We start from the raw sequence: 72,089 nt of genomic DNA on the forward strand, positions 1-72,089 counted from the left end.
TTCCACTTCAGTATCTCCTATCGTCCTGGTCCCAAGAATGTGAAGGCTGATGCCTTGTCCCGTCTATACACCTCAGAGGAAACCAATGAAGAACCTGAGTCTATTCTCCCTGAGAACATTATCGTGAGTCCCATTCACTGGTCTGAAACTTCCGTGCCCTCCTCCAATGCCTCTGCCAACGCTCCGCCGGGCTGTCCCCCAGGTTTGCAATATGTCAGCAGGACTCAACGCACTCCACTCATCCATTCCTCCCACACATCTCTGGTCACTGGCCCCCCAGGGGCGAATGAAACCCTCTCGCTGCTAAAGGAGCGCTTCTAGTGGCCAAACATGGCTAGGGATGTGAGAAGGTACGTACAAGGATGTCAGGAATGCGCCATCTCCAAGAGCCCTCGGCATCTTCCATCTGGCAAGCTACATCCTCTGCCCGTTCCTAACAGACCCTGGTCACACCTAGGAGTGGATTTCATCACCGACCTGCCTGCCTCCGACAACAATACCTGTATCCTGGTGGTTACTGACAGGTTTTCCAAGTCCTGTCGACTGATTCCCCTCAAGAGACTACCTACAGCCATGGAAACTTCAGAACTCATGTTCAACCACATATTCAGATACTATGGAATTCCAGAAGACATTGTGTCTGACCATGGACCCCAGTTCGTCTCAAGAGTGTGGAAAGCCACCTTCTCCCTCCTAGGTGTGACCGTAAGCCTCTCGTCTGGATACTACCCGCAGTCAAATGGGCAGACGGAGAGGAAGATCCAAGAGATCGGCCGATTCCTACATACCTTCTGCCATGGCCACCAGAACTCTTGGAACCAGTTTCTGGGTTGGGCCGAGTACGCCCAGAACTCCCTCCGCCAACCAACCACTGGACTCACTCCCTTCCAGTGCATACTCGGTTACCAACCCCCTCTCTTCCCTTGGTCAGGAGACCAGCTGTCAACTACTGGTTCCGAGAGAGCGAGAGGGTCTGGGACGCAGCTCACCATCAGCTACAATGAGCTCTTCGCAGACGCAGAATGACAGCCGACCTGAGACGCTCCACTGCTCAGTCTATCAACCAGGTCAGAAGGTCTGGCTGTCGACCCAGGACATCAGAATGCGTCTGCCCTGCAAGAAGCTCAGTCCCAGATTCATTGGTCCCTTCACCATCAGCAAGCAGATCAACTGGGTCACTTATCAGCTCCAGTTACCACCACAGTACAGAATTAACCCGACTTTCCATGTTTCACTCCTCAAACCTCACCACCCTTCTTCTTCTGTTCCCACAGAGCCTGGCGCAGCAGCTGAACCCCCCTTCCTCTTATCCTGGAGGACGGAGCGGCGTATCAAGTTAACGAGATCTTGGACTCCCGGCGCCGTGGTGGTCTACTGGAATACCTGGTGGACTGGGAGGGCTATGGTCCCGAGGATAGCTCATGGGTACCTAGAAACGACATCCTTGACCCCTCTTTGCTCGACACCTTCCACGCTACTCATCCTGATCAACCTGCTCCCCGTGGAAGAGGACGACCACCACGACGTCGGGTTCTCAGCCCTCTGGAGCGGGCCGTGGAGGGGGGGTACTGTCACAGACACGCCAGGCTTCATCGTCAGCCAATCACAGCGCACTCCCTCACCAGAGTACTAAACACACACACCTGTTCCCCATCAGCACCTCATCACAGCAGACATAAAAGCACACCACTCACCTCAGTCAGTTGTCCGGTCTCGTTCTTATGAAGGACTCTTCATGTTAATCTCCAAGACTTCTGAAATACTTACCTGTTCTACTCCAGCATGTTTTCCCAGTCTACGTGCTTCATCGTCTGTGTACCCACCTTCATCGTGTGTTCATCCTGTCACCGGCCATCCACCCAGCCACGATCTGCAAACCTGTAAGACAAAGGACTGTATCAGTGTTCAGTTATCACTCCACTAAGACTCCATCTTCTACCTACTTACCTGCATTACTGTGTTTACCGTGCTGTTCTCCAATAAAATACCATCTGCTTCCATATCTGTGTCTCCTGCCCTTCTGTCCGTAACATTATATATGTTACGTAACATTATTTATATATATATATATATATATATATATATATTAGTATAGAACATACCTTAAAGCCTTGAAATTTTGAACATTTCTACCATTATTGGCCAGGACAAAAAAAAAAAAAAAAGTATACAATTCATTCATCACATTTTTTTTTTAACCATTTGTGATAACTTGCCCAAACAGCTGCTAGTAAAAAAATGTAAGCAATACAAAAAATTTAAGAAATGGAGGGGAAAATGTTAGAGATATTATACAAAAAATATCAAACAATTGTGTTGGCTTACAGAAAGAGTCAAACATCTCATGACCAATTCGTACATATTTTACGAGGTGGCTAATTCATACAAATTCCTACGAACTTATTCGTACAAATTCGTACAATTTGTCTTAAGCCCAGTGATGGGTAGGTTTAGGGGCGGGGTTACTGGTAGGTCATTCGTACGAATTCATACGAATTTGGCAACTCGTAAAATACATGCGCTTTAGCAAAAATCGTACAAGTGAGGTCGTATAAATGAGGTCGTTCGAATACGAATTGGCCACCTCATAAAATATGTATGAATTGCTGTGAGTTAGTGTTGATAAAGCCAAAGACGTTATGTATAAAAAGACGGTGCACTCGTATTATTATGAATGGGAGAAAGTGCAACGCACAATATGTCGGAATAAGTCCCACCTTCTAAATAAGAGCTAATCGCAGATTGGTGAAGTCAAGGGGGTTGTTAAGCTCCGGTTCCTATAGAAACAGTCAGACGTGCTTAGGACTGCACATGCACATTAGCTTGATCCAGCCTGTAAAATTTTGCTCTTTTGTCATGATTCGAGTGTTTAGAAACAAAATTTATGAGACAGTTGTTGTCAGATTTCACTGGTGATTTCAAATATGAAATTTAATAGAAAGCTTGGCAAACAGCTTTGGAGAATTTGATGTTTCTCCATTCAAAGAGATAGGAGCTGCACTTGCATGCCCGAGAGGCGTTTCAAAGATGGCCGCCGAGTGAAATGACTTGTCTTAAGGGACTTTGATAAAGCCCATGTGACAACTTGACCTTTATGAACTTAGCCCTTATCCCGAGAAAGCAGGTTTTTTTTTTTTTTTTTTTTTTTTTGAAACATTGATTGTGAATTTATGGAAGAACTGCAAGATATAAACTCGCAAATGTAAGTTATAAAGTCAGAAAAGCTGGATGTAAACTTCTGTAAGTCAGAATTGCGAGATATGGACTCGCAAAATTGTGAGATACGGACTCGCAAAATTGTGAGATACGGACTCGCAGTTCTGACTTTTTTCTCGCAATTTTGACTTTTCTTGCAATTATGCATTTATATCTCACAATTCTGACTTTATTAATTTTAGAATTGCGAGTTTATATCCTGCAATTCTAAATTGAATTGTGAGATAAAAAGTCGCAATTTCTTTTTAAAAAATTTTATTCCGTGGCGGAAACAATATTATGGTGACTGTCAGTGTTTTTTTTTTTTTGTGTGTGTTTTTTTTGTTTTTTTTTTGCTACACAACTGCAGTAAAAAAAATAAATAAAAAAAAATACTGAAATTGTGGTTTGGTTAGACATAATTTACACAAAAATATTGTAATTTGAGATTCTTTTTTTTTTTTTTTTTTTTATATATAAATCTACATTAAAAACAGCTACATATAACTGACTAAAACTGTAATTTGAAGGTTTCCAGTAAATCATATATAGCATTTGTGACAACTAGCCCCAGTCTCCTCTATATCACAGCGTAGGGTCTTATGTTTTTGCCCCGGGCTCTTTCATAGCAAAGTTTAAATCTGTTAAACTGGCTCAAGCTCAGTGTTTTCATTCCATACTGTAGGAGTCACACCACATTCCTGTTACAACTTCATTGTGGTGCATAAAAATCTCCTTTCCAAAACCACAGGCCCATGTGTTTTGAATTAAACCTCTGTTTGTTCTCATTTACAACATTTCTCTCTCTTATCCCTACCTTCCTCTGCATGTACCTCTCGCTCTTGCTCTCTTTTCCACATTTTGTGTTGTAAAAGCAGCATTTAATCATGATGAAAGCATTCCACTACAAAGCATTGGAGGATTAGGTTGCCATTGACGACCAGCTGTCAATGGTCCACCGTTACGTCACCGTTGGGGGATTTTCCACCCGAAAAGGGGGTTACGGCTTTTATACATGCAGATTGTTACCGCCCACCTGTGCCACAGGACAGCCAATGATTACAAAGCAGCGTCTGGAGGCGGGCGGTGATTTGCGGAACGCGTCTGTGAGCCCCTCCCGCCTGTCAGATTCAATAGAATCTGATACGCGCGCTCTGGCTCGCGGCGTGGGCGGAATCCCCTCGGTCAATTTATCAGCGAGTCACACACGAACTGTACACTGAATGTCACACTCACTCGTGTCCCGCCCACCGCACTTGTTCATAGACAAGAGAAACGCTTGCCAAGAGCCATCATTTCCAAAAGAAATACACCCCTCCTCATCCGAAGCACGTTTGGCAGAATTTTTTTTTTTTTTTTTTTTTTTTTGGCGCTGCAGTGTCTCTCATGGATAATATGATGTTGGGGTGGAGATTATCTACTGACATGCATCCATGAATAGCTGCTCTCGACTGTTTTTCATGGGAATTCATCATGTGGGCAGTAAAGCCGTGTTAAATGCATGCACGGCCGGTGCAGGTCGCGCATGGCAGCGGGAGCGCGGGGATTTCACGCACTCTGGTCACATCCCTCCGCCTGTCAAAGCAACAGGTTGGATTGCATTTCCGAATATGAACACTGACAAAATACAGACAAATAAATGCAATAATTAATACATTCAAGTACAAATGCATTCCAATTTCGTTCTTTCTTCTTCTTCTTCTTCTTCTTCTTCTTAAAAAAAAAAAAAAAAAAAAAAAAAAAGCAACTTTAAATCTTTTGAGATATATGGCAAGCTGCTTCAACATTCATTATTAGCATGTAGGCTATTCATTCATTCATGTATTGCATAGCCTACATAGTGACTGGTAAACAGTCAGTAGGCCTACAGTAGTAAATAACAATTGTAGTACCTGTCTTTTACAATTTCAGAACAATTTACTAGATACTACTTGCTGTCACTAGTGTCCATCTATTCAGTATGTCGCTAATAATTGCTTAAATATAGCACTTATTCATTTTCTAATCACTATCCCACGACGAATGACTATTGCATTGTTACCTCTAACAAATGACATTTTTGCCACAGATATATTTTCCACAGATCACCATTCAGCAATTCACTTTCAACTAGTATTTATTTGTAGAGTTTTAATATTGATTTATCCTTATTCGTAACTAGTTATTAGTAATATCTATTCCAATGTTGCTAGTAATACTGAACAGACACTACTTGTTTAGACAGCAATGGATTCCATTTGGCACTAGCAACATTTTTGCTCATCTTGCAAGATTTTTGATGTATATATTAAATTTAAAATTCACGTAGTGTATAATTATAGTAAAATTAGTCTTTAAAATATGATTACGCTACTATTAAAAAAAAAAAAAAAAAAAAAAAAGTAGTTCGTTTTAAAGAATAAATGTTTAAACGACTTGCCATAAGAGATGGACGTGCAAGGAAATTCTGCACATGTAAATCTTTCTAAAGAGGCATGAATGTTGTGTGGTAGAAGATGCGCGTCCTCCGGATAAACCTGTTCTGGAGGGAGTGACTTGATTCAAGCGCCGTCCAATTATCTGATAGCAGCATTTATCCGCCGCTACAGCCCCATCTAGTCATCCGAAAACAGGCGTGAACCGATGTGGAAGGAATGCTCGTCTGAATATTTTATCTAACGAAAAGAAAAGAAAAAAACGTGTGGAGAAATATATTATCGGGGAAAGACGCGGCTGAATTGTGCCGCTCCATTCACGCGACCCTATTTTTAGGGCGCTCGCGCCGTGTCTACTATCAGTAATAGTGACTGCGCTCGCGTGAGAGACCGCTTACAAATCTGCAGAGAAAAAAAAAAGGACGGGAGAGCTCCAGACAAACGGAAACTGTGGCCAGACTCCAGAGGAAGTCAATTGATTTCGCCCTTCTTGATGAGATAGATTTACAAGCTTTGCCCAGCGTGTCTGTCAGACCGTCTGTCAAAGCAATCAACAGTTGGTGCGAGCGCGCGATTAAAGGGACTTTGCATGCACGAGACGCTTCAGTGATGGGTGTGTGATTTCAGCACCTCAGTCCTATGGACACCCGCTTGCGTGTGACTGAATTGTTCAGTAATATGGAAGACAGACTGTTGCATATCGTGATGCATTGGATGCTTTTGCGTGTTTAGTACATTACAACAGACTAGAGACACAAGAATGAGCAGTCTATTCATGGCTCCCGGTGCTTTTGCTTTTATTCACGTCTTGCATTTGGTGTAAATAGACTACAGACACAGAGATCACATACAGTCCATCTTTACTGGATTTAAGGGTGCATTGTTGTTTTACCCTTGACCTTGCCTTTTGACGCTCAAAAGCAGAATGTTAATGATGGAGAGCAGCGGGATAGACGCGCATCAGGTTGAACTGGACGCCGACTATGAGCCGCACTGCCGCCCGAGGTCGTGCACCTGGCCGCTGCCGTGTCCGGAGGAGGAGAGCCGAGCGCTGCCTGTGAAAGTGGAGCCGCGCAACGTGCCGGCGTGCCGGAGCGGAGGGGCGCCGACGGAGTTCAAGCATCCAGCCGGCGCCCCTGCCCCTATCGCGGCCGCCCCTGCGTGCATGTCCGGCGCCGCGCTGGATGTGGCCGGCCAGCTGCGCAAATCCAAGTCGTCGCGACGGAACGCATGGGGCAACCAGTCATACGCGGATCTGATCACGCGTGCCATTGAGAGCACCCCCGAGAAAAGGCTCACCTTATCGCAAATCTATGACTGGATGGTGCGATTTGTGCCCTATTTCAAGGATAAAGGAGACAGCAATAGCTCAGCCGGCTGGAAGGTACAGTTCCCACCTGATCATAATAGTCAAATGTTAGAATTGCATGTTCTGCGCTCGTCATGTAGGTATCTCGCGCTATACAAAAGGCTGTTCGCTTATGTTAGATACCTGACACGTTGTGGTGAAGGGAAAATCTCTGCTTTTTAATAAATCATACATTCACTGAGAGCATCGAGTTGAATGGGGAGGCGAGCAGACGGAGTAGAGTTCAATGAGTTCATTGCTCTTACAATATTTTAAATGTAAAATTTTGGCCGTTTATGACGCAACAGTGGCGTTTATGACGCATTGAGCGTGATTATGACACCTTCATCGGAATGATCTGTAGTGCGCGGGCCGCGCTCGTAAGGCAGGTCACCTGGGGGACACGCACGGGTCCGGTCAGCTTCCCCGCGCGTCGGCCACGCATGCACGCAAGCACGCCTGTCTGTCTGCTTTGAGATCTCCAGCACGCACCCTCCTCCTCCTCCTCCTCCTCGTAACCCCCTCCCTTCCTCTGCTGTCTCCTGTTCAGCCCTGACATCCATCCAAAAGACTATGGGAAATAAAATAGGCGGTATAAAATTGTAATTAAAACATTACATAATCGAAAAGGGTTATTTAGTGAAGCAAATGCAACCGCATAATTGCACCACATTGGTTGGCAAAAGAATAAACCATGCTGAATGTTTCAGCTGTTCATTTTTTGTGTGTGTCATATGGTTGTGTCAAAGGTTTTAATTAGATCAGATTTGATATTTTGAACTATGCACATGCTCTCACTATACATGCTTCATTCAGAACCCAAGGGACCTTTGTCTGTCTGTCTCTCTGTTTCCCTCAGCACCAACATCTAACTTAGAAAATGATAGTCAGACACAGCTGAATTTGAATTCTGTTTCTCTCTTTGTGGTTTGTGGCTTTCTGGCAAGCATTTTAGTTCACCGAGATCATATCATAAAACATCCAGAAAGGCAGACAATTATGAAGTGACTTCTTTCAACCGATCAGTGGCTATTTATTGTATTTTTTGAGAATAGCCTTTAATAAAATACAAATCCTTACAGAAAATTAAGCCACAGGAACATCATACTTTTTGTACTAGGGAACAGAGTTAATATTCTAGTTAATGTTTCAGAATTAATACAGGTTAAAAACATGTATATGTATGTATATATTAAATATAACTATTGATCAATTTACCCTCATTATTTATGGTTTAAGAAGATGGCGTGCTTTTGTTTGAATTCATCGTGTCTTCGAATGTTTTTGTTTTTCAAAGTGTGTGCAATAGTTGATACACACAGGCCTTTTATTACATCATCAAAACAACAGGAGTTTTTAATATTTCTAAATGGGATATTTATCTCACGCTAGATCCTTGTTTTCTCATTGGATACAGGGGACAAAGAGATGGGCTAAACTAATCTTAAGCCTGTAGTTTTAAACTGAAATTAAATCTGGTTTAATTCCTTACGACTTGTTTGTGCTGCCCAGGGATCCACAGCTGTATGTTGCTCATATGTTCCCATAAGGCGAGAGATTTGATTGGCCGGCAGGAGATGAAAATGGAGAAAAACAACTTGATTCAATCAAAATAAGGTTGTGGAAAACAGACCATGCTCACACATGTTGGCCCCATAACAGTTGGCATCGGATTTTAATGCGCATTTAATTCTGACACATGCAGACCGTGCTCTCGCACTAACAATACACACAAATATGTATAAAACACGCAAACAGATATTTACTTCAGAATGTAAAGCACTCTCATATGATGATAGATGATAGATAGATAGATAGATAGATAGATAGATAGATAGATAGATAGATAGATAGATTGATTGATTATTCACCAGTGGCAAGTTGATGATGGAACTGAAGGTGGTTTGGAGCAAAGAAAGATCACATACAGTCAGTGCACTGAAAGCACTCTTTAATAGCTGTTGTGTAATCCTGCTTGTCTACACTGTGGCAGCCAGTTTCGTGTGTCTCGGCTGGCCTGGCTTGGACATTGAGCCTTGCCGTTTTTGGCATCAATTAGCTGCTATTATTAGTTCTGGGTTTTCTGTGACGGGTTGGATTATGGCTATTGTACGGTGGGCAAGAGGGCAGTGAAGAACACACATGGCTCATTGCAATGACCAATGCTTGTGGTTTATGGAGGGATGCCATGTTGAAGTGTTTTGCTTTTATGTTCACATTCTTTTAAAGTGTGTCTATGTATTTGTGGTATAACATGAGGTTTTCAGATGAGCCCGGTGATGTGAAGCATCTCGTATAATAGTACGGCAAGAGTGTGTCACATCCTGTTACTGACTGTTGAGATGTAGCAAATAACTAATCAGATTTTCTCTATCCTTCCAAGTATTTATTGCATTTAACTGTGATTTAATGTGATGGGAGCTCACCGTTAATGCATGTGTGTCTACAGCGGTTTATAGGTTTTTCCAGACAGATAATATTTTGAAGATGTTTTCTATATCTCTATCAATACCCAAAGTAAAATTTTATAGCTCAGTAGTTGCTTTTTCAAAGGTCAAGAGACTTAATGGAGATCTCAGTCACATTTCATTTAAGTATCACTTTGTCTCTGAGATTTTCCATAAAATTCCTAAGGAGCAATAAAAATAGATAAAAATGTACAATTGTTGACATACAGTAAGAGTTTTGAGCTATAAAATGAATGTGGATTGTAGAGCTCAGATCATTCAGTATGGGGAGATATTGATGAGAAACTTGATGATCAGTTTGAGCTATTATTTAAGACGTTGTTGTTGTTGTTTCAGGAGACTTCAGTAAAAGTCTTAATTTTATTAATCTCAATCTCAATTCAATTGAGATATTAAGGAAATCTCATTTGTGATTGTTGTGTCCTATAGGTATATCTATATATCTATGTAGGAAGGGACAAAAAAAAGGGAAGTTAAAAAAACTTTCCTGTTATCTTCATTATCGTAATCTTGTTTTAAGAGCATTAAAGTGAGAGGAATAGGCAAAAAACTGTAGAAGAGATTATGAGAACACACGAAAGAAAGAGCGAGAAAAAGACAGAGATACATGAGCAACAGTGACAGTAATTTTGTAATAGTTGACTGGGCTTCTCAACCACCCCAGCTGTGGCAGCTCTGGCCAGTCTGGCATTGATGCAGGGCAGATCTCAGTGCCAGGCTATTTGGCCAGAGTCTTCGTTCAATTGGATGCCCTCAGCTCTGGAGAAACACTGTCATCATTACTCTCACAAAAAAATGTGTAGAAGAAGTGACTGTAACACAGTTGGCCAGACTGGCATCCAGAGGATGATTTGAGGAGCGTGGAATAGTGAAAACTGCACATTTACTGTGTGAAGAGCTAGACTAATAATGACAAAAATGCATTCAGTATAGTTAAAACATTACATATAGAAATTAATTATAATGGCTATTAAAGGGATAGTTCACCCAAAAATGAAAATGATCCCATGATTTACTCACCCTCAAGCCATCCTAGGTGTGACTATCTTCTTTCAGATGAACACAATCGGAGATATATTTAAAAATATACTTGCTCCTCGAAGCTTTATTTAGTTGTGAATTGGGGGCCACACTTTGAAGAAAAGTGCTCCAGGGGTTAATGAAGGCCTTTTGAAGCGAAGCGAGGTGTTTTTGTAAGAAAAATATCTATATTTAAAACTTTATAAAATCAAATATCTAGCTTCCGGCAGACGACCGTACGCAGAATGCGCAAGTCGATTTGCGCCAAATGAGTAACCCCTGATGCAATGTATGACGCAGGATGTAGGAGTAGCGTAAGCTTAGACGCCTCTCTCGGTTCAACCAAATAGGGCTGGGCAACAAACTCAAGCTCCTCTTCTCTTCTCTTCTCATTTCTCTTTACAGACTTCTAATTCATGACCGGTATTTTATTTTGCTCTATCCTCTGCGCTTCAGCGTTCGTCATTGTGTCTTGCGTCGGGTCAAAGGTTGCCCTTCCGCAGCAATGGCTTGCATACGGCCGTCTGCCGAAAGCTAGTTATTATAGTTAATAAAGTTTTAAAAATGGATATTTTTCTTACAAAAACCCTTTGCTTCAGTTTAGAAGGCCTTTAATAACCCACTGGAACTGTATGGATTACTTTTATTATGGATGGATGCATTTCTTTTTGCTTCAAAGTGTGGCCCCCCATTCACAACCATTATAAAGCTTTGAGGAGCAAAGATATTTTAAAATATATCTCCGTTTGAGTTCATCTGAAAGAAGATAGTCATATACACCTAGGATGGCTTGAGAGTGAGTAAATCATGGGATAATTTTCATTTTTGGGTGAACTATCCCTTTAATAGAGGCTATTATTGGAGACAAGATCAGTGGTTGAGATTTTTGGAAGAAAAATTAGTACGTCTTATCCACAGAAGGGTGTCACAATATACCAGTATTGACGATAGCCATGATATGTAAAAAAAAATAATAATAATAATAATAAATTATCAATATCATGTTAATACTACATAAAAGATAGTATCATAACTATTTCAGCATCAGTAATTGCGTCTGGTTGACACTCCAACATAGTAGGTGGCAGTATTGCACTGGTCACCACTAGTCATCAAATAGAAAGGAAGACGACGACAACACAGTGGTTCTGCCACACATACCCTGCGTTCCATTTGGAAGGGATCATCACTATGCCCTAATCCCTTAAAAAGGTTTACCCCTCCGGAGTGAGAGCTTCGAAGGGATGAAGGGTGTAGGGGTGAAAAAACTCTTTTTTTTGGAATGCACTTCTGCGTCATCTTAACGAGACAATCAAGAAAGAGATTGTGCAAGCTTCGCCCTTTGTTTAACGTTAGTTTATTTATTTATTTTTGGTTTATCACCATATTGTATATTGTGTCTATGTATTTGAAACATTTAAATGGACTGATAAAGGGAGCTGTAAAGTATTTTTGTTGAAGTACAATGTCGTTTTGACCATAATAATGTGCCAAATCTAACTTGTATAAATATTACAGTAGTATAGAAAAATACTACACATACATTTATAGGTAAAATGGAACTCCGAGCCTCCTGTACCCATTCTGTGACGTCAAACAACTTCCCTGTGCAAAGGATCACGGGGGCCCGAAGTGTCCATCAGTTGTACCCTTCGAAATCCTTCATTCAGAAGGGCCCTTTGAAGTGGCCAGTTTTGAGCACTTGGGTTTGGAACGACCCTTCAATATGGCGGCCATGATTATTTTCACTCCGAAGTGAGTTTTTTTGGATTCTGTAAAAAAAGACGAGGTGTTAAGCCCCGGGTATACTTCGACCGTCTGCGTTCGTGCATTGTCCGCATGACGTAATTTTCGTCATGCGGAGGGCTCGCGCCCAGTCGCACACCCCGTCCGCGTGCAGCCCAAATTTCGAGGCCGCGCGTGCAACAGCGCATTCGCAAGCAAGAAAGAAGAGTCCAATAGGTGGCAATACGCACAGTACTGAGCACAGTGTGCAGTCGACGAAGAAGAGTGTGGAAAGAGCGATTTAAAAACAACACGCTTGAAACAAAGAGAAACTTCTTCCAAGACGAGTAAACTTAGAAGCATATCCTTCTCCATTGTTTTAGATTCTTGTTCAGTGTGTCTTCCAAACTATGTTGCAATGGTGTTTCTTCTCCGATCATGCCCAGCGAATGTTCCGTTGATGACACGACTCAGTGCTGCCCTCCGATGTCTGGTAGAGTATAGAAAAAAGTTGTACTGCGAATGTGTCGAACTCAGTCATCCGCGGTTGAGTATACTTTGAAAGATGCGCGGACACAACTGCGCGCGCGACGCGTCCGGGCGCGGAAAGTTAAGTATACCCGGGGCTTTAGACATCCCAGTCTGTAGGAAGTGTCGATCATCAGTAAGTTCTTTTTTTTTTTTACATTTTTGTACAGTAATGGTTACAAACTCTCTCTCTGACTCCCATCTCATTTTTTTTTTTTAGTGTGATTAATTAGCCAAAAAGAGAAAAAACGAATAAAGTAAAAGACGAATTTGACTGATAGCATTATTTATTTATTTAATTTCTATAGATATCCCAATAATATTGTTATCTTAAATTCTTTTGGCCACGATTATTGTGTAGTGAAAATCTGATATTGTGACAGCCCTAATTGGCAGACTGCTACGCAACATCTGGGAGTAAAGGTGCAAAGGTTTTTTTGTTAAAAAACAACATTTGTTTATAAGGTTCAGAAGTGAATGTGTCTGAAGAAGAACTATTTGCTTGATTTGATTTTTCACATTATTTTGCACTGTTATTTGAACAGGCTGCCACTGTGTTCTGCGCCAGTCTATTATTGTGGTAGTATGAATTCCATCAAACTGTGGCTGGTTGTTGTACATGTTAGTCAGATGGTTTCTTACGTCGGTAGTTCTTAGCCAGAATAAGTAGACCAAACTCTAGGCCAATAGTTAAATTATTTTAGTCAGTGAAAAGATCCTGTTATCTGCAAGAAGGACTTGACTGCACCTGGCAATCTTATCCGTTGGCACATGTATTGTGGTGGAAATGCTTTGAGATATGACTAAGGATGTTCTAATAGGTATCAGTTGGGTGAGCCAGGAAAATACAAAATGTTGGTTGCTCTGTTGGTTTGATGTCATTTCTTTGCTAGTGCGCTGTTAAACATGGCTAAATTAATTTTTAGTTGGTCATACATATTTAAAATTTACCTTTCTCTTCAAGTAAAATGGACCATACAGTCTGTGGTGTATTTAAAGATTTGTCCAGTAACATGCTCTATAGGAAAAGAATGTCTGTTTCTTTAAAATCAACATAAAATGAAAAATCATTGTCTGTTTTGTAAATGCACATTCCAGGTCTTATTGTGAATGATTCATCAGTGTATGGGTTTCTTTCTTTCTTTTTTAATTGACCTCATGTTTAAACAAAATGTCACAATCTTCTGGTGAAAATGCCAGACTTCTCCCTGTGATGTATGCAGGACTTCTCTAATCATTTAGTCCACCTAAATCCCACCCTGCAAGCTCACCTTTATCTGCCTCCCCTTTTGAAAGCCATGCCCACATCTCTAAATCCAATCAATAACCGATGGAAGTCCCCGCCCTACATGTTTTGTTTTGTTTGTTTTCATTGTTGCGATTTTAATACCACCTCTCATTGACTTATAGGGACAGGACCTTTGATATGTCCTGCCTAATTTTCCTGTTTCAAAAGAGAATATGTAACACACTCTAATGGAAATTTCTAACTATATTATGTTTTGTTGAATCGGTGGTGAATTTGTATGAATTTGTACATTTTCATATGATCAGATACGGCCCACTGATGGTTAGGTTTAGGGGTGGACCTTCGTGCTTATGTTTTTCTCTCAAAATCATAGATTTTTGTGTGAATCAAATTGTATGAATTCATACAAATTAACCATCAATTTATTGAAACTTAAAATAGGTACCTTTTTTTGCAATATGTCCACACAGAAAAACAACTTTTCATAGGAAATTCATAGGGCCTATAAAGGGTTGTATTGGACTGACTGTAACAAAATTGGCAATTAACTTTGCTACCTATAAATATACACCGATCAGGCATAACATTATGACCACCTTCCTAATATTGTGTTGGTCCCACTTTTGCTGCCAAAACAGCCTTGACACGTCAAGGCTTGGACTCCACTAGACCCCTGAAGGTGTGCTGTGGTATCTTGCACCAAGATGTTAGCAACAGAGCCTTTAAGTCCTGTAAGTTGCGAGGTGGGGTCTCCATGGATCGGACTTGTTTGTTCAGCACATCCCACAGCAGCTCGACTGGATTGAGATCTGGGGAATTCGGAGGCCAAGTCAACACCTCAAACTCGTTGTTGTGCTCTTCAAATCATTCCTGAACCATTTTTGCTTTATCTTGCTGAAAGAGGCCACAGCCACCAGGGAATACTGTTTCCATGAAAGGGTGTACATGGTCTGCAACAATGCTTAGGTTGGTTGTATGTGCTAAAGTAACATCCACATGGATGGCAGGACCCAAGGTTTCCCAGCAGAACATTGCCCAAGGCATCACACTGCCTCCGCCAGCATGCCTTCTTCCCATAGTGCATCCTAGTGCCATGTGTTCCCCAGGTAAGCGACGCACACGCACCCAGCCATCCACGTGATGTAAAAGAAAACGTGATTCATCAGACCAGGCCACCTTCTTCCATTGCTCCGTTGTCCAGTTCTGATGCTTACGTACCCACTGTCAGCAGTGGACAGGGGTCAGCATTGGCACCCTAACTGGTCTGCAGCTATGCAGCCCCATACGCAACAAACTGCGATGCACTGTGTATTCTGACACCTTTCTATCAGAACCAGCATTAACTTCTTGAGAAACTTGAGCTACAGTAGCTCATCTGTTGGATCGGACCACACGGTCCAGCTTTCGCTCCCCATGTGCATCAATGAGCCTTGGCCGCCCATGACCCTGTTGCCAGTTCACCACTGTTCCTGCCTTGGACCAATTTTGATCAAATTCTTATGCTTGCCCATTTTCCCTGCTTCTAACACATCAACTTTGAGGACAAAATGTTCACTTGCTGCCATATATATTTCACCCACTAACAGGTGCCGTGATGAAGAGATAATCAGTCATAATGTTATGCCTGATCGGTGTATATATAGTTGTATATATGGCATTTCAACGAGTTTGAAACTTAAGAAAGTGCATCCATCCATCATAAACAAACTCCACATGGCTCCGGGGGGTTAATAAAGGCCTTCTGAAGCGATATGTTTGTGTAAGAAAAATATCCTTATTTAACAAGTTATAAAGTAAAATATCTAGCTTCTGCCAGACCGCCTTCCATATTCAACTGATGTCGTGTCTGTTACGCTTATTTCGTAAGTTGAATACGGAAGGCGTACGATGTAGCGTAAGCGTTTTGAACTGCGAGAGGCATTACACTTTCTTCGTAAGTTGAATACGGAAGGTGGTAGCATCACAAACAACACAAAGAGCTCTTATGTATGCTTGAGCAGGAATGTCTCAACAGGTAAATGTAGGCTACTTTCAACATATTAGAAATACTTTTAGCTGTTTTGCTTTGTGTCATGAGAGTAAGCAACTGAGTAGCCAACACTCTTGTCTGGAGTGAACGCGAGCGTCTCACTTATTATAAACCCATCCAACGTATATCTGCACCGGGCACATTTTTTTACATTTTATATATATATATATATAACTGTTTGATGATCCATAAATATTATATACATGATGTCTTGTACTACACAAGATACTATTTGTGCATTATTATATGCATGTTCTGGAATTGTTTATTTGCGTGTGTGAGAGACAGTCTGACGGGATTTCACGTCCAGGGGGGTGCAGCTCTCGTTAATAATTCAGATGAGGCTCGTTATCACGGCAGCACAGATCCTGCTCTGATTCCACCTTAATTAAAGCCATGAAGCTCTGCTCACACACTCTTTAACACACACACATTCCCAGCCTCCACACGCTCACACACATCCTCGAGTGTCACGTGGCTGCTTGCGCCTTTTCCATTGTAGCTCCTGTGCTTTCAGAAAAATCCTCCAGTAATGTTGCTGTTGACCATATATTGTAATCAGATTCCCTGGCATGATTTTTCACCTGGTGTTGCCGCCCATAGTGGTTTAGCATCAGAATCAAGGAAGACAGGCGCCTTCATGACCTCTGACCCTGACCACAGTCTATTAGATGACTTTATAGAGCCTGTACACATTAAAGACAATTGACTCTGAAGCCTGGCATGTGCTGCTATTATCAGGTGCTTACATATTTAATCAGATCTTCATAAGATTCCCCCCCACCGGAGCGCTGGGCAAACTGAGATTGATGAGCTGTAATGGGCGAGAGGAGAGCAGCCATGATTAATGCATGCGCAGAGGAAAGCCTGCCAGTGCGGCTCACTGGTGCACTCGAGATCCAGTCAGGCACCTTCAAGTGTATGACTGACCCTAGTCTCAAAGAGCAAACTTTGACTATCGACATCAAGTATGGTCCACTTTGCAGCTTATTCATGACAAAAACCACCAACTTAGACAGGAAGAGTATGGTGAGTGACATTTAAAGTGATGAACCACAGCTTTTGTCTTTATGTGTCATTTAGAGGTGGAAATGAGGCCATGAGATATCTGCAGGCTAAAATTTGCAGAAATGTGTGTAGACTAGGGCTGCATGATATTGTAAAAAACTGACATTGCTTTATTTTGTTTTTCTGTGATTTTGCGATATAAAATAAATTCACCAGATTACTTGAATAGCTCTATTTGGAAAGAATTAATAATTCTAGAATGATTAGGGTGATTTAAATGAAACATGCAGTGCTATATATTTTTCAGGTACAGAAAATGAATAATCAAATAAAACTGCATAGTCTTCACAAATTGAACATAATTAATCGTGTTAAAGCTGCAAAAGTGATTTTCTCTTTGTATTTTGTTTATTATAATTCATGATGACACAGAAAGCAGCAAGAATATTAGGCTGCTGTCACTTTAAGGCCGAATGTGCAGATACAATATAATGATACACATCCGTTTTCTTTGTTTGTGTCACCTAAGCCATAAGAAACTGTGTTTACAAGGATATTCGCAGAGACGGACATTTTGACATAATTTTGCATGTACAGTATGTGTCCGTTCAAGCAAAAACAGACGCAAAAGTAAACGGAATTCGGTGTTCACGTGTGTCTGCGTGGTTCTGTGTGTGCGCAAAGAAAACAACGCGCACAACTGACAGGACCTCAAACACGTGAAAATGATGAACTCTCACTGTATGATGGTTAAAATTAATCCGAAAATCATATGCGTTTTGAACTGTGGTGTCTGGTCCATACGGATTAATGATCCCTATGCTAGACATCGCACATCCTGCGATGTGACTATCGCATATGCGCACATCGCGATATCGATGCTAAAATGATACATCGTGCAACCTGATCTCACAGGAAAAACTATAACTATTAATAACTATTAACTAATAACTATTTCACAATTTTGCATGAATTTGTATGATGTGAATTGCACGAAAACATATAATTTTTAGAAAAAACACACAGATTGTACAAAAAAGCACAAATGAGAATTCATTCAAATGAATTAGCCACCAAATTGGCGAAACGTAAAATAGTTACGAATTGCCATCAGAGTGTTTTGTGTAGACTTACTGCCCTTTTCCAAGTATGATATTTCTAGAAATTTGGGTTTGGTTTGGTTTACTTCAATGTAAAGCCCTGTTCACGCCAAGATGTTCTGTGTGAAAATTTGGCAAGATAAACAAATTAATTTGAATGAACGGTTGTTAATGTGTCTGTTTAGACTGACATGGACATTCACATGCTGCAAATGCAACAGAATTTTTGTTTACTTAGAGGTGTTCTAATTTATTTCCATCCCACTGTAAAGAAAGTTGGCCAACCAATAAGAACTGCACCTTGGGTCACATGCCCAAAACCTCTGCTGTTACATAACACTACAATTTGGTAGCGCTAACAAACAAAGTATTCTGCTAAGCGGCAGCGAATGGCAGCGGAAGAATTCAGAACTGAATTGTCTCTGTACTTCTCTCTGTGACAAGCGGGTGTCAGAAATGGATATTTTTTGAGTTTCTAAAAATGCTTTCAGAGAGTGAATTTGCATATTCATTCAGTTCGTCTGCCTTTTTTACACATTGATCTGAACAGACAAATTGCATTATGAAAATTAGATTGGATGTTGTGCTGAATTTTTTTGTTGGTGTGTACAGGCCTTAAGTTTATAGCATTTTTCTTCATCTGTGTTATCGCTTGCCAGGTAAAAATCAAACCTAATTGCTTATAAAAATCTTTTACTTAGCTAAATTATATGAAGTATCATTCATGTCTGTAACACAAACAGTGTGAGGAAAGTTATTCTAACCCTAAAGCTTAGCATCAGGGGTTTGTTCAAACGAACAATCAAGCAATAGTTTGCTTAATCAAATGTTAGATCCTGCCAGACAAACCAAGAATTTGGATCCACTCTCTTTACCAGATCCTGTCAGAAGATATCCGTTTTGTCCGGTATCCAAAAGCAGTTAACGTAGAGAGGGGAAGAGCAGGAAGCAGGAGACAGTTATTTAAAAAATGAGTTTATTGAATAATCTTAGCTATGTATTTATCGATGGTCAGTTGGACTTCATCCTACAGAATTTCGCTGGTCTCATTCAGAATTGGAAAGTTTGTTCAGAGCAGTATATTTTGAGATCAAGGTGCCTTTTCTCTTTATGTTTCTCAAAAGTATTTCTTGTCATGGAAAGAAAATGCAAACTGTTTCTCTCTCCGCATATTTCACTCTGAAATATTTGAATTTTTACTTTCTGGCTGGTATATTTTATTTGCATACCTAAATGGTAGATAAGCGTGTGTGTCCGTGTGGAGGAATATTTTTATGAAGCAGACAGTGTGTGGATTTTGTTTGTCAGTTTGATGAAAATGGGTCAGGATGCAGGCCCAAGCGTTTAATATGCTGCCCATGTCACTGCTAACTCTCAGACACGACACATAGCCTGGAATGAACCCTTGTAGCACGTCTCCCTGTGTCTCGCTCCCTGCTCGACAGTCTCATTCTCTCTCAGTGTCTCTCTGGATTTTTTGGTTTCCCTATCTTTTACACTCTTTTCATAATTTTTCTTTCTTTCTGAAAATTCATAAAGTAATGAATACAAAATTTCTGTTGGAATTTTTATTATTTGGAACCAATCCTAAAGGATTCTAATGGGATCAAAGGAGAATTCTATAAGAATCAAACAAGATAAATTGAAAATTCCAGTTTAAGAATTTCTGTTTATCCACACTATGTGCCTTAAACAAATTTTTGTATGCGTGGAATAGCTAGATGACCTACTAAATTTTTCCATACAACAGAGCAAAGTGTGTGTGGAATACTGTATCCCACGATACAGTGTGCTTCACCTGGCCTTCTATTTCAAGTGTGACCAATGAATCAGAGGTAAAATCCACTGTGAATTTTTTTTCTTCACTTTGTTGACTGTCAGACTACCAAAAATGAAGATGTTTTTATAAGATGTTGACTACCCAGTACATGTGGTCAATTGTGATGAAAGTCTTTTGTAAATCATACAGTTTGGTATATACAGTTCACATTGGCTTTTACCCAAGATTCCACTGGGATCATATCCTTCACGCAACAATTGTAAATAACAGAAAAAATTGAACAGTGTGCACCCAGCTTTAGAGGATCCTTTAGGATCCTTCAAATTATGATAGAATAGGAAGCTTGAACATGTCACTTAAAGGGATAGTTAGCCCAAAAATGAAAATTTTGCCATCATTTATTAACCTTATTGTCATTCCAACCCTAAATGACTAAATGTCTTTCATCTGCTGAACACAGAGGAAGATATTTTGAAGAGCAGTTCTGGTGACCAATGACTTCCATTGTATGAAAGCATCCACAACACTGAGACATTTCTAAAAATATGTTCTTTTATGTTTCACAGAAGAAAGCAAGTCATACAGTATTGGAATGACAGGAGCGTGAGTAAATGATAACAGAATTTTCATTTTTGGGTGAACTAAACCTTCTAGTGTTCATTTGAGGTCGTAATTTTCTCATTCTCTTTGCGATAACTGTGCAATAAGCTTGAATGAAATCTTTCTTTATTTCTTTTTCTAGCGCTCTAACATACACATTCACACACTTTTTTTAATTGGTTGAGTTAACATCCCTAATGATTTATAGCTTCACCCCAAATTTTGACTGCATCAGATCCTGGATTCCATTAGGCATCTTTATTGTCTTTGATGGCTTGCCATCGGACTCCATCAGTGTGTTAATAGTGACATTAATCTGCGTATTAACTAGTGCCAATGAAAGAAGGATGGAAAAGAAAACCATGAGGGAATTAAAAAGAGGAAAATGTCTGTTGGAAGAGGGGTGGTAGAATTGAAATGAGACAGACATCTACTTGAAACAGTCCGTTTTGCTGTTTGAAATGATTTAAATCTATGTCAAAACCAGACAGATTTAGGAGCCTTATTTCTTGAGTGATGCCATTTCAACTGTGAATACCATACTATTTCATTTGATAACCTCACAAGATGACTTTTTTTTTTTTTTTTTTACAAAATGAAAGAATACTTATCAAATATTACCATAAAACATAAACGACAGCAGCTTTAGCTATAGTTTCACACTCAGCTAACAACAATATAAATAATATTGTACTCCCTCCCCCATGCAAACACAAATGCTGTATTTGTTTTTTGACTAGTCACAAATCACAAATGAATTAACTCTTATGAACATTATTATTATCATTATTATTTTGTAATAAATTTTAGTTTTGTTCTTATAAAAATAGTATTTTATTTGAAAATATGTTATGAAAATATAATAATATAAAATAATAATATAATAAAATAATAAACAAAATGTCTTAACATAAAGCAGTCCAATTAAATAAGTCAATTTAAAGATGTTAAAATCGTGGCTGTTCAAACATTTAAAAATCACTTTTATTTTGAATTTTAAATGCTTCTGAAAGAAGTATCTTATGCTCACCAAGGCTGCATTTGTTTGATCAAAAATACAGTAAAACAGTAATATTGTGAAACAATATTACAATTTCAAATAACAAATGTTTTCTACTTGAATATATTTTAAAATGTAATTTATTCCTGTGATGGTTAAGCTGAATTTTCAGCAGTCTTCATGATCTTCATGGTCTTCATGTCACATGATCCTTCAGAAATCATTCTAATAATTTGATTGGTGCTCTTGAAACATTTTTTAATCACTGGTGAAAACAGTTGTGCTGCTTACATACATTTTTCAAAAGAACAGCATTTATTGAAATATATATTTTTTTGTAACAATGTATATGTTTTTACTGTAGCTTTTAATGAATTTAATGCGTCCCTGCCAAATAAAAGTATTCATTTCTTTCAAAAAAAAATAAATAAAAAAAATAAATAAATAAAATAAAAAAACATTGAGCAGTAGTGCACATTTTAAGAAATTTTATAGAAAATTTGCATACTGTGCACAGTATACATATTGCATAATTCAGCAAGATGTATTCAGAATGTAGCCAGTTAGAGCTATACAGAGGAAAAGACACAGAGAAACATTAAACCCTGTGATTGGGAGACACTCAAAGACATAAATTGAAATGAGTTTGAGAAATGGACGGATATGTGGAGAGACGGCTGTGTGTTTGCGGCTGTAATTGCGTGACTGTGAACAGTGAGTTGGCCAGCCTGCGTTCTTCTCCTCTCAAGACAGATAATGAGAAGCCCAAAGCCAATGACACACTACTTCTACTCCTACTATTTTATATATATACTCGAATACTCGAATGACCTACTTCATTTGCCAAAATGTGCAGTATATAAATATGGAGTACAATGTGCAGATTACTGTATGTGTGACCAATGTGTGTCCAGTGAACCAGAATTAATACAACAGCTGTGATATTTAACTTAACTGACATTTTTTTTGATCATACAACAAAAGTTAATCATTTTTATATAAAGCCAAAACAAAGAATTTTTAAATGTTTATCGCTGTGTACCGTTTCATATAATATTAAAAAATATATATATTAATTGTATACTATGTAGTAAGCAGTATGCTAGTGTTCCATTCTGAACACAGCCAGTCTCTCTCCTCCCGTCTCTGTTAATGATCTGCTCGGCCTGCCGAGCTGAATCTGAGCGATGCCCACCGACAGCGTCACTCAGGCGGAAAGACACACACACTCACACATAGACATATAGAAGAGAGGAATATCGCAGTCCAACATTTATCCAGAATATATGAATAAACCCACACTGACACAAAATCTCTCCATCACATGTGCAAGAGCAGACCTCAGCAGTTCAGCACATGTAGAGTTCAGACTCTCTGTAATGCTGCATGCTAACACACTCGCATAATTGTGCCAGAAAACACACAAAAAATCACAAATAGTGTACTGAAAGCTGCGTGAAGCAGTATAACACAGTGATAATCGACATAGGCTCATACATAGTAGTGTTCCTGAGTGTTCTCACTGAAATACGTGGAAGAGGTCAAAAGCGGGGTCATATTGTGTGTCTTATGCCTCAACACTTGATGCCACTGTATCTTGAGACTTTACTGCTCATTGGAAGAGAATAAATTTCATATGGTCAATCACCTCACTGGACTGCTTGAGAAGATCATATTTGTCATATTGTTATTAAAAGGTTTTAGAACAGCTTTAGATTTAGTGGCTGTTTACACAACACCATTTTCAACTAAAAACAGAAAACTTTTTAAGTGCAAAGTGCAAGTTTTTGAAAACGGTCTCTGTGTAAACAACAAAAACGCAAATCTTTGAAAATGATTACGTCATGCACATGCGCATTAAATGTTCAGTCTATAGTGTTTCATCGCCATCTAATGGCCTGCCAGCAGAATACAGCGTTTTTAGTCATTTTCACAGATTCGTATGAATGGGGATCGTTTTGACAATGGTGTCGCCTGTACACGGAAAACTCAAATGAAAAACTTTGCCATTTTAAACATATCGTTGTCGTGTAAACGTACCCTTAGAAAAGAACCATCATGTACTCACCATCCTCATCATCCCAAATGCATATAATTGTTTACTTAAGGACAAGAGATGTTAATGTTCTTACAATTAATTTAAGTGTAATTTAGGAGTCTTGAGACTGCTGAACTTCAAAAATGACAAAAAATTACTATGAAAGTACCATAAAACTCCTTCATATGAACCATGTGCTATTTTAAGTCTTCTTAAGTCATGACATTTTTTATCAAACAGACTGAAATTTAAGTTGGTGTACACTGAAAATTCTGTTCTCTTCTGAAACTCTCAAATCTTATTTGCGTTTGTGCATATTAAAATTTTGAATGCTCCGCAAGGTTTGAATATTTTCATCGAATAATGATAATGCAGTAGTGTGTTGAATATATGAATTTGATGAAGCTTTGGAGCATTTTTGTAACATAGTCAAAAGAAACATCCCAGTCAATTGCAACACCCATTACATAATAAAAATAAAGATAATTTTTTTAGATAACACGTAATGTCATAGTTTTTGAATGAAATATTTAAAATGTCATCATTATACTGTATGTGTGGTTATTCTTGAGATTATATGTTTCATACACTGTTTGGTTACAAGAAATATTTTTGTCTATAGGTCTTTGGGAGACGTATATTAAGTGATATGCGAGTGTGTATGAATGTGAGGCTGTTGAATATTCTCAGTGTGTGTGTGTTTCTGTGTGTATGTGTGTGTGTGTATATAGACTTCAGCTTTTTAATGAAGTTCTCCGTTAAGTCTCCCAAAGACTTCACATTCCTCATACCCCCCCCCCCCCCCCCCCCCCCATACACACCCCCGAGCACACACACACAACCAAATGACCCCTCCCCCCCATTGCAACACACACGCTCACGCACACAAACACTTAAAACACACATTCCAAGCATCCTCATTAGCAATTCATGAGCTGAGTCTCATTAGACACTAAGTTTTAGCGCGGGCCTCTGAAGTCGATGGCTAGAGCTGTTATTAATATTTCATATGTCTTCCCATTGAGGAGCTAAAAAAAAAAAAAAGAGAAGTTGCTTCGCTTCGGCTACAAAGTCGCTCGAGCTCTCCTCTTTTACCCCTCTTCCTCTATTTTCCCTCCTTTTTCCCCTTCGTTAGACTGCTTTTATGGACTGCCTCTTTCTTCGCCGCTCTATATCTCCGCCCCTCTCTCCAGCGCACAGACCCTAACTCAAACTGACTTAATTGGGCTGTCTTTGTTCGAAGAAATGTGGACCTACCTTACATTTTCCCATAGATTCAGACCAAAGAATGAGACAAAACACAAATGAGATCTCCTTAATATCTCAAAAGTAATCTCAGATGTGTCTCCTCTAGACTTTCAGAAGAGATCTCTAAAATGTCTCAAAATTTTTTCAGATTTAGAAAGATAGTCTGCAATCAAAAGTCTCAATATGGAGTCATCAAATAGCCTGAGCTGCTAATTCATTGTATACCTCTATACTTTTAGTAAATGTCAAAAAATATCTCATTTGTGTCTATTTTTATTTCTTCAAATGAATTTTAGGAGAAACATCTGAAACTTGAACTTGTAAATTAAAGATATCTGAGAACTCAAAGATGAAGTGTGTTTTTCGGTGTTGTACAGTATATGCAGAGAAAACTTTAAGCAAGCCATCCATGCAGTAGGTTGATTTTCCTCAAAAAAGCTCAGTAGAGCATTCAAAACATTGCTCTATTTGAGAATCCTGACTAGGGCTGTGTTTCCCAAAAGCATCGCAAGCCAAAGTTGACTATAGAAACCATTAGTAGAGTGGTCGCTATGATCTACTTAGACGTATGATGTTTTTGAAATGCAGCCGGCTCAACCAATGGTGGACTGGGCTATCTGTTGACTGACCAATGGCAGACAGGGAAATGTATTTGAAAATTTTTTGCAATTCTGTCGCATTTGATAGAACAAATGAAGGTGGAATGATGGAAAGCAAATGGGAAGAAGTAATAAGCAGACATACAGCAGAATGCAGTTCATGTAGAATTAGAGAGACCACTAATATGGGAGAATCCCAAGTGAACCCTACAACCCCTATAAAGAGGTTGGAAAACCGAAGGGATCAGGCATGGCAGATACGTTGTGCTCTGGAAATAAATGCATCCATGAATAAATCAATAATGGTTGTCTCGAAATGTGTGCATAAACAAATGAACGAATATGTGTGTGTGTGTGTGTCCATGTGGAAGGCCAGACTCCCGTTCTCGACAGACGCCACATTCCCTGTGAATGAGAAACAGACCCGGACAGAGGGATGAGAGACAGATAGATGTCTTTAACAGCCTGATTCAACTGTCTCTGAGTGAATTCCGAGAGCCCCCTCCTTCCGAAACCAACTTTATTCCCACTTTATCTATGGGAGAATATGTGCCAATGCTCCTCTGTCTCTCATTTAAACAGCGCTGTCATGAGAGCCGTAATCAAACCGAAAAACCTCACAAAGGCAGAAGAGCAAGGCAGTATGGAACCAATTGTGATCTAACAGCAGTCAAAAAATTTACATCTGAGACAGCGGATCCAGATTCAGCTTTCTCTCCTCATTTGACCCTCTTCTCCTAAGCTTGATCAATATCATCTCCTTTTCTCTTCGTCTTCCCACGTTTTCTGTCACTGTCTCATTCCAGGATGTTGTTTCCACAGCAGCACCGTTGCGTTTTACAGGGGTGTTGATTTGTTGCGATGATGTTTCTTGTGTCTCCCCTGAATATGTTGTTTAATGAATCTTTTGCGCAGTGCAGCATAATTAATTTGTATTCTGTCAAGTCTTTTATCAGACACACCTGTTATGACACGTCGCTTATATCAGGTGATTTGATAAATGCGAGCTGCGATGTGCTGTAGCGCTTAATGAGGAATCACAGAATCCGGTTTAAGAAACTTCCCAAAAGCCAGGCGAGTTTTACGGTAGTTTAACGAGCAGGGCCGGGTCGCTTGACGACACAGTGCATGCTGGGAGGTGACGTTCAGCAAGCTGGAGTGTTCGCTTTGAACAATTAGAGGTAGTTTGCGGCCATCTTGTGCAGTCGCCGGCGGACTAGCACAATAGGACGCGGTGCGGTAAGCCGCCGAGCCGTTTCATGGGAAAGAGCGCCTGAAAATGGCGCTCCGGAAGGCGTCCTCGCTCAGTCTCTTTACAAGCGCCTCTTTTATTTTCCCTCTTTCGAACTCTATCAATTTTCCCAGCACATTCTCTCCCCTGGTTTTGTGGTTTGTCTGCCACCCCTCCTCCATTGCTACCCTGCTTGCTGTGTTCTTTATAAAGTCTTTCTCTTTCAACATCATACCCATAACCCCTTTTACACCCCCAACACACCCTCACACGCACTCCGACTCTCCTACATTCAATTCCCTGTCTTCCTTTCTTTCTTTCTGTCTTTCTCTGCCTACTATGGTCAGGTCTCATGGGGAAAGACAGTTGGCAGGAAGCAGGCTTGCTGCCATAGCAACAGGATCACTCCCTCTCCCACAGGTCTCCTTAGCAACCGGTAGCTTGGCATTGTTGTAATGAGCGGACCCTATGTGCCAGGCTAACAGAGCACAAGTGTGTGTGTGCGCACATGCATGTATGTAACCGAGCGCATATTTATGTGCTATGTCTCATTGTGAAGATTTTTTTGGGGAGTTAATACTGAGCATCAAATCTGTTTTGTGTATTCAAAATATATATGAGTTTTTTGTCCTTTTACATGAACTTCAATATTAAAGGATACATCTTAAACGCATTAACGTAGCAGGTTTTAATTAACAATCATGTGACCAGGTGCTTCCCAATCTGTTTGGGGTTTGATTAAAGCGATCAGCTCATTCCACGCCCTGCAACCGAAATAATCGATGCGTGACTTAATTAATGATTTACTAATTAATTGTGCATGCTCTGCCTAGAACAGAGGATGACTTTGTGCTCGATGATAAAGTCAGTCATAGTTGTTCATGCTTGGGTTTTTGCTTGCGGAAAAGGCGACAGCACAAAAGACTTCAAAAAAACGGCAATGTGAATCAGTAGCCTACATTTTTTTTTTCTCTCTATACATTTATTCACTGCTATTTACCTTCGTAGTTGAGTCAAAAAAAAAAAAAAAAAAAGAAATTGTTGTCAATTTTTGTGTTATTTACTTAAATGTAGTTCTTTTACTTGTGCATCAAGACCCACTCTGTATAGTTTCAGTAAAACATTTAAAAATCTTAAAATAATTAGATGTTAATTTTTCTTACATTTTTATATTTTAAGTATAAAATAAATTTGGTTATATTTGAGCTTAAAACAAGAAGAAAAACATTGCCAATGGGGTAAGCAAAGCAAGTTTTCAAATCTTATGCAATTTTGCTTCTCATGTGAATTTATCTTGCTTTAAGGATGTTTTGATCCTTTTAATGGAAAACAAGACACAAGTACTAACTAATAAAATAATTTGATATAGTGTGTAAATTATTCAATATTATTTTATGTTGTTTTATCACAGCAAAGTTTATATCACAACAAGAAGCGTGCATCTGTGCATAAGACCCAGGTGTAAGACGGTTCTTCTGAGTCTGTGCGATCTCCCACAGGTGTCTGTATTCTCCACCTGTTGTGTGAAAGCTTAGCTAGGGATCGTCATCATTTCAAGCTAACGCTGCTCTTAGCGCTGCCCCAGTCTGGGCTGCATGCCACGCGACGACCGGGCAAACGTATGCCAGGGGGCGGCTGTGCTATGCTGTGCCCTGCTACGCAATGGCGAAGAACTGGCTTTTATGCCCCGAAGGTCTGGTCAGCTCTGGCATGCAGGGCGGATTTTCCGATCCCCTGCACCGCTCTCAGATGCTCCTTAATCTGCCTGCTCTATTTTTAAACCTCCCTCCCCTCTTTTTGCTCTATCTGTCCATCCTTCACTTCCTCCTACTCTCCCTCCCTCCCTCAGGCTCTCCCCGTTCCCAGGGAACTTGGCCCGGCTCGCCCAGCAGCTCCAATTAGAGCTCGGTCCAAGGGGATGGAGCACACTATCTGGCTGCTCCCACCTACAGGCCCCCAGGGGCCCCGGCTCATTTTCCGTGCCCAGTCTACCTCTCTCAGGTTAGGCTAAAGCTCCAGACGCAGCCCCTCCCTTCCTCCCTGGTCCCTCTGGTGGGTGGGCATTCCACAGGGAAGCAAGCGGTGAGAGAGGCCTTCTGTCACCTAAGCGTTGGCTGTAATTATGGCAATGCTCTGTTTTTAGGAAATGAATGCTGGGCTTCCATCATTAACAATGTCTAATTTAGTTAATTTGTCGAATTTGAAGACAAAACATTAAATGTTCAGCCAAAAATGAAAATTCTGTTATTTACTCACCTTATGTCATCCGTTTTTTCCAAGGACCACCAAAAGAGGATTTTCGAAGGATTGTTACAAAGCTCTTTTCCATATTATAACATTGTATAGAAAACAGTGATCATGTCAGAAAATCTCTATTACAGCTTTCAAATAGCATAATCTCTACTGCAACTTTCCATTTATTCAAACTGGCACATCACTTTCAGTTATGACACCCAACAACCAGTGGGGTTTAAGGTTTAAAAACGTTTGGGTGAAGATTATTTATAACGAGGAATAACAAAATTTCAGTCTGTTACTAGCACAGATACATATTGTATGACTTTAGAAGACTGTAGCATGTCAAATGTATGGAACCCTTTTATGGTGTTTTGTAACAGATGTGACTGGAACAACATGTGGGTGCGTAAATAAAGATTCTAACTAAGAGAACAACACAAACTCAAATAATGTTTTACTGAACAAATTAATACATAAAATACATTGTGTATTAACCAGAAATAATGTTGTTAGCATGTATTAGGACTGTTCGATCCTATAATTTCATATTGCTCCATTCGTCACATTACCCACACCTCTCTCTCTGTTCTCCACTGTTCCCATTAATCGCCTGTGAGTTCTTTCTTTTTCCCCAAACAGTCAAGCACCGCCCGTGACATCACTCACAGGAAGTGCATCTTTAGCGTTGGCTAATTTCCATCGATTGCCTCCAGACAGGCTTAGCAGACGCGCCCTGTTCCCACACAGAACTCTCATTTTAAGTCTCCTCGCCTGCAGGAGTCCTCTCTCACTCTCTCCCTCTCGCACAATGAACGCAGTCAGCGCTTTTATCTCCTACCCCACTTGTGCTTATTATCAAATAAATGCGAGGCAGAGAGATACCCATTGACAGTAGCATGCATAATGACTGCTGGCTGTGTGAAATGGATTAATAAATAATGGGTGAACGCGGCTGAAAACAGCTTTTCCAGTCCTGCGAGCGCACAAGAATGCTCGACAGAACAATCCCCCAACACACGATCCGTGCGTTCCGAACCGCGTCGAATAGAACACTGGGCAGAATGTAAAACAGAACGCTGCCTTGAATACTCAGAGGAGTCTGCTCGGTAAATTAGAACGCTCCTTAAAATGAGAAACAGATCACTTGGCAAATGCTGCACGAAATAGTTTGCTAAAACTTTGAGGAAGATAGCGTCTTACACATTGTCTTTTTTTTCAGACTGAAATGTAGACACTACCATACATGTGGCCTTTTGTACTGCTCAGAAATTGAATGAAATCTTAGGCACTTAGTGACTTATGTGACCTTGCGTGAAAAATGAGCTGTGATCCTTCCAAATCCCATTCATTGCCCATAGTGAAGTTGATCCAAGGGCCCTAATCCAAGGCCTATATCAATGAATAGTGGACTAAAACACTGTATCATAGCACCGTTTGAATAAAGCTCCTTTTTGGATCCACTATTGGGAGAAGATTATCTGACTAGGGATCTTTCTTTTTTCAGATTTATTTACTATGACATCTTTGTACACCCTCTGTAACACGTATTACTCTTATATTTCCTTACATTTTACTCTCTGGATACAAACAAAATTTCTCTCTGATTTCTCCCAAGTCTTTCCATTAGCGTGTAGATCCAACCACTAACAAACCACTGTGTTAATGCAAGTGTTGAATCCATCCCTTTCTCACTGTATGATATTTTGTTTTTGGTGTGTCAGGGCAATTGTTAAGGCTGAACTTTCCATGTAGAAGCAGCATTTTTTATGACTTGTGGGCAGATGTGGCTAACACGAAAACAAGTGGGCAGAGGCGACCAATGGCGCCAGGCGGTCAAATAGGTAATGATCTTGGTTCATAAACCTCAATTTAACAAAAACCATAAATAAAAAATAGAATCTTAAATTGTGAATAATGTCATTTAGTTGCCTCTTTCTAAAAATAGGGTACGAAATAATGCTTGAAAGTCAGTTGTTTTATTATTTTCTGTTATAAAAAATTCCAGAATGAGTTACACAGTTGCAAGTAACAAGTTAAATTAACCCTAATGTTGATTTGTAGTTATTTATGAACCAAAGTTTACCCTATCTGTGGAATGTGGCAGTTCTTCAAGGAGTACCCTGAATCTAATCTACGGTCTATGTAGTTATGTAATGAAACTCTCCTCATTTTTTCCAATTTGATCTCAATGCCAATTATTACGCCCGTCATCATTCTTTCTCTACACACTTCATGCCTGGCCAACATATGATCCCTTCAATCCTTGTTACTTTGTTGCGTTCCAGGGGTTATAATCAGCTAAGGGGCCGCCAGATTTAACCAGGATTAGCCCTAGATTTCTCTGGATTATGCAGGCTGGAGTGGGATTAAACCTGATTGCCAGATTTTTCCGGTTTGCCGGGCATATTTGAAAGTGTCTGTATGTCAGGTCTGTGTTTTGAACATTTCTTCCACTACGTTCTATTTGGAAGCTCAGCCTTCGTGTGTATATAACTAGCAGGGTGTTTAAAATACTGGAGGTAACTGTTGCCCACTAGTAGACGTTACTTGACTCTATCAGGTGGCAGTGAGCTTCACTGTCTGCATTTGTAGTTGTTACAATTTGTGGTGGAAAAGTATCATCTAAGTTAATAGCTGCAGATGTGACAGTGTGCAGAATAGTTGCAGAGAGTGTGTTTTTGTGTATCAGAGAGAAAAAGCAGGTCATAAGCAGAAGGCTACATGGCTGGCCAGCAAATGACTCAGAGGTAGAAGAGCTTGAAGGTGTCCAGGTCAAATTCCAAACCACAGACCTGCTATTTATAACGCTCACCACAGGCCGCACCACCACAGCAATTGTGACTTCATGAATAATCTGCTTGCATCAAACACCCAGCGCTCTACCTCTTCCCCCCATCTTAATGGAGCCACTAAGGGCAAAGAGTGGATCTTTTCACAGACTAAACGACAACGCGTGGCCTTTCAAGTTTGAAAGTTGTCATGTTTTAAAAATGCAAGCTTTCTTCTACAAGCTCATGTGTAGACGGCTGTTTGGTGAGCTGATCTGTGGAGTGGCGGGGTGCTGGTAGCTACTGTGAAGTCATGCAGCCTATAGTTGACTTGCTAATCACTGTTCCTCTGAGACAGCTCAAGCGACGGTGTGACTGCTGATGATTGAAGCTCTCTTGCGAGTTGGGCGAGTCGTCTGACTGTCAGAGATGAAAGGCTGTTTGCAGTTTACCTGCAGCATCAAACGGCATCTGCCTCTCTCTTCCCCCCGCTTCTCGCACATAGCTCCTCTCTTCCCGTTTCCACAGTAGTCATGGTTACCCCTGCAACAGAGCGCGCTTGCCGGAGCTGTCAGGGCGTCGCGCTCAGATCACCTCGCGCAGGTCGTTTCGGCGTGCAGTTCCCATTCGTGACACCGTGCTTCAATTTGGCTTTGATTAAGTCGGCCCAGGAAGCATCTGGCTCTTTCACCAGCACGGGGGCTTGTGTAATTTGGCAGAATAACCGGTGGAGAATAAAGCCCCTTCCTGGGGGGTGAGGGGACGTAAATACATCTTGCTTATCCAATTTCTCACCGCTCTGAATGGGAGCGGCGCAAAAAGCAGCAAATCTGCCACTGGTGTTGGGGGAAGAATTAGCCCCTCAGGTGTGAGGTGACACTGAAACAGCACGCTCTCCAAGATTAGCCTGCTTTACAGTCGATATCCAGCTGTAGTGTAAATTTTGCCAAGGTAATTGGCTCTTTTCAGTGACTGATATCTGACCACTCATGTGAGCGGTAATGGTTCTCAGAATCACTACGGAAAACAAGAGGCTGCTTTCCGTAAGGGGTGCGATGGGGGATTATGGAGTATAGATGGGCTGATAGACGCACTTGAAGCGTAATTGTATTGTGGATGATTGAGGGACAGGAAGTAGATTTGTTTTGTCTTATTTGAATTTTTTTCTTCAGTCAGAGCAGGTGAATGAAATTAGTGGTGTGATTTGTTGCGGGATGGAGAGCGAGTGAAAAGAGAGTGATAAACAGATGCGGGACACGGGGAAAGAGATGAATGAGTGTGAGAACGAGGGAATCTGAGTGAAGTAGGGTGTGAAAAGGCTTTGTAGCTTTGAGAGGGAGAGACGCTGTGTGTTTGTAAGGAGCGGAGTTCGCACTACATTACTGTTGCTGTGTACACATGTCAACACATTATATGGATTGTTGGTAATGTTGAGAATTTGATGGACAGATTATGGTTTTCCTGCTGAAGAAAGAGAAGCTGAGAGGGATATAGAGATCAGATTGAGTTCTCTGAATGATGCGTACCAGACCTGTTGTCAGGGATGGACAACTTGGAACATTGTCCTGGGACCTGTAACGAGGGCCCTCTATGGTATAGCCTATTCATTGCATCTGGGGGAAAGGGGACCAAGCATAAATATTGTCCCAGGTCCCAGGAATTTTAGGCATGACCATGGTGTGAACACAAGGGTACTGTGATAAGAGCATGCAACAGGGAGAAGCAGATTGAGGGATTTGGCCCTGTTGCTTTTTTCAGGGATGGGTAGGAACATGCTGTTCCAGTCTGTTCTGAGTATTGATGCTGTACTGTCTCAGAGTTGTTGGCCTCATTCTTTTTGTCTGTCTTTCTTTCTTTATGATGTCCTGCCTATCACATCATTCTCTCCAGCTTATCAAAAAATTAGGAATCCATTCCAACCTTAGTAGAAACTAATCAATAAAAATGTTTGATTACAACAGGTTTTTATAACACATACAAATTATTTTATAAATCTTGTTGGTTTTAATTATTTCTGCTATTTATGTGTGAAGGAAGTGGATAAATACTTTTAACATGCTATTGAGAGTGCAGTCTTTACGCTGAAATAATGAAGGTATAAGGTATGGAAGACCTTGCTATTTTGTGAATATATGAAGTGCATTATTAGACATGATGCACACCGGAATGTTTTGTGAAAAGCTTTTGCTGTGACATTTATAAATGTGACTGACTTTATTTACAATATTGCACAGCCTTGAGTGTCTTATTGGTTTATTAAAATGCATAATAATAAAATCAAGTCCACATAATTTCATTAAAATTGTATTTATTAAATCCAGAAGACATAACAGAGATTAATAGTGGGCTTCTGTAAGTTCTGTGCAGTAATATACACAACAGCTATGTGAAGTGTTTCATAGATGCTATATTGCACTGCTGGAACAATATATTGACCAATTCACATTGAGACTGTAACTATCATTAACATTCTTGACTCCATTGTTGTTGTACACCAAATTAATAGATGCATTTCTCTGTTGCATCTGTATCACTGAAGCCTTTCTCTCTCTCTGGTTTTTGTTTCCTTTGTCTGGTGCTTCTCCAGGATCTCTAGCGTGCCAAAATCACGCCTCGCTCTCGCTTTCTCGTCTCACTCTCTGGCTTTCCCTCATATTTCCCCAAGACTGCAATCGATAGAGGCGTCTGTGATCAGGTTGCCACGTGTGATTCATTTGGGTAACCTTGACTACGGTTTGATGTGCGTGTGGACTTGGCTTGGCTAGCTGCAGCGTGAGTCAGAGAAAGCGTGTGCCGTGCAGGAGCTGGTCTGCTTACAGTATTGATTTGCCTGAGCAGCCAAGAGGGGTTTCACCTCTTCCTGCAATGAGTGCCCTGAACTGCTTTAGAGTTTTTATAGGAACTTGCATAATTCTTGTGAGAATATCTGTTGATTTGAACAATGCTTTTGAATACACCTTGAAAAAACAAAAAACAAACTTGTATACCATTAAACATTTGTTAGAATAATCTTTTTTAATACACCATAGTTCAGGGGTCTTCTGCAGGGGGTGTGCATCAATTACTGTTTAATTTGTGCAACAAGTGTAAATATATGCATTAAACAACGATTTTGTACATCATCAATGATTATTTTGGCTCTGCAATGTATGTATCATAATATAAATATAAATATATGGTGAAGTATGTTATTATAGGTTAGGCCTAAAATGTACAGTGACACTACATGACATTAGTTTATACAATGCATAGTTTTATACAATATGTAACAGGGGGTCCCTGCTCAGTCTCCCTTATCTACCAGGGAGCCTTAGTCTGAAAAAGGGTGTTTAAATATCTTAATCTTCTACATAAGTTGAAGACACACAATACTAAATCCTCAAATCAAAATCACTAATGCCTCAATCTTATTTCTTCCTGTTTTCTCTCTACAGAACTCCATCAGACACAACCTTTCCCTACATACTCGCTTTATCCGTGTTCAAAATGAGGGAACAGGAAAAAGTTCCTGGTGGATGCTTAACCCAGAAGGAGGAAAGATGGGTAAAGGACCCCGCAGACGAGCTGTATCCATGGACAATGGCACTAAGTACCTGAAGAGCCGAGGCCGAGTCAGCAGGAAGAGAGCGGGAGCTGTGGGAATGGGCCGAGAGCTTGGAGGACCTGGAATACAAGGTTCGCCGGAACATGGAAGTCCAGCGGGTAAGGGAGTAATGGGAGTTGGGGGTGAAGAGTTTGATGCCTGGACAGACCTCCACTCCAGAACAAGTTCCTCTGCGTCAACGTTAAGTGGATGCTTGTCTCCTATTCTGGCTGAGACAGAACCTGATGAACCAGAGGAAGGAGGACTATCCTGCTCTGCCTCCCCACGACTCTACCCTAGCCCCACCAGCACAAGATCTCCAGCCCTGGGAACAGGCGGACATTGTCCATCTGTCGAGCTCCCGCACCTAGCTGATCTAACTGGAGCCATCAGCTTGGACGAGGGCTACTCTCAGCCTCTACCGCTTAAGCGCAATGGCTATCACTATGGCCCTGGACCCAAAGGAGAGACCTCCTACTGTGGAACAGTCTATGGCCAACCATCCATGGGCATGCTTAGGCATCATACGCCTATGCAGACAATTCAGGAAAACAAGCCTACCAGCTTCCAGCGTGCCCTTAGGGCATACTCAGAGAACAATGCCCTTGAAAGTCTGCTTGCTGGAGGGCCACAATACTGTGGTAAGGACATGGTTGTGGGGCAAGGAGGAGCGTCCCATTCACTTATGTCACAATCTAACAGTGCTGTGCACTCTCATGGCCACAATCAGAGCCACAATCACAGCCAGAATCACAATCATAACCCAGAGCATGGCCACAATCGCAATTCCAGTCAAAGCCTACACAATGGCCATGGAGTAACTCACGAGCAAAATCCAAGCCATCATCATAATCCCAATCAAGCTCATAATAAGCATCACCCAGGTCTTGACTACAATCACCACAAACACCACCGTGGCCATGACTATGTTCAATCTCATGACCACAAACTCAACGCTAGTCCCAATCCCAACCACATGCACAATCACCTGCAACACAGCAACTCCAGACAACCAGACCTTTCTCCCAGGGTAAACAATGACATGTTGCAACCCTACAATCACAAATCACCCAGCGTTTATGGGTCACGTGCTCACCTTCCTTCCACTGCCCTGCCTCCTAACCCTGCCAGTGTCTTGGATGTACCCCAAGACCCCTGTCGCTTGGCTTCAGCACCCCATCCTCGTCATCAGTCCTACCCAGGTTCCCACCTCCATCAGGGCATGACAGAACCCTGGCAGGGGTATTACCACCACACTTCACAGAATCCTAATTACCATGGCAACCACCAAGCTAACCATCACCAGGATCCTCACAACCGGTTGCAGTCTGAGCTGGAAATGGATGTGCACCAGAGCAGTCTGGATTGCGATGTGGAATCCATCCTCCTGAATGACTTCATGGACTCAACAGAAGGAATGGACTTTAACTTCGATGGGTCGCTATCACAGGGCGTTGGCATGGGAATGGGTTTGGGGATGGGAATGGGAATGGGGGTGTTTGCAGGACCTCAGCAATCACACAACAGCCAGAGCTGGGTGCCTGGGTGAACTGTGGGGGCACTGTGGACCTACATACAGGCAAACATTCAACCATACAGCCTTCTGAAGGGCAGCAGGTCAAGTTGGGAACTCAAATGAACAAATTGACCAAGATTCCCTTTTGGTGATGTCAGATTCTGGACTCATAATTATCCCTTGCCCATCCCCTTAAAATCCCCACCCCCCTCCTTCTACTTCATTTACCCTGCTGTGGAATAATCTCATAGCGCCCTAACAGTCCTTTCTGTGGTTCATGTCCTTCAGTTTGTGCTCAATTCATCACTTTGAAGCACTTTACATCGCCATCCATTCCAATGCTGTAACGACCACCCCGCGACCTGGGAGGAATCACATTGTCCGCTGGCCTGGGTTTAATGTATGCAAACGACTTTGTTATCCTTCCTGAACAAAAAAGTAAATAAATAATTAAGCGTTGGTGTTGTTTTACTAAACATGAGTACAGGATTGAGCAGTTGCTATAGCTGTCTGAGTGTCTGTGCTGTCATTTGTGCATTTGTCAATGTGTGCGGGTGTATGAGCGTCTGAGTGTGGAGCTGCTTTTCACTGGTAAATGTACGCACCTCCTCCCAAGGAGGTCTATTGGATGTCCCTTTATTGTGGGCCAGGACAGTCATCCATCAGACACACTCTATTGATATTCAGCATATCCTTTTTAATCTCCAAAGTAATGCACCAGCTATGCATCACTGTTGCAAATAGAATGTGATGCTTGGAGTGCGCAGGGCTGTTTTTCCCCCGGACACACAACGGCTTAATGTGTTTTGGCGAAAGTGATGATTAAAGTCACTCTGCAGTAAGTGGGGGGCAGGGGGAGGGGGTATTAGAAGGAGGTAGGGAGGGCAGAGATAGAGAGATAGAGGGGGAAAAGGAGAAATGCAAATATTATCACTATGCCCCCTTCCTCTCCATTCTGTGAATTTATAAAGCTTTCCCTGTAATGAAATAAGGAACGATCCAACACTACCGCACATCCTGTGCAGAGCTTTTTCCTGGTTCACCTCGGCCTAGCTACTCTGTGGCAGCCTTTCTCGCTCTTCAGCCAATGCACTGGCTTTATTTTGGCTACAATAGCATCCTTTATTATCTGTCTGTGTTACCCTAGGTAATCAATGATGATTGATCAAATTTGAAGCTTTGTTCACCCACATTAACTGTGTGTTCATTTAATACAGTTCTGAAATTTGGAAATTTATCCTTAATGGGTTAAAGCTTGACTAACTTGACTCAGTAAATATTGGATGGTAGTGCTACCTCAAGGTTGCAAAAAGGAAGGTGTCCCATATTTGAGGTCATAAGTTGACAATTCCACCATCTTCCAGAGCTTTTGTGTCCTACACTAGTGAACTGCATGTTGATTAATCCAGTCAGCAAGCAAAAAATGGGTGCTATCTTCTCTTTGCAGACTTCCCCTATCATGTTGTCCTTATCCAGTGATCTCGCAGACTCAAGTAATTAAGTGCAAGTGTGTATTTTCTCGTTCTGAATGTAATAAAACACCAAGGATTCAGAGGGAAGGACTCTTCAAATTATTCCATGACTTGGTGAGGTTGGAGGAAACATATGGGATACATTTATGCATACAGTGGAGATACAAGTTCCAGTATCCTATTATGGCCACTAGATAGGGATGGACAAAGTAATGGAAACACCACATGGAATAGGATCAGAATGAATATAGCTACAAAGCAGAGTCTATTAGGTTGATTGCCAATTACAAAACATGTCAGGTATAAAAGAGATTGGACAGTTAGCACTTTGAATCGAGACGTTTCGAAGAAACATGAGACAACTAACAGGCTTTCAAAGCTGAATAGTCTGTATGGGAATTGCTGATGCATCCATGTCAAAAATTGCTAAATTATTTGTTTTGTCAAGGGAGACAGGATCAAAAATAATGATAGCATATGCCAAACATAGTAAAACTGCATTGGCAAAGACAAACAGAGGTCGAAAACGTACAAAGTACAGCATCAAAAATATATGAATTAGCACCTCTCTGACAAAGTCTCCACAAAAGGCATTTTCCAGAATTAGATTGTAAAGCACTGTCTACACTGCAGTGTTTCATAATTACAGGATTATAATTGCTCCATGCACACTACTAAACAAATTCAAGAGTGGTTTCATGGCTGCGAGGGTAAAGTCGCTCTCCATGGCCAATCACCAAATCATTTTTGAATTTGCATGTAATGTTCTAGAGCACAAAGAATAGGTTCCACCCCCATCATTATTAAAGAATTGGAGAAGTCTGTTCCTTTAGAATTCCAACAAGAACTTAAGTTGTGGAAGAACTTTTATTAGGTCCTAAATATTAATACTGTGTTTGGTGTTTCAGGTTATTTTGTCCACTCTTTGTCTCTTTATTTGCTTTTGTCTACCATTATTGATGTTGCGTAAAGTGCACCCACCCCAACCCCCCCTCCTTTTTTCTTTTTAAAAAGATGCCGCCAGGTGCTTTCTCAGAGACTGAAACTGTCCACAGATACATGACTTGGATTCAGCTTTTTGTTCTACTTAAATTTTGATGAGGAAAAACGTACATGGAGAGAGAAATGGAGAGGGCGGTTAAAAAAGATAGAAGAAGCTGACAGAGCGAGTTGAAAAGGACGGCACTAGGTTGCTTGAAAGAAAGAAAAAAAAAGCCCTCACAGATAGAGATGGTGTGCGTGCATGAGAGAGAGTGTCTGTCAGAGTAGCTTCCCTCAGCAGAGCTGTTTGAATCAGGCCAAATGTCAAGTGGCTCTCTACAGTGTTTCTCACACAGCCCGATCAGATAGCCATCCCTCTTTCTCACTGTCTCTCTTTTCTGCCAAGGACAATGAGCCCTGTCTTCATCCGCTTTCATTCCCATCTTTATGTTCTTTTTGAGGTGGCCAGGAATCTGTTGTTATCCAACTGTGTTTTTGATTGCTGGCCCACGTCTGCTTCAGTGCTCAGCTTCATGTGTGTGTGTGTGTGTGTGTGTGAGTGTGTATGTGTGTGTGGAGCACAGTGACGTACCTGAAATAATATGAAAATGAATTGAAATTGTGCCCTGGTATTTTCAATGCCTGGCTATCAATAATATAATATACACAGTTTATATTTATTGGGTATAAAGTTGGGCTTGTGGATGATGGTATGGAGCTCCTGTATCCCATTCATCTATATTACAAGATCATGATTCTATTACAGTTAATTTCTGTTTCATGCTGTACAAAAATCTGTATTGAAAAAATTGTATAATATTTTTTGACAAGCAAATATCAGTTTTATTTCTTTTTTTAAATGATGTATCTGCTCATCTTGTGGCCTGTAAAATAAAACAAAAGAGAACTTGGAAAAACTTGAACGCCTTTTTCTGCCTGTGTGTCTAAAGATTCATGACTAAGAAAAGAAAAATCACAAATGAGAAAGCTTTAATGCCTCAGTTGTTTCTTTTAGACAACAATGCACTTTATAGTCTTAGTGAACCAGAAGTTGTGTGACCGAATTTACAGTATTTTGACATTTTGAGTGAAACTGAATGAGAGTAAATTGAGGGCAGGACTGTACAAGTCATACAACTTATGTCATAAGAGAAGGAACATCATTCCAAGAATTTTTTTTTTTTAGATTTTGACTAAGAATTACATCAACTTTTTTTCCCCTGATTAATGTTCACCACTAGTAATGTGCTAATAAAGTAAATAGAGTTAATTTTGATTTCATGTGGACATCAAGTTTCAGAAGAGATCTGAACAAAGTCTCAAGTGTGCTTAGATTTGCCAAGAAACTCAAGTCTTAGATTTCAATATGAATCATAAGGTTATGCACCCACATTTATTTATGTCTCTCTAATTATTATCTTTATTATCCAATTGTCTCTTTATACTCTTACTGTATGTCAACAAATTCCTATTATTTAGGAAAAAAAATATTTTATGAGAAACAATAGAACATAACAGAATTCAATTAAGTCTCTCGAACTATAAAAAAGTGACCCCTGAGCAATAAAATTTTTCCTCTGGGATGTAATGGAGGTCAGTGAGAATAATGCTCATTATGCATGTTTCCATGGGTGTCATGGGAATTTGATATGGTTACAACAGGAAATGTAGTTCAGAATCAGCTAAATCGGTACCTGCGTTCCTGCTGTTACTGCCTACATAGGCAGCTGCCTTTTAAGGTGGCTGCTTTGAAACTCCATACAAAAATGGCTCCTCACACAAAGTTGATTTTAGTAGAGTTTTACATTAGCATGTTGCTAAGCTAACAACACTATTCCGTAATTACCATTAAAATACATAAAACATGGAATACTGTGGAGAAAAATACACTTTTATTTACGCATAATAATTTATACGTTTCAGTAATGAATAAAATATACACTTATTTAGAATTTACATTGTTCACAACTCTGCCCTCATGAAATTTAGTAGGCTAATTCATTCTGGAATTGACTTCTCCCAAAAAGTATATATGCTGCCTTAGAGTTTGGCTAAAATGACAATTATGCTGCCTACCTTTTGGAACAGTCTTCATATTGGAAGCACATTTATGATGTAGGCAGTTCACTAGGTTTTGGAACAGAATGTGTACGCGCTAATGTAAAAGTGCATCAATTACTATGCACGTGTTTGTGTGTGTGTGTCTGTGTGTGTGTGTGTGTGATAAGGCTCGTTAACACCCCTGATGCTATTCCACAGCTGTCCTTGTCCCTATGGAAGCATTCTCACTGAGGGAATGCCGGCATCTGCAGTGCCATACTGTTCCACATCTTTCTCTGAGATCCACACACACACACGCGCACACACATTTCTGCTCGTCTAATTGACTCCGCTCATCTCTGGCTCTGCCTCGCCTCCACAGGCGACTGTGCGTGAGCGAGAAACGGACAACTGAGTCGTGAGAGAAAAAGAGAGAAAAGAGAGAGGGAAACAGTACTGGAAACACATGCTCACTCTAAACATGACTCCTCCCCTCTTCCCTTGGGAAAATGATAACCATAAAAACAGATTATTTTAATTTAGCTTTAAAGGAATAGTTTACCCATGAAAATTCTGTCATTTTTTTATTTACATCATTAACCTCTTGTTGTTCCAAACCTGTTTGGCACACAAAGCTCCAAATCAAGCTGACTATACTCTATACATGCACTCTACCATCTAGTGTATTCATATTGTAAGGTTATTTTGTGATTTAACATTAGTCTAATAGCCCCTCCCCCTCTGGTGCATAAGGAAAGCTGTGACATTTGACTGCATGAAGCATTCCAGCATTGAACACTTTGTTTTTTTGGTTAATTAAGTGCATCATCCAGGTATTTATGTCTGTCAAGCTTGAAAAATGACTATAAAACCACCATCAAAAATCTATATAAGTAGTCCAGATAACTTGAGCAAAATAGGCTATTCCAAGTATCCTGAAATCATGCCATAACTCTGAAAAGCAGACTGGAAATTCTCTAGTTCGCATTTACATATAATCAGATATAATATGCGTATTTGGTGTTCTGTCTGAGGGGAGGGCTTCGAGCTTGGAATTTGGTCCGAACCCAGAGTACTCCCCCCATGCACCCCTGACAGGTATAGGTATAATCGAGGCTGCATCCGAAAACCTAGGCAGCTGACTTGTTGCCTCACTACCCTATCAGGCAATGACTTGTAAGGCAGTGTTTGTGCATGAAGGCACCTCATGAAACTGATTTCAGACAGACTTCTGAGGCAGTGTAACAGTTTAATGATCTACCGCGAAATAGCGCGAGCTTTGGTGAGAACTAAACAAATATTTAATTACTACAGTAGTAATTTCTCGCTAGAAATGACATCAAAAGTGGAAAATGTTGGTTAAAAATGCACATTCACACACAAACTGACCAGGAAACGCATCTTTCGGATGCCATCTTTATTTTTCTAGCTCAACTGTCACAGAATGGAAAGCACAGGATTGTGGGATATCAAAGGCAGTGAAGAATACATCTATGCTGCCTTCAAAAATCGATCAGAGGAAGGTATCTCGGGAAACAGGAAGTGAAGCTAACATTGGATTTGGATGTGCCTTGATACCTTCGTACCTTGAAATGTGTCCTCCGAAGGCAGCATTTCCCAGTTTTCAGACGCAGCCCGAGAGTGAGGAATCGGCTCTCTATATATATGCCTCCTCTTGTACTGATTGGTTAGATTATCTGGATGTGCTTTTCCTGAACTTTGTTAATAAAACATAATTTACATTTTCTTTCGAATGATCTTCCCCTTTTCTGAAGCCCTGAATGTGTGTACGTTTTTAGATTCAAAAATAGTTTTGATGCCATTTAAATTTGAGAATTGCTGCAGAAGGGAATGACAAACTTAATTTTTTCCTCACACAAAGGAACACTCGGATTATTATACAAGATCAAATAAGATACTTTTATGGTGCTTTATGATTTCTATTTATTTAATTATTTTTTTCATTTTTGGAGTTTGAAAGACTATGGTCACTATGAGCTATTGTATGAAAAAGAACTGGGTGAAGACTCTTCAAAAATTCTCCTTTTGTGTTCCATGTGAGAAAAAAATTTTTTTACAGCAAACTATTTTGGAACAAGATGAGGGTAAATATTTTTAAGTAAACTAATCCTTTAAAACCACGACTCTACATAGGACAAGCGGCTTGGAGAGTGGATGGATGGATGATCCTATACCATTCCAAATATCAGGTATAAATTTAATGTTGGAATATATGCATGAAACCAAAAATCAGCAATGTGTCCAACATTACATGCGAGACACTATTACAGGCCTCTATTTCCACGTATCAAGAGCACCCATTAATGTCAGACAATAGAAGCTTCCGGATTCACGGGCCCTTTTCATCCCTGAGAGCAGGATTTGTCAAAGCAGCATGTGTTATTGAACCCGGGTTTCTCACCATGCTCAATGCAAATGAGAACAGCCTGATTTATTCCTAGTGTTTGATGGATTTATTCTGACAGAGGAAGTGACAGCGCTGTGACAGCCAAGCCCCCCCAACCTTTTCTATTTCAATTCTTATTCTATAATGCATTCTATTCTGAAATTCTTTCTCAGCTCTCAGGGCTTTTTCTCAGCATTGTGTTGTAGAAAGGGCTGCATTATTCATGATCATATATTCATTGTCATTTCATATACCACCTCTGATTTGCATTCAACTCCATCCTCATACTCTCTGATAACTGTGGATACTTTGTAAATATTGTGTAGAATAGGCTGATATGTATTTTCAATGACTTTATTCATGCTCATGATGTACAGACCATGAAGTTATATGGACTTGTTGAAATAGTGTTTAATATGGCATGGCACATAAGCCTAGAATAAGCCTTGACTGAGTGGAGGGTTGTTTTAATACTGAAGCTGCGTTTAGACCGGCGGTGATTTGCAGTGCCAAAGCTACCAGAAGTCATTTATTTTTAATGAGAGTTGGTGATTTGGGGTGACTAGCAACAAAGTCCAGCAGTTTAACTTTATGTAAATGAGTAGTAGCATGTACAATGACGCACTTACACTGACAAAGCCACAACAAAGCGACCGAAAATCATTCTTTTCCATTGGGAGTTGGTGATTTGACAAATGCAAAAGACAAAGATCACTGTTGATGCAACTTTGTGCTCCAATTCATACATATGCGAATGCAGGAAACTGGAAACGCAAGCTCATACAGAACATTTTGCATTCTGCTGCATACGAAAGTTGCGAATTCATAAATGACATATGGCATGTGATCAAAACAAGATCTAAATATCACAGATTAGTAGGGCTGGGTAAAAAATATCGATTTCTCGAACCGATATCGATTCTTAAATCCCAAGAGTCGATTAGTCTAGTCTGTTTTCAGTTGATGAATGAACATAACATGTAGCGCACCTCCCATCCAGTAAATCGCAATAATCTTTGTGCTTTGTTACTTTTGATATGAAGCAAAGTCTCAGATTTCAAATGACATCCATCTTATTATGAGATTCAAAAAATAAATACCGTTTTGGCGCTGTTAAATGTGACGTGACAGATCGCTGTAGCGCCTCAGTTAAAGAGAAGCGGCAGCACGGAGCGCATGTGAACATCCTCTCCTTCGCTTTAATACCAGTTACAGCGCGAAATAAACATGACTAAACATCTGAAGGTATGTTAAAATATACAGTACAACTTACCGAAATCCATATCATGTCTCTTGTAATAGCTCAATCAGTGTTTCAACCTCAGCAAGACTCAATAAAAGCTTGTAAACAATGTCACGTAACGTCACTTTTACCTCAGAAAAACATATTAAGTGACCATAAACTCATTAGTCAGCTAGAAAAGTGAATTCTAGAAAGCAGCATTCTGATAAATATAGCTATGCACCGTTACATATTCATTATAATGTTCTTCAATATTTGATGCATGTTTGAATAAATCAGTTATGACAGCCACGATTTAAATGTTTATATTTCAAAAAAACTAATTGGAGTAGAAATATGATTATGTAATTCTAAACTTTATTTATTATAAAAAAAAAAAAAAACATAACTGAGTGTAATTTAAGTGTTTGTATATAAATAAGTTCATTTTAACCTTCAATATTATAGTAAAGTAGTACCAACTGACTCCCATGTGTAGTTTACAGCATTAGTTGAGATTTTTTTCCCCTAGAAAATTTGCCATGTACTGTAACTGATATACTACATCCAAAATAATCAATATCAAATCGAAATCGGAATCGAATCGAATCACAAAAGCATGTGAATAGAAATCGAATCAAATCGTGAAAATTGTGTCAATACCCAGCCCTACAGATTAGCCTCTTGTCTGAAACCAAAGAACACAAACTTGCTGGAAATGAGAGTAGATGTATACTTTTTTGAATGAATTGTTATTTGTGATTACTATTTATTAAAAACAGAAGCCCTAAAGCATGATATCCTGATTATTCCTGTGTCCAAAAATGTTTTGCATTCTCAAAGACAAGAGTTGATCATGGCATGAAGGGATAGTTCCCCCCAAAAATGGCAATTCTGTCATCATTTACCCTCATATTGTGTCAAACCCGTCATCATTAGAACAAAAATGAAGATAATTTAAATACTTTCTCATCATTTTTGTCCATCCATTGGAAGTTTACCATGTTACTTTTACATGGTAAAAGTAATCAATGTGAATTGAGCAGTTAAATCCAAATCTTCTGAAGAGACACAAACACTTTATAATATGAGCAGATTTACTTTAGGCTTTTATTCGTGTATAAACATCTATTAACGCACATACATAAAGTAGAGCACAACAAATATGGTAAACAGAAGCTCAACACCTCATTGGTTCTTGCGGAATTTCAAAATTGCTTGTGTAACATGCAAGAATAACCTCATTGGTTTGTCACCAAATCTGTTATATTGTGTTTGCTTGATAACCGATTTATGAACAATGTAGCATTTCAAAGTTTCAGACTAATGGCTATATCAGCTTTTTAATAAAATAGACTAGATGAGTAGCTGAGAGCAGTAAATGCTCAACTATCATCTTACACAGCAAATACACCTATCCTCAGGCCTGCAGAGGACATCAATGCTGAACTCCTGCTCTTCCTGTAGGCCGCTGGACTGTCTGCTATGATAATGATGGTGATGGGTTGAAGGTGATAATAACTGTTGTCTGCGTGAATTCTCCAGGGCCGTGCAATGATGGATAACATCGGAGGTGTTTCGTAACATGCCGGACGTGGGTGGAGGTCATCCCTGCTGCACTGATATTGCTATGTGGGATCAAAAAAATCATCATCTATTCATGCAGTTGCCTTAACCAGTCCATAACGAAAACATTTTCTTTTTGGTATCAGTTTGGCGATTCAGAATTGCTGTCAGTGAGGGGTGTGTGGTCCCCCGCTGGCTGGGGTCCCGGCTGTTTGAAGCACGTCGGCCGCAGCGCTGGTTTTGATCAGCGCTGGATCTGGGAGATCAGAAAGTGGATCAGGAGCTCCCAGGGGAGTGTCATTTACACGTGCCTCCTACTGAGGGGAGAATGCGCAATTATGCGTTTGTTAAGATGCTAATGCTTATCGTTGCCCCTCCCAACACACTCATTCACAAAGGCCAATTTTTTTGGCCCACACTTTGCTTTAAAGGAATATTATGGCTTAAACTTTATGTTTTGAGCTTAACATGATAGAATCACTTAGCCTCGTCTGTGCAAAGTTACACTTCTGGTCAAAAGTTTGGAATAATTAAGATTTTAATTAAGTTTTTTAAAGATGTTTTTGAGAGTCTCTTTGAAAGTCTTTTATGCTCACCAAGGTTGCATATATTTGATCAAAATACAGTAAAAACAGTAATATTATGAAATATTATTACAATTTAAAAGAACTGTTTTATATTTAATACTTTGAAGTGTTATTTATTAATGTGATGGCATGAATTTTCAGCAGTGATTATTCCAGTCTTCAGTGTCACATGATTCTTCGGAAATCATTTAATATGCTGATGTGGTGCTTAAGAAACAGTTCTTATTATTATTAATGTTGAAAACAAATGTTTTGCGGTCCCACTTTATATTAAGTGGCCTTAACTACTATGTACTTACATTTAAATTAATCATTTAATATTAATATTGTGTACATACATGTTTTTACATTGTACTTAAATTTTAAAAACACCTGCATGTAATTACATCTGTAATTAATTTCTGTAATTACATTTATAATTACACTGTTGACCCATTCCTTACACCTTATCCCTACCCTTAAACCTACCCATACCACCAAAGCTTTCCCTAACCTTACCCATATCCCACCTCAATAGCAGCAAAAGTGTTTTGCAATTCAATATGAACCCAATAAGTACATTGTACTTATTTTTTGATGTAAGTACATAGTAGTTAAGGCCACTTAATATAAAGTGGGACCTTTTTTTTTTTTTTTTTTTTTTTTTTTTTTAAGAAATACTTTTATTGAGCAAGAGTGCATTAACTTGATCAAAGTGACAGCAAAGACATTTATATGTTACAAAGGTTTCTAAAGGTTATAAAGGTTTCTATTACTCAATGAATCCTGAAAAAAAAAAAAAAAAAAATCATGATTTACACAAAAATATAAAGCAGCAAAAACTGTTTTCAACATTGATAATAACAAGAACCCTTATTAATAATTGATAATAATTGAGCACCAAATCGTTATAAGAATGATTTCTGAAGGATCAGCTGACAATGAAGACTGGGGGAATGGCTGCTGAAAATTTAGCTTTGCCATCACAGGAATGAATTACATTTTAAAATACATTAAAATAGAAAACAGTTCTTTTCATATTTATTAACAGTTCTAAGAAAGTATAAGCTCAGCTGCTTTTACTTCATATGTATGTATGTATGTATGTATGTATTAAAAAGATGGAAATAATTTAATGACACAAAAATATTATCAATATTTTTTAAATATTTAAAATATTTCATTACTTTGTTTGGTTTGGCATTTTTGCTGTGTTCCTAGGTCCTTTGCACTTCTACAACAGCAACAACAATAACAGGTAATTCCAGGTATGTGTTCTTCTTTTTTCCTTTTTTCCTTTATCTAAATATTTCAAATAATATAATTTTAATTTATTAACAATTTATAGGGTTTAACTGCATTCTCAATATCTCTTTCCATCTCTTTGTCTTTGTAATATCCTTTTAAGTCAGTTCCATAAAGTCATCATCCTTCTACAATTTACATAATTTTTGGAGGAAAAACAACAGTCCATATTAGTAAAAAGCAATGGATTTGACAAATTCTGTGATGTATGTTGTCTTCTTATTGTGTATAATCAAGCTATAATTAGGTTATTTCTGAATAATATTTCTGAAAGTGTTATACTGTTATATACAAAATGCTCCTTAGAAAACAACGCAAGCATAACTTAATTTTTTTTTAAAGATACAGGTTTTGATTTTGACAAACCTAATTTGTTTGTATATATTTTAATCCTATTGATGAAGAATAGACATAAAGCTTGCCAAAGATACTAATTATCTGGTTCATGAAAAAAAAAAAAAAAAAAAAAAATCATAACCTGCGATTATAGAGCTATTCCTGATCTTACCCATAAATCTAGTTTTATTGGTGTAACCTAGGTTGATTTATTTGAATAAAACCAAATAATTTAGAGGACACCAAGTGAAGCACATTTTTTTTAGGTTACCATTTTTTCAGTGTGCCCCTGGATATACTGTATAACACAGCCTTCAACAGACAGACACACAGTCACTCTCAGCAGCTAATAATGAGCTGTAATGGATGCTCATCTCTGCTCACTGGATCACTGGTCCTGTTCAAGAATCATTTACTGAGATGACACAGCAGCCATAGGCTGAGCTCAGGAATGAGTCAGATGATCTGTCAATCACTGGTCATGTGACTACTGACTGACTGCCCATTAGTGTCCATCACTGTGTCTGCATGTGCTCGTCACATCAGTAATTGTGTGTCTTACACTGTGTATATGTGTGAATGTGTGAGCCTGCTTGAATTGATAGTGTTATTAATGATTTACATTTTAACACTCCCATCAATCACAGCGTGTGAAGCCATGTGTGAAAGTACAAGTCACACCCTCCGTTTTTTTCATACATGTCTGTCGGTGTACTTAAGGGAATTTCCCTGTAGACTGCAGGCCTCTTTTCAAAGCCATTGTTTATTACCTTGTGGATAATTATATTTAGGTAAATCTTTGGAAACATTTTGCCTGGTAATTTTAGGAGTTTTTTAAAAATATATATTATTATTAATAATAATTACTAATAAGAACAGTATTGGCGCTGTTATTAATAAACCAGTACCAGTGCTGTAAATGTAGACATTGATGGAATCATGAGGATATGGCCCCCAATATCAACACACACACACACACACACACACACACACACACACACACACACACACACACACACACACACACACACACACATTTTCAGAATTCTTTGAAGAATATCACATTATAAATAAAAGTTTTCTTTCTTTCTTAAACAAAATAAAACAAACAAAACAATAATTACAAAAAAGTTTCTTACTGACTACAAACTTTTGAATGGTTTATTTAATTTATGTATTGAGCTTTGCTTTCAATCAATCAACAATCAATCAATCAATCAATCAATCAATCAAATCAATCAAACAAACAAACAATCAATTGAAGTAGAGTAAATGTATATAATTAATTACTGAAAAACACTGAAAAACTTTGAACCAGGTGATTACGTGATTAAAAAGACTTGTCTTGATGTCATGCCTGCAAATATGATGGGAATTAAGATTATTAAGATGGTAAATGTTATAGCATAACAGGACTGTACAGGACAAAACAAATTCTGTATTATTTCAGAAACTGTATAAATTTTATTTTAGAGGGAAAAAACAGACAGTGAAAACATGATATTTTAATCTTTATAAAAGCAAGAGGTCAATATAATTATAATTCTATATAGATAATTAAAATGTAATGATGATGAAAGTGAAGATGCAAAAAGGCTGATATTTTATTGATCAATAAGCAGTAGCCTACCACTTTACAATAAGTTTCAATTTGTTAATAGATAATATTTTTGCATTTATAAGGCATTAAGTATCATGCATTAACACTGATTAATACTCTCACAACAGGTTAATGTTAATTTCTACATATACTAATATATTTTTAGCATTTCAAGTGAGTGTATTATGTATCAAGTTAATTTGTTACTATATAATGAACAAACATGAATTAACAATGAACAGTATGAACATTAAAGGATTAGTTCACTTTTAAATGAAAATTACCCCAATGTTTACTCACCCTCAAGCCATCCTAGGTGTATATGACTTTCTTCTTTCTGATGAACACAATTGGAGAAATATTAATAAATATCCTAACACATTTGAGCTTTATAATGGCAGTGAACAGGGGTCATGAGTATGAGCTGAAGAAAGTGTCTCCATCCACATCCATCCATCATAAATATGTGCTCCACCCAGCTCTGGGGGGTTAATAAAGGCTATTTATTAATATTTCTCTGATTGTGTTCATCAGAAAGAAGAAAGTCATATACACCTAAGATGGCTTGAAGGTGAGTAAAGCTTGGGCTAATTTTCATTTGAAAGTGAACTAATTCTTTAATGTAGATTAATAAGACATTGTTGTTCATTGTTAGTTCATGATACCTTGTGTATTAACAAATGTTACTTTGTAACTGTACTTTGTAAATTGCTACTAACAAAATTAATAAATGTGTTGTTTTTAGCTGAACATTATGCAGTTTAGAAGGCACTAGCTCAGATAGCATTGTCATTGCAGCTTTACTATATCAAATTTGCAACTTTCAAATGTTTTGTTTATTTGTTTATTTGGATCCCCATACCTAGATAGTGGCTACTCTTCCTGGGGTCCCAGCAAGCAAAAATACATTAATCAACAACAATAAAGTCAAATCAATAAAACATACAAACCCCAAATGCATTCCAAAATGTCAAAATTAACATGTTTTGTTGAAATGTTGATGTTGTTGAAATTAAAATGTTTTGTTGTGGAGTGAAAGAGGTTTTCATAAAATGAAATCAATCATACCATAATCAGCTGTTCGCCAAGTGCCCCCGCCAAGTTTTTTTTTTCAGTCTTACTGAGGTATTTTGCTATTCCCCAGTTCTCAGCATTATCATACCACTGCCAGATTTCATTCATGGTCCAACTCACTGAGAGAGAGAGAGAGAGAGAGAGAGAGAGAGAGAGAGACGTCTAAAAAGGTGTCATAGACATCTCATTACATTTTCATGTGCCACTAACTGCCCCGTATCCAGCGGCAGGTCACGTGGCAAGAGGCACAGTATCATCCATGATTTAGGGAACTGTTTTGCTAGAGGCAGACGCCTGTGCTCACGCTCCTGAACGTTAATTAATTTCCCACTCGTCACTTCACACTTCCTTCCCTGCAGCCATCTTCCTCTGCTCTGTTTCAGGTAGCATCTTGTGTGCCTGGGATTATTTCAGAGTGCTTTTATATTGACAGGTCAGATCCAACAAAAGTCTGGAGGTGCTTAATTGCCTTGTTAGGGCTTCAGGAAGCTAGCCTAAAGATGAGGAAGTAATCCCTGGCCAGTCCATATGTTTGATGGTGCAAGACGATTTAGAGTGACTTTTCTTTATTCTTGAAAAACTGCATGTGGAGATTTTCATGTTACACAATGATGCAGAAGAAAATGCGTCTTTTCTTTCATAGTTCAGGAGACTCAGTTATGTTTCATTTAAAGGATTAGTTGAGCCGAAATGAACATTTATTGAATGAAAAATCCTTTACTAACCCTTCGGTAGCTGTTTGAATTCCTTTCTTATATATAACATAAAAGCAATGCTGACGCTGCTCTGATACAAATGAAGAATGATACAGTGAAGCTACAAAAATAAAACAAACAAAAAAAGTATGACTTGTAAGCTATATTAAAAATCTTCAGAAGTCATACAGTATGACAGCTTTGTGTGAAGAAAAGATCCAAATTTATTTGTAGTTCTAACATAGGCTTAAGATATTTTTTTTTCTTCTTTTTTTTCTTCAAAACTCCAAAAACGTACCTATACATATACAATCCACTACAGTTTTAAGTTGAAATTAACAGTAAGACAACTTTTATTCTTTTTTTATTGGGGCAGATTATCGATTAATAAAGTTGCACAAAAAAAAATAAAAAAATAAAAAAGTAATAATAAGAATTAACAACTGAACTACATAACCAATTCCATACGCAGGCCTATGGCTTTTTAAAGGCCCACTGAAGTGCCTTGAAATGCGCAGCATTATTTAATGTGTTGCCGTAATTTCCACTAAAACAGGAAGACAGGGTGGGACATATCAAACAGCTCCTCCCCTTTTTTAAAATAGCCAATAGTGTTTTATTTATATCACAGCTTGGCCAAAGCCGTTGAGCTTAGTAAAGCCGCAGTTCCTACCTAATCTCTAACCATTTCTCCTCCTAATCTCCTCCATTTCATTTTAAAATAGAGCATTCTGTGCAGAATTGAAATGGGTCCAATATGGTTTCTGGTATGCGCCGACTTATGCATAAGATCCACTCTGTGCTATAGCGTCTCTTGATCGGAGCAGACTTTGTGCGCACTGCGGCAGTTCGCGTGGCACTAACATGAAACCATACTTCATTCGGCCCAATGAAAAGCATATTTACACTGTCTGAACTGTTCAGTATCCCCTATATAGGGCACTATGCAAAACACAAAAAGTATTTTTAATGTAGTCTCTCATTCACCTCTATATAAGTTTACCCAATTATGATGACTTCCGCCTCTGAGGAACCCAGAAATGTGAAAAGAGTCAACTCTGTATATTCAGACTTGCTGCTTCCTGATTGGTCACAGGACAAATGTGTCTTGGATCACAGAAGCGGGCGCTACCAGACCTTATGAGGTCTGGTTCAAATATAACATGCACAAATATATAGACTACAGGCCCATATACATGCACAATTAATCATTAAAAGATCGCAATCTCGATTCAAACACACACTAAAATTTGAAATTACGATCACACCGGAATATTTAAAGGGTTAGTTCACCCAAAAATGAAAATTCTCTCATCATTTACTCACCCCCATGTCGTTCCAAACCCGTAAGACTTTCGTTCATCTTCGGAACACAAATGAAGATGTTTTTCATGAGATTTGTGTCTCTCCCTTAACAGTCCACGCAACTACCACTTTGATGCTTCAAAAAGTTCATAAAGAGATTGTAAAACTAATCCAATTGAGTGGTTTAGTCCAAATTTTCTGAAGAGACTTGATCGCTATATATATATATATATTTCTGAAACTCTAGAGAAGACATGTATGAGATTACTAGAGTCTTCTCTCAGGAGAAACCTCTGAAAAACAGAAGTCAACATGAAATCAAAATTGATTGTTTACTTTCTAAAAACACATTTGTGGACTTATTGTGAATAATTCTTTGGTGCACATTCCACTGAAAAATATTCCTATTTGGCTCCCACTTTCACAATCCAGTTCTTTCTGACTAGAAGAAAAAAATCAAATCAGCCTACATTTTTCTTATTGACTATTTTATTTGTAAATATATCACATAATGCAAGTAAATGCCATCATTTTATGTTGACTCAAAAGTGTCAGTTTGCTGTCTATTTAATCTCAAAGCTTTCTAAGAGAAACATTTAAGCTAATAAAGAGATCATTTTAATTTTTTCTCTCCTATGGGGAGGTGCTTACTATTCATGATGCATTGGAAAGTAAAAGCTGCCTTTCTTGTGCAAGATATCACGGAGACATGAACAGACATGCACATGCGGTGCCCTGCGGGAGGTTTGAGGAGACGGTAGAATCAGACCCCCCACTTGCTGGAGGGGTTGAGAGAGAGAGAGGGGGGAAAATGAGGGAGGTGTATCCACACCTCCACTCATCTGCCACACTACATCAGTTACTCAGGCTTTGAGTCTACAGGGTCCCAGGACCACATCCCCACAATGTCAGCAAATTCAACTTATGGATGGCCCCTACACACACACATTAGAGGGCTAACATGACATTCTTAAAGGGATAGTTCACCCAAAAATTAAAATTCTGTCGTCATTTACTCACCCTCGTGTTCAACAGAACAAAGAAACTCATACAGGTTTAGAACAGCTTGAGGGTGAATAAATGATGACAGAATTTTCATTTTCGGAGTGTCTATTTACACTATAGGTGCAAATAGCGTCCCTTGTTGGCAGACGCTATACACACTAGCTCCGCCCACCAATGTCTGGTTGAACCACTCAAGTTTTAAAAAAGACACTCAGCATTCAGGGTCTTCAGTGGTGCAGCAGTAGGGAGTAAGGCTCACAGTTTTGGCTTTTATCGCGATCAACGCAGGTTCGAATCCGAGCACATTCTCACTCTTTTGCCAAGCACACTCTTCTCCATTTTCCCATCACATATCACATCAGAAAGACATTTATTTTCAATAAAAATGAAAATAATGTTCTAAAAGTGGAAATAAACTGCCTAACGAGTGTTTAATAATATTAAAAGTATTTATTGGGTAGGGTTAGGGGAAGTTGTAGGGAGGGTTTTTATTCTCCCAATAAGGCAGCATCCATTTAATAATTTTAATAAATATAATCATTTACACTCTATGATATTATTGCATCCTGTTAATGTACTAAAATACTGAGGTGCCACAGCTATTTGCACTTAGTGTAAATAGCATCTATTGCTAAGAAAATATGCTTAGTGTAAATAGAATTTATCGCTACTTAGTGTAAATAGCATTTATCGCTATTTGCACTTAGTGCAAATAGCCACTGCCTTTCATTTTTGGGTGAAAGGCACCCAAGGTCAGTGTGTAGATAGTGTAGATAGATCCCTTTAAGGTCAGTGTGTAGATAGTGATTTACTTATCTGTTACTTTAGAGAAACAAAGTAAATTTTAACAATGTTGATTGTCAGACAAAACTGACCAAAAAATCTGACAAAACCTTTTGCAACTCCCCAGATAAAGTTTGTTTATTTTTATGTTCTATGCATTATGTATGTTTATTAAAGTATGTTTAACTATTTTATGTTATATGCATTATGTAATATGCAACTATAAGTCATTCATAAATTTATTTCTAATGGAAGTACAAACACTGTCTGTGTGCGGCACTACAGTTTAAAAGGTTGGGGTTGGTAAGATTTGTTCATGTTTTTAAAAGAAGTCTGTTATGCTCACTAAGGCTGCATTTGTTTGATCAAAAACACAGTAAAACAGTAATTTTTTAAATATTACAGTTTAAAATAATTGTTTTCAATCTGAATATATTTAAAATGTCATTTATTCCTGCGATGGCAAGGCTGAATGTTCAGCAGCCATTACTGTAGTAATTCAGTGTCACATGATCCTTAATAAATCATTCTAATATGCTGATTTGGTGCTCAAGAATTTCTTATTATCAATGTCAGAAACAGTTGTGCTGCTTAATATTTTTGTGCAAATGTTACACTTTTTTTCTGGATTCTTTAATAAAAACATCTGTGTATTCGACAAATATTACATATATTTTCCTTCATAAAGTACGCAAACACCTTGTGAGCGTCACTACGGGAAGTAGAAAGTGTCCAACTTCACGTCTCCATTTTCAACTCCTCCCGAGTGGCAAATCTCGCCGACCGGTTACATCTAGCCACAGCTGAAGTCGAACACATCTTACAAATATTCTCAACAGAGCAACATTTCCTCAATGTTCTGAGTTAGGGGCGGGACCATCTACGGACTGACAAATGTGAGTCAGGGAGAGTGTTTAGGAAACTTGTTTGAAAATAGTCATTATTTAGTGATGCAAAAAATACTCAAATTGACCTTTAAATTTCTTTGTAGTGGTAGAGTTAAGGCTAATTTGTAATTGTTATTAGATATAAATCATAATTTTATTATTAAAACATTAAAAGTCTTTATCCTCAGGTTGATAATTATCTAGGTAAATGGGTGTGTTTGTGTGCGTGTTCCAGATAAAAGTGACATTCTGTGGTCTCGGTTGTAATCATGAATATGAAAAAAATAAATAATAATTAGTGATTTGCATGTATGTGTGTGAATGAGGATTTGTTGTGTCTTATGTGGTGAAATTTGCATGTTTGTGTGTTTGTTATTGGGTGAGTGAGGAGGTGTGTAAGAGTGTGTGAAGAGAGCTGAGGTTTCAGGCCTCCTCTGAATTCACACGCAGCATACAAATACATTCAATTAAAAGCAGTCTATGAATGCTGAATCCGAATGGAAGCTGACTTTTAATTATCCTGTCGTTTATCTGTATGTGTGTGTGTGATCTGTCTGTGTGTGGGACAGTGTGTGTTGTCTTTGTTGTGTGTACTCTCTTCTGGTGCTGTGATCGCCTCTGATGAGCTCTGGGCTGAATAATTGATTGGCGGCTCTGAAAGTTTGATGCTTTTGCCTGCAGGCGGGATTAACCTGCAGTCTGTCTGTCACACACACATAGCAGACGCCGACCTGATCGTATCACCACCATCTTGGTGCTCATCTACAGAAGCTATATCTACACCCTGTGGCCCTCATTGAGAATGCACCTGCTGTTCACAAACTGATGTTTTTATCATTTATTTACACATTTTCATCCAGAGTCTTGACTGAATATCTTTTTTTTTTTTTTTTCTTTAGTGAAATTCATTACAGTTTGTTTAGTTTTGGTTGGCATTACTTAAGTTCAGCTACATACATTGGTCTCAAAATTATTTGGACACTTAAGTGACAACTAAAAATGAATTTCATTGCATTGGCCCCAAAATATCAAAGCAATGTCATCTGTGCTCAAATGCTGCTACAGGTTTTCTCTAACTAACTTCACTTTTTGCAATGACCTTTAATCAGCTGGTGTGGTGTTCTAAAAGAGCAACCACAAGTGTAGAGATTCACATTAATTATGTCATTGAGAAAAAGAAGAACAATTTAGCATACACTGTAAAAAAGAATAGTTGGTTTAACTTAAAAAGTAAGTTACCTGGTTGCCTTACAATTTTGAGTTCACTGAAATTAAAAATTTGAGTTATTACAATGAATGCAATTGGTTTAATCAACAGAAACTCAAAATATTATGTTATCTGAACCACATTAATTATCTAAGTTGATTTGACAAAAGAAAAAATGTTGCGATAAGAAATCATGAAAATATTTTTTACAGTGTACTTTTAAAAAGAGTACTTAATACGGAAATAATATACTTTAAAAGAATAGACATAAGTGCGAACTTAATGTAATGTTTTCGGAACTGCATGTTATTTACAAAAAAATTACAGGTATTAGCTATAGTTTAAATATACATTAAATGCAAAAGCAATGCAAGAGTGCTTTTTGACCCAATTAAGTAGAACATCGTTATATGTAATTTCATAACTTTAAAATATGGTTAAAGTGTATTACCGACAAGTATTGTCCTGATAAGTATTTATGGTAAACTAAAATATATTCTAATGTCATCTCTATTGAAACTTGCATGTTGTGTATTTAAATATATTTGCCATTACACATTTGTAATGATGAAGTTGCACTTCAGAATATATTTAAAAATATTTTAACTTTAAATGTAATATCGGAAATTATAATGTAGTACTTTACATGTGCTTTAGTATGTTAGTCAACACATCAAAATTGTGTACTTCTTTAAAGTAAAACAAAAGATAAAAAAATATTTAAAATGTACTTTTAATTTGACATTCAAATTGCACTTTTTAAAAGTGAACTTAAAGGTATAGGCAAACTTTTTGTTATACTGGTTGAAACTTTCTTCACTTCCTGATAGCAATCAATAATAGAAGTGTTATAAATATTTAAAAATGTACATATCTCTTCTGTGGAAGTCTCAGGACTGAAAAAATATTTGTCAAATCGATGTTACATCCCTGTCAACTTATGAGTTCTGTAAGGCTATGCAGAGCTGTAGACAGACAGTCATCGAGTGCCACAAACAAACAGAAGCCGCCTTTTACAGTTCCTCCTGAACCAAAGCAACAAGCTTATGCTATAATGTTGTAACCGTAATTACGAGATGGCAACCCATGACGTTCTACCCAGAGCTGTTTCTCATTTTCTATGTCAACACCATCAACAAAATGAATCTGCAACAGTCAGGTGGTACAAGTAAGAGCTCTGTAAGTTGTTTACATTAATTATTATTGTAATTTTATGTGCTTTGAGACATGTGGTAATTAAACGCTGTCTCTCGTCTCGTGATACTTTGCAGACTCTGATGTGTGCGTTCATGTGTTTAGTAGGAAGCGTGGCTTTGGAAAGCGTTTTGAAGGGAGGGTGGGATCTCAGGCTTTCAAAGCTAGCTTGCTATTGCTAGCCTCTCCAAAATTGCCTACCCTACCTTTAAAGAGTTAGTTCACCCAAAAATGAAATTCTGTCATTAAGTACTCACCCTCATGTCGTTCCAAACCCGTAAGACCTTCGTTCATCTTCGGAACACAAATGAAGATATTTTTGATTAAATCCAAGGGTTTTTTTTTTTTATCACCCATTAGCCCTATTTGGTTTCTCATGTGGACGTCTGTAAAAATAAATTTGCATGGCATCTCAGTGATAAAACTCATGCATTCGGATGACGATTTATTCACGGTGAAGGAGCGAGTTTTGCAGGTGCGCACGCGCTGCTCACGCGGTCGATTGTCTGCTGTGAATAAAATGGCACATGCTTGGAATAATGAGAATAAATTCATATTTAATGTAATAATAATAATCTATTTTTTATTTGATTATTTAAATCTCCTTTTTAAAAATAGATAGATAGATATAGTTGAAATGGTTTCGTTTTGCATTTTATCTCAAATAATGGCATTTTAAAAATGGGGAGAAATAAGTTAATGAAGCCTCTTATTTACAGTACATTTGGTAAGCAAGAAGCTTAGGTTTATATTTTTAATGTAGGCTAATTGTATATAGTAATAGGCTACATATTTTAAAATGGTATTGCACACCTGTTGCTGCCATATAATTGCCCATTTGAACTTTATTTCTCTTTCTCCTTTCTGTTCTTAACATCTTCCCGCTGCTGTGGTGGAGCGGTGATGAAATATTGTTCTTGTAAATACTTTCCAACTACAAAATGTATCTTTAAAATGCATGCAAATTACAGCGAAATTCAACTCTTATCATACGGTGCTCCACAGTGGGAAAAAAAGGATTTAAACAGTGAATTTTGTATTGATCTCTTGTGGATTTGGATGGAAATTAAATTACCACATGACCTTGGTGTTTGTCAAAAAACAATAGGTAATTTGGTCAGCACTTCATAACGTTAAGGTTGAACCACTGTAGTCACGTTGACTATTTTATTTTAATCTTTTCTTTACCTTGAATGACGGTAATTACGTTGCTTTCTATGGGGGATAAAAAAAAAACCCTTGGATTTCATCAAAAATATCTTAATTTGTGTATTATATGCAAGCAAAATATATACAATTGCATATTCAATACAATGAAGCACACTTCTTTTTCACAAGGGGAAAAATGATCCACTAATGTCACAACCAAATTAATTGTGAATAATCTTCTTTTTATAAAGTGTTTTGCTGGGAAATTGTGGTTGTGATCTTTTTTGAAAATCAATGCCATTTTAATGCAACATTTTGAGGTATGTTTTATGTAAAAATTGACAATGTCACTGGATATTTATAGTCTTATATATATATATATATATAAGTACTGGTAATTTTCTTCCACTACATTATCCGTTAATTTCACATTTACAGTATCCGTTTTACAGTATACAGTTTGTTAACACAAACACAATACAATCCTTCACATTAACATGGCCCCTATTTTTATAGACTTTTCTTAGAGATTATATTAATATGTTTCCTCTTTATAGCTGAAGTCATTTCTGTGCAGCTAATTGAAAAAATAATGACTGTTAAACCTGGGATATTGGAAAATATTTTTAAAAATACAAAAATTACACTTTGGGGTTCGTAGTTTGTAGTGTACATAACTAGGCTACTTTTTCCAAAAGTGTAAATTGGCTGAATTATTTAAAATTATTAGTTTGTAACTTGACAAGCTACAGTTTCAAAGTAGCTTCCACAGCACTGACTAATATGAACACATTTTATTTCACATGCATACATACTGTATTTATTGGAAACTGTCCTTGAAATATGTCTGACTTTAATGCTGCATGCTGGTTCTCTTTTTTGTTTTTTGTTTCCTCTTCCTCTTGCCCTTTATTCCGTCCCCCATCCTGACCTCATTCTGCCCATCGACCTTTCTGCTGCTTTAACTGCCCTCACTGTAACATTTGCCAACGTGTTTTGAAAAGTCTCTCTCTCATTCTGTGTATTTGTCACTTCACTGATGTACGTCTGCTGATTTATTCATGATATGACACTTAATATTATTCACCATGAGAAGAGTCTGCATTCCAGAGTATCCTCTAGGCTGTGTGTGTGTGTGTGTGTGTGTGTGTGTGTGTGTGTGTGCATATACACGCATCAGGTTGTTTGTGAGTTTGTATTGGAAAACATGAGAAATTTAAAATAATCTTAAGTAAATGCACAGAACAATATTATGAATATATTATAATATTCACAATATTATGACATTGAACCAATTTTAGATTTAGGCAACAGCATTTCTGGAGAAAAGTCACAATATTTTTAGCACTAGTTTTCTACTCATTGGTGAGAAAAACCCACAATGAGAGACTTGAGAAAGAAATCCACTGACACTCTGACTTAATAAATTCTTTACCAAAATTAAAAATTTATTTTAGTCTTTAAATAAATGTAATGGATGATTTGAAGCAGGGTTATTGTCATTAAAACAAAAACAAAAATAAAACAAAAACATTTCCCTAATTGAAATTGAAATACAATATTTTTAATACTTAATTTATTTAGTCTAGTTATATTTCTCAGTTTTGCTTAGTTCAAGTTGAAGTACTAAAACAACTAAAACCAAATAAACAAAAACTAATAAATAAAAACACATTAATTTTCCTTTTGACACTTGATATGATACAAAAAAAAAACATGGGAAGCTTAAAATGAACCAACAAACATAAACTCACATATACGCATTGGTTATTTGTAGAAGTTGAGGAGAAGTGAACGAATATGTATGAAGTGTGTCAATGAATCAGTCATGACCGTTAGCATGTTTGAAGGAAGCACTGACACTGTGAGATGAACGCACACGCAAGTGTGGCTGTCTTTAAACACCTCGCTTTCATTTCAACATGAGTGTGTTTGTATGTGGGTTTGTGTGTGATTGTAAGACAACCTGAGTGGGTGGATGGGTGCTTTTCTGAAGTGTTTTTATGTTTAATTGAGCAGGCACTAAATGCAGCATTGATGTGCATGTGACAGCAAGTGTGAGCTTACATGTGCATAAGCATGTAGAGATACTGTTTGTGTGGGAGAAACAGTTCATGTGAGTTAGCGTGACCCCAATGTATCCATTTTGAGGTCACGCTAAGAAAACACACCGACCAATCAGAGCCCTCCTGCTTAAGTACCTCACTTAAACATGTCTTTCTTCATTTATGTTTTACTACAATTTACTACAATTAGTCTTAACTGCCTTTAGTATATTAAAAACAGAACAGACATGCTGTACAAACAGCCTTCTTATTAGAACAAAATATGTCGCTGAGAACCTGTATTAACACAAAAGTACAAAGTCCTGCACAAGACATGGAAGACAAATAGACATCATTATAGATTTAAAAGATATTTTTTATATTTGTTATAGGCATCCAAGGTGCAATATGCCTTGAATGCTTCCCTTGTATATACACATTCCTTCTCGACTAGGTATTGAAAGTTGTGTACCTGACTGACCTCCGGTAAATCAGACAGGTCTGTAGAAAAACATTCTCTTTGTTGAACGGGTCTCGTACTGTAATTTTGTCGCATTTAAGTTTGGCCAAGTAACGGTTCTTTCCTTCTGGTAACCCAAAATAATACTGGCTAGACATAGTTTTAACTTGCTAGCTAATGTAATTTACTTGTATATTGTATTTTGCTTGTTATCAGAAATAATCTACTCTAGAGGGACTCTGTTGTTATTGATTCTTTGTGGAAGTCTACCAGAAGTTAAGTTTGGGCTAGTAACGCTTGTTTATGTTGTTGCCGTTGAAATCGTCTATATGATGCAACTCATGATATATATAGTATGAGTAAAGGATGACAGCATTTTCTTTTTGGGTGAACTTGGTGTGAAAATTTTCTTCTGCTGTCTGAATTGGAATTGCATATTGACCTTGCAAAACTGTATTTGAACTCATTGTCTGCTACACTTACTGTCAGCAGGATTAAAGAGTTAGTTCACCCAAAAATGAAAATGATCCCATAATTTACTCACCCTCAAGCCATCCTAGGTGTATATTTGATATATGACTTGGTATATTTTGTAAGACTTTCTTCTTTCAGCCAATCACAATCGAAGTTGTATTAAAAAAAAAAAAAAAAAAAAAAAAAATCCTGGCTTTACCCATTTTTATAATGGGAGTGAATAGTAACTGAGATTTTGAAGCCCAAAAAAGCGCATCCATCCATCATAAAAGTAATCCATACAACTCCTGGGGGTTAAATTAAGTCCTTCTGAAGTGATGCGATGCATATTTGTAAGAAAAATATCCATAATTATAACTGGTAGCACTTTATTTTACAGTCCTGTTTTGCATGAACATACTATGTACTTATTGTAGTAATTAGATTAACTGGGTAATAGCTAGGTACTAACCCTGAACCTACCCCTAAACCTTAAAGGGGGACACATCATGACTTTTGACTATTCATGACTTTTGACTATATCATGACTTTTGACTATATCATGACTATCTGACTTTTTCCGTGTTTAAGTGCTATAATCGGGTCCCCGGTGCATCTACCAACCCAGAAAATGTGACAAAGGACAACCCAGTAACTATGTTTTTGTAAGCCTTTCTCTGCAAGCATGTGGGAAAAAATGAGGCGCTCAGATTTTGCTCCCCTTGTGACGTAGGAAGGGGATCTTATTATTAATCTGTATGTTTCCACCCACAGCGCCACCATTTTGTTTTCGCAAGCGTCAACAGTGTACCAGTAACCAGCTGTCCTGCACAGTTTAGCTACAACCCATATCAAACACACTTGAATGTCTTCAGGATTACTAAAGCTACGTGAAGGAAGGTGAGTTGGGTCGGAGCGGAACATTATCACTGATCTGTTAACGGCTATAATAGTAAACATATGAGTCTCCATAAACTCCTGGCATCTGAGCCACTAAGGACGCAGTGGTGTAATTTTATTTATGAAAGGGAATGTGTCCAAATAAACTCATATACCAGTATGTGCAAGTCATTTTACACCAGACAGCTTTGCACACGAGGGTCAGTAAAACACAGGATTTGCACAGAAGTTGATTCTCAAAGATGGATCGATACCAACTGTTCATGATCCAATTTCTTATAAATTTCGTGATGTTTGCAAAATGTCTTTCTGAATGTGTTTCATTAGCACGTTACTAATGTACTGTTAAATGTGGCTAAAGTTACCATTGTTTCTTACTGTATTCACGGAGACCAGAGCCATGCCGTTATTTTAATTATTAACCTGAAAACTCTTGCAGTCTGTATAATTCATAAACGCATATTCATTCTTATCGAGTCTCTCCAACAGTGTGTAGCTTTAGCCACGTGCATTTTTTCTCCCACCCAAAAACAGGCAGTTAAAACATAGTATAATAAAAAATCCATGGGGTATTTGAGCTGAAACTTCACATATACGTTCTGGTGACATCTGAGACTTATATCACATCTTGTAAAAAGGGGCATTTTAGGTCACCTTTAACCTAACTCATATAGTTACCTTACACTACTCAGTACTTTAGTGGGTAGTAAACTGTTGTACATTGAAAGTGCATGTACTGTAAAATAAAGTGCAAACTTATAACTTTATAAACTGTAATCACTAGCTTCTGATAACATCTGTCTACACGTTCATGAAAGAGTCGAGTTCCAGCGTATGACGTAGGATGTAGGAGTAGCGTAAGTTTAGGTGAGAGTAGACGCCTCTCACGGTTCAAACAAACTCAAGCTCCTCCAACATTTCTCTTTAAAACTTCTAATTCATGATCAGTGTTTTGTTTTGCTCTATCCTCTGCGCTCAATACATCATGTGTATAAAATTAATAACATGGATATTTTTCTTACAAAAATGCACAGTTTCGCTTTTGAAGGCCTTTATTAACCCCCTGGAGCCGTACTTTTATGATGGATGAATGCACTTTTTTGGGCTTCAAAATCTCAGTTACTATTTACTCCCATTATAAAGCTTGAAAGAGCCAGGATATTTTTTTAATATAACTCTGAATGTGTTTGGCTAAAAGAAGAAAGCCATATACATCTAAGATGGCTTAAGATGAGTAAATTGTGGGATAATTATCATTTTTTTGGGTGAACTAACCCTTTGACAGTCAGATTCAATTGAATATTTAGAGAATTTTTGGGTGCAAAATAAGAAAGATCAGCCGTTATTGACTGAGACAACTGTCATGTCCTCATCATCAATCATGCCACTACACTGGCATGTGTTAACAATTTAGCCTCTACAATGTAGCCTCTAAAGTCACTTTTCCACAGTCAAAACAATGGAAAGGGAAGAAACCGGCGGACCAGACAAGACGCCCTGCCTAAAAGGAAACTAGAAGACTGTATAGGGGCAGAGGAAGCTAAAGCCAGAGACTTTGTGTGTGTGTGTATGTGTGTGTGTGTGTGTGTGTGTGTGTGTGTGTACTGTATATCAGAAGTAGTTTGAGAAGAACTGAGTGTTTGAGTGAGTTGGTGTGATGAGACGCGAGGCTTCGCCCTCTGTGTGTGTTTTGATGTTGATGTTGAGCATGCACAGAGAAAGAGTGAGAGAAACGCTTGCCTTTTAATGTTATGCAACTTTGAAGACTGTGCGTTTGAAGTTATGCATGAGTTGGACTCATTTCCAGCCCTTCCTGATTTTTTCCCCCTTTTTTGTTTTGTTTCTCATTCCTTCGATTTCTTTCGGGGTCCTTTTACTGAGCATCATAAGTACAGCGTTTGAAGTGTAGACGTTTTTCAAGGATATCTGCCTATGTGCCTGTTCTCGTAATGGTCTGATTCCTGTTCATAACTTAATTGTGTCTCACAACTATTTTTTATTCTTTCACACATCCAGCATTTTATAGCTCTCTTTTTATTGCTTTTGCTCATGTCCAGCGGTTTATAAATTAATATGTTTACAATCTTTAAAGCTGATGTGTCTGAATTTTTTTTCAATATTAAAATATGCTCCCCTATTCCAGTTTAATTTGCAGAGACAACTATAACTAAAACATTAGTGGGTTGTGCTTCTATGGCTCTTTCAAAACATTGCTGTGTTTGTTTGACCAGCTCTAGATCTGCTCAACATTGACTTAAAGGTGCAGTAAGTGATTTCTGAGAAATGCTGTTGAAAGTGGATCGGACCAAGCACCAAAATACACTTGTAGCCAATCAGCAGAAAGGGGCGTATATACTCATTAGGGGGGAGGTGCCTGTGTTGGAAGAATGTTGGTAAATCTTGGGGTGGAGCTATGGAGCTAAGATAGGGGTGTGATCTTTTTGGTTAGGGGTGTCTTTGTTTAGGTGATTTCAAATATCAACAGCGTTTCTCAAAATTCGCTTACTGCACCTTTAATGGCTCTGAATTTGCTGTGAGACTGTCTGGTTGTCCAACCAATGAAAGCTGTTCATTCAAGAAACCTGTTTGAAAACAGTTAAAGCAAAGCACATAAAAATACCATAGATTTCAATATCTAAGGATCATAGGCTGACAATCATAGGCTACATTCACAAAGCCATTCACAAAAAGCCAGTTATGGTCAAACATCGTCCCCTAGGAATTATAAGGTTCTATCTGACATTTTTGACAAAATGGAGTTATTCACATATTCATATTCTGTGACAACTTATTTACATTACGTGATGTTTCTTTTTTTTAAGTTGTGTACATTTTGGTACTTTTTTTTTTAGAAAACAAAAAGGTTCTATCTACACTCTAACTTGGTTCTATAAGGTTCTATCTGCGTGAGCCAATCAGCACTTCGAATGTACATTACGCGATAGCGGAATAGAGCCCAGAAAAATGCTAAATCGGTGAAGAGAAGACTAAATAATTTCACACAACGCGATGTTTATTAGAAACCTAATAATCGACTATTTTATTTATGATCTTGTCAATGACAGCAGCCCAAATTCCAGGGAATTCCAGTCTTTTTGTGTATTTTGTTGTATCTGATTGCTGAGGAGTTATTTTCAGTTAGACACCACACTAACATTAGCCAGCAGCGCTAGCAGGTTCGTTTTTTGTAGTCTATTTGCTTATTTCCAGTCACGTCATTGTCATACGAGGGAAAGTTATGTATATATTAGGTTATGTTTTAACCTTGATTCATTCTGTGTACTTTAATTGAGCTGTATAGCTATAAAGCTCTATGCTATGGCAAACTGGATTAAAGTGTATACTAGATTAAGTAATGTTAAATTTTACATTGTTGGTAAAAACTGAGTTGTTGCATAGTTGAAGTAATTTAAATATTTTAAATGTGAAATATTTTTAATTATATATAGTCAGTGAAACATTTTTCAATGTTTATTAAACTTTGTTAAACACCTTTGCTGTTTTCTTACAGTTTTTTTTAGTCTTAAAATGTCTTAAATTTTGCAATATTAAGCCTTAAAGGTCAAATAGTCAATAATTTAATTGATGGGGTCTTGATTACAACAATAAATGTTATGTTATTTTAGCCATAGTGATGTCTGGAGAGAAAGCCATTTCACCTGTCCCACTTTTTGTGGAATAAAGTCCTGCTCAGATGTATTACATTAGCTGCTTTCTGTCTAAACAAAAGGAAACTTAAACTTAAATGGCTCCTGCAATAATGTGTTACCCATCATATTCCTACCTAAATTTAACATCTGCACTGGACAAAAGATTTAGCACTGCCTTTTATGCTTAACTTGAACAAGAAAAAAATATTAATTTAAAACATGAAATAAATGTCATAAAAACCATTAAATTTAACTTTCTCATGCATGTCAACACATTGTTACAACACTAATTGTATGTTTTAAAACAAATTATAAGCAAACTGTTTGTGTTTCTTGACAATTATTGATTCAATTAATTTTTTGGCAGATAGAACCTTATAATTCCAAGCGAAAAGTGTTTTTTTTAGAATTAGAAGGTTCTATCTGCATTTGACCCATTCCAAAAATTTCCTTTTACAAATTTGAGAGGATTTTGATATTGTATATTTAGAATACATTTAGGGTCCCTGTCATTTTCATGTTTGAAATAAACATATTCCCCATATAGTTTTTGCTATATGGAATGCAAAAACTTTGAAGCTCAATATCTCAAAACTGCTCAGAATGCAGATAGAACCTTATAATTCCAAGGGGACGATATGTGATTTTCAAAGTGTCATGTTCATACAACAGCTAACAGGACCAACTTAAATATGGCCTTTATGAAAGAAATTTTATGAAAATAACTGAACTGAATAACTCTATGTAAAAGCATGAATGCATTATAGATATACCAGTATATCCCAGCTAACAGGGAATGTTCGCAGAACTAATTGGCTAATGTTCAAGTAAATTCTTTCAAAGATATGATCAAACATTATTCCAGGAATGTTAATAGAACGTTTGTTCAAAGTTTTTTTTTTTTTTTTTTTTTCCTACATAGACATGAAAATGTACTATCCAAACTTAAATGGTTGAAACTCATAAATGCTTTGGAATACAGACCTAAGGTTGATCTAATTTTCAAGAAGACATTTAGCTGATTATTACAGCAGATTTTAAAGCACTTCAAAAAAATCAAAGTGTAAAAATGTTATATAAGTTTAAATTTACTGGGGCTGCCCCCTAATAGTCGACTAACCATTACAGCCGGTTTACACCAGATGCAACTTTTATTGTGTCGAGCTGCAACAGCTAAAAGCTGTCTACACTGAACGCGACAAGACGACCGTTGGAAAGCACTTGGACTACGTCAGAAATAGAACGGGGAATCCATTTACTGTCGGGAATCTGTCCGTTGCGCCATATCCAGTGTAGACAGTATCACGGATTATAATGGTTTCTATTGTCTTTTGACGTATCGCGTCGTGCCGCTTGCGTCCGGTGTAGAAACGGTGTTAGTCGACGAGAAGAGGCTTAGTTGACCAAAATTTTATTAGTCGCTTAGTTGAAGAAAAATAAAAAATCCACAGAAAGTGGCAAAGTCAAGCAGATCATTAACAGCTGGACATCCAAACGCTCACCTATCACTCATTGACCTCAAATATGGCTTATCACCTGAAACATGCAAGTAGTAGCAACTTTACATGGCCGCTCGCTTTAACGTTAACCTAGAAAAATGTGCACTATTCTAGTGTTTGTGCATAATGTGAAAGCTGAATAGTAGCGCGCTTACTGCATAACAGCTAATTACTTCTCCGTCATTTTTGGTCATACAGATAAGAGTAATACATCTTTTGAATCTCCTTTTAGTTGTGTGCACTTACAATAACAACAAAATGTTGTGCTTTTGTAAAATAATGAAAGCAAACAGGGTGCGCTTTCTGACGTCTCTCTCTGTGAACTTGAGCGGGCCAAAAAAAAAAAAAAAGAACCGAAACTTGCCTCACAGACATGAAAAATATATCTATAGAAAGCGAAATGTCTACTTTTAAATGAACCAATTCAAATGGAAAACATATATTCTCAGGTTATGTAATTCGTATGAAACCTGCATATAGGTGCGTCCACTACTGCGGAGATGACGAGTCAGCATCGTCAACTTCATTGCTGCAGCCGAAAATACTGAAAACACTAGTTTATCAATTAATTATTAAAATGTTCAAGCAATCTCCTTGCTGTTTTTCCCCGACACATTCATAATCATTACTTCTGCCAGTGTGCTGTGGCAAGCTTTATGCTTGAGCGCTGATTAGGCTATGGCTCTTTATTATGATTAACATGGTTTATTAATAAACTTGTGATTAGTCAACTAATTGCTTAAAATGAACGACGACTAGTTGACCAGAAAAATCTTTAGTCGAGGTCAGCCATACAACTTACTGTAAAGCAACTGTACTGTACTAAACAGTTTTATTTTATACAAAATATATATTTTTCAAAATAATTTGCTCTAACTCTATACTTGCTACAAAATCAAAGTCACATGCTATCCAAGTAGTGTTTCAAATTTAAAGTTGATATCACAAAAATTAAGGTTCCTATGAGATTTTGTTTAGGCTCTATACAAAAAAAAAAAAAAAAAAAAAAAGCCACTGGGTGACACCCACATTCCATTTATTATTATTATTATTATTATTATTATTATTATTATTTTTTACATGTTTTCCTGTCACAAATAAAAAAAAGAAAAAATCATAATATCACTTCTATCACAAAATAGTCGCCAAATATGGAACCTTGAGTCTCATACTTTTCCAACAATATGGGTCTTTTCAAGATTAGAAAAAGTTTAATGTAAAATAGCATAGTAAATTTTGTAATATGAATCATGACGCCCACTAAAAGGCTTTGAAGTGCCATTTCCATGGTAAAGCAATGTCTGGTTTTTACAGGATGAATACTGAGGATTTAAGATTTAATTTAGATACCAATTGTCTTACAGTGTTTTACTATTAGAGTGAAATAATAATTTATAAATAATTTAAAAAAATATTATTTTGCAGTTGAGTCCATTTGTGGAATCAATTTAGTTTGCTCAGTTTGTTTATAAAAGATAGATACACTGTACCGATTCTTTCCGAAAAAAGCTGAGCGCCCGCGATTTGCAAATCCAGCGCCCAACTGGGACTTGTTTACAAAGTATTCATCACCAAAATCCCGGGAACAATCAAACATACATGCACAACTCCACTGCTGCCTCGGAAAAAAACAACTTTATCCTCTGTTCCCTTAACGCTGGGTTCTTTGGGAAGCTGAAAAAGGTAATATTTCCCTCACAAACAAAAACACACTCCTTTGGTGACAGGAGCTGCGTCTCATTTCGGAGGCTGCACCCTCCGCAGGTCGCATTTGAAGGCTGCATACGTCATCAAGGATGTCATATTTAAGAAAAGTAACCGTAATAAAATTGACTGATATTCATTGTGAGGTGTAAAATACTGTAATTGCTTTCTTACATTGTAATCCAGCGGTTAATTAACGGCGTGTGTCCGTCTCTGGTTTAGCGCCAGCCAAAGCGTGCACGCACATTTGAATTTGGCAGTTGATCACGTGATGCACTGAACGTTCTAATCACACCGGTGTGATCGTACGCTCCAGGGACCAGCCTAGACTGATCACACCGGTGTGATCGTACGTGTCAAAGGGTTAAATGAGACTGCCTCAATGATGCATGCAGCCTTCAAAGGGTGCAGCCCGAGACCGTAGGGTGTCCCATTTGTCAATTTTAGGCTTCAGAAGGGTGCTCGTGAGCGCACCCTTTGCGGTCGATATGCGCCCTCGATGCACACTTTTGCTGAGCACGCACTGGTGCGAGCTCCGCGGCAGACTTATTCCCGACAGTCAAAGCAATGTTACGTCACGAAAGTGCGGACACGTAGGAAGGCTGTGAGTGTTTAGGGTGCCATTTGGGACAGGGCCTCCAAAACCCGTACCAAAACTGGAAGTAATATATTTGGCACAGAAATACTCCGTCATACGTCCAGCTCGTGTTTTGAAACTTTGGCTATGTTTAGCATGAGAATGCAACTCTTTAAAGGGTTAGTTCTCCCAAAAATGAAAATAATGTCATTTATTACTCACTCTCATGCTGTTCCACATCCGTAAGACCTTCGTTAATCTTCGGAACACAAATAAAGATATTTTTGTTGAAATCCGATGGCTCAGTGAGGCCTCCATAGCCAGCAATGACATTTCCTCTCTCAAGATCCATTAATGTACTAAAAACATATTTAAATCAGTTCATGTGAGTACAGTGGTTCAATATTAATATTATAAAGCGACGAGAATATTTTTGGTGCGGCAAAAAAACCCCAAAATAATGACTTATATAGTGATGGCCGAATCAGCGGTTCGGAGCGCCAAAGTCACGTGATTTCAGCATTTGACACGCGATCCGAATCACGATTCGATACGCTGATTCATAATGCTCCGAAGCTTCCTGAAGCAGTATTTTGAAATCGGCCATCACTATATAAGTCGTTATTTTGTTTTTTTTTTGGCGCACCAAAAATATTCTCATCGCTTTATAATATTAATATTGAACCACTGTACTCACATGAACTGATTTAAATATGTTTTTAGTACATTAATGGATCTTGAGAGAGGAAATGTCATTGCTGACTATGGAGACTGAGCCATCGGATTTCAACAAAAATATCTTAATTTGTGTTCCGAAGATTAACAAAGGTCTTACGGGTGTGGAACGCCATGAGGGTGAGTAATAAATGACAAAAATTTTCATTTTTGGGTGAACTAACCCTTTAACAGTGTAAATAATTCAGAATGCATGAAATAGCAATACCAGTGTTTGGTGAAATAAAAAAAAAAAACGGACACAATGTGCAATAAAAATATTAACACAAAGCAGACATACAGTAGACAAAATACATTCACAATTGCACACTTAAATAAGGTCTCTTTGTGCTCTGATTGGTTCGCTGTTACATCCTTCATATTCTTCTTAGTTATATTAGTAGTCCTGGCAATTTTAAATATCCAACTGGTAAACAGCAGGTTGAGGAGCCCATGTAGTCCATGATAAGTAAATGTTTCTGCAGAGTAGCAGAAATCTTATACATTTAGGCCTGGTTGGAAACAGAAATTTCCATGGTATTAAACCGTTAAGAGTAAAATTGGTCTAACTGTGCAAGTTTGGAAGGCAAGAACAGTTTTCAAGAATA

The 72,089-nt window shown here is 38.3% G+C and overlaps 1 protein-coding gene across 1 annotated transcript; it reads left to right on the forward strand.

Moving 5' to 3' along the window:
• The first annotated feature begins 4,173 nt into the window (after positions 1–4,173).
• foxo6b (forkhead box O6 b) lies at positions 4,174–40,055 on the forward strand. Its single transcript, XM_051873533.1, has 2 exons — positions 4,174–6,993; positions 35,021–40,055. The coding sequence occupies exons 1-2, from the start codon at positions 6,535–6,537 to the stop codon at positions 36,716–36,718; spliced, it is 2,157 nt and encodes a 718-aa protein (XP_051729493.1). The 5' UTR covers positions 4,174–6,534; the 3' UTR covers positions 36,719–40,055.
• Positions 40,056–72,089: the final 32,034 nt, after the last annotated feature.

This window comes from Ctenopharyngodon idella, chromosome 19, assembly GCF_019924925.1.
Source record: "Ctenopharyngodon idella isolate HZGC_01 chromosome 19, HZGC01, whole genome shotgun sequence".
Taxonomy (NCBI): Eukaryota; Metazoa; Chordata; class Actinopteri; order Cypriniformes; family Xenocyprididae; genus Ctenopharyngodon; species Ctenopharyngodon idella.

What these genes read in the sequence shown, in the direction of transcription:
- foxo6b (XM_051873533.1), top strand. Translation starts at nt 6,535, where the DNA reads ATGTTAATGATGGAGAGCAGCGGGATAGACGCGCATCAGGTTGAACTG. An exon ending in ATAGCTCAGCCGGCTGGAAG is followed by an intron (nt 6,994 to 35,020) that starts GTACAGTTCCCA and finishes TTCTCTCTACAG; the next exon opens with AACTCCATCAGACACAACCT.